Source organism: Aegilops tauschii, chromosome 4 (assembly GCF_002575655.3).
Source record: "Aegilops tauschii subsp. strangulata cultivar AL8/78 chromosome 4, Aet v6.0, whole genome shotgun sequence".
Taxonomy (NCBI): Eukaryota; Viridiplantae; Streptophyta; class Magnoliopsida; order Poales; family Poaceae; genus Aegilops; species Aegilops tauschii.
In genome coordinates this window covers 89,620,111-89,692,199 of record NC_053038.3, presented here as the reverse complement: position 1 = coordinate 89,692,199, position 72,089 = coordinate 89,620,111, and the positions used below count along the sequence as shown (strand labels likewise).

Genomic DNA, 72,089 nt, shown 5'->3' with positions numbered 1-72,089 from the left:
ACAAGACTTGATCAACCTTGTTAGTGGATTCCTTTTGATGAGCATGAGATGGATGAAGTTAGAAAGCACAACCTTCTGTACCCTCCTTTTACTTTCTGTTATTTAGAATAAACAAAGCAAAAATAGTATCTTCTGTCAGTTTTCTGACTTATCCGTGCAATAAAAAAATACCCCGGAAATAAAAGTTCTCCAAATGCCCTGCCAATTTAATATGATTTTTTTCTGGAATATTTGAGAATATCTGGCACTGAGAACACAGCAGGGGGAGCAAGCACCTGGCCACGAGGGTCCAGGGCGCCCCCCTGCCTCGTGGGCCCACGGTGGCTCCCCTCCACTTATTCCTGCACCCACACACTTCTTCCTCCCAAAAAAATCACCAACCAGCTCAAGCACGAGCGCTAGCTCATTTTGCTGCGATTTTCGATCTCCTTGCTCAAAGCACCTCTCACAAAACTGCTTTGGGGGATTGTTCCTTGGTATGTGACTCCTCCATTGGTCCAATTAGTTTTTGTTCTAGTGCCTTATTCATTGCAAATTTGTGCTGCCTAGGTGACCATGTTCTTGAGCTTGCATGTCAAATTTATATGGTTCCAAGTAGTTCTAATGTATGATATAGGCTCTAGGCACTTGTAGGAGCAGTTGCTATCAATTTTGTTGAGCTTGGTTCACTTTTATTTGAAGTTACTAAAAATTTCAGAAATTTTCAGAAACGATGAAGAGATTTTTGAGGGGCTCATCGAGCCGAAGCTCGAATGAAAAAGCAAAATGAAGAACCAGAGAGGCCCAAATATAATCTGCCTCGCACCGCGGAGGTTCGGCCGTGTGAATGGCCTTCCGATGATTTCTTGAGAGCAGCCGGGATTTATGATGATTTTTATGAATTGGCTAAGAATGCAGGCCTCACCGACTTCCTCCGCGACCAACGCGAACAGTATCTCTTACTCACCAATACTTTTGTGAAAAACTTCTACTATTATCCTAAGGAATCACCTCCTTAAGTAGAGTTTCATTTATATGATGTGGTTAAGAAGATGTCACTATATGAATTTTGCAGGGTTTGCAAAATACCTTTCGAGGGTAGCTTAGAGGAACCACATCGTAAAGATGTGGACGGGTTTATTGATACTATTACTGTAGGGGAAACTAGGAAGGTTTCCGATGCAAGAATCACTAGCATACATTTTCCTGTGTTACGCTACTTTGCAATATTTGCTAGTCGTTGCTTAATTGGTCGCGGAAACTGTGGAAACCTTAGTGTTCCTGATATTATTATTTTGTTCCATGGTTTATTCTGTGATGACTCTGTTAGTATGGGCGGTATTATTGCCAAACGGTTAAGTCTGAACCGTACAAAGGGCCCCATCTTTGGAGGTGTTTATGCTTCACGCCTTGCTGCATACTATAACATACCCATTAGGCACTATGAAAAAGAAGAAAATTTGTTGCCTACTGTTTATTTAGATTATAAGAGTATGGTAGTGCATGACTTTATTGTTAAGAATAGGGAAGGGGCGCTTAAATACAAATTGTTCTTTGATAAACATCACCCTGAGACTATTACCTTGCCTACTCCTTCCTTGTTTGATTTATCTGCAGGCCAGTTTCCCGTTCCGCTGGCGGCCATTCACGCCTACCGGAACCCTACATCAGCCACAGAGCCAGAGCCGGAACCACAATTTGATCCTCCACGACAGTCTAATTACCAGTGGGACCCGGAGGCAATTGCCAACCAGTGGCAATTCGAAGCTTCTTCTCAGTACGACCCCAACTACAACTACGGATATCCGCCAGGCCATCCCTGGTAATAGACCAACTTAGGCCAAAAGCCTAAGCTTGGGGGAGTACGTATTTCCCACCGACATTATATTCATGTTCACACACTCATTGCTAGTTGCCGGTGCTCATAATTTTTCACTGTAATATCCATGCTAGTTTATTTTCTTTTTATGCTTTCTTCTTGTGTGTTTGATAAACCTTAAGAAAAACCAAAAAAATTAGTTGTAGCTTTTAGCTAGTTTACTTTTCTTGCTGTAGTAGTAATAATTAAAAAGAAAACCCAAAAAGACTTCATGTTCTTCTTTTGCTTGTTGGGAGCTTTCCCGTGTAAATAGTTTTATTTTCTTTCTTTTCTTTGGGGGTCGATAGGAGAAGACCATGATAAAATTGTTGAAGTGGCTCTTATATGCATTATTGTTGATTTAACCAAGAGCCCATATTGCCTTGTCTTCTCATGTTTATTGAATGCTCGCAGATTCCAGCTTAGTCCAATGCACGTGCACTACTATTATTATTCACATCGTTCGGCCGTGCAAGTGAAAGGCAATTATGATGATATATGATGGATAAATTGAGATGAGAGAAGCTGGTATGAACTCACCTCTCTTGTTTTTGTAAATATGATTAGTTCATTGTTCCTGATTCAGCCTATTATGAATAAACATGTTTGCAATGACAATTAGAGATTATAGTTGCTTATGCCATGCTTAATTAACTAGGAGCTTATAATGGTTTACCTTGCGTGCCAACATGCTATTAAAATGGTTGTGATGTGGTATGATAGGGTGGTATCCTCCTTTGAATGATTTAAGTGACTTGACTTGGCACATGTTCACACATGTAGTTGAAACAAATCAACATAGCCTTCACGATATTTATGTTCATGGTGGATTATATCCTACTCATGCTTGCACTCAATGTTTATTAATTTTAATGCATGTTCATGACTGTTGGCTCTCTAGTTGGTCGCTTCTCAGTCTTTTGCTAGCCTTCACTTGTACTAAGCGGGAATACTGCTTGTGCATCCAATCCCTTAAACCCCAAAGTTATTCCATATGAGTCCACCATACCTTCCTATATGCGGTATCTACCTGCCGTTCCAAGTAAACTTGTATGTGCCAAAGTCTAAACCTTCAAATGAAATTCTGTTTTGTATGCTCGAATAGCTCATGTATCAACTAGGGTTGTCCGTATCTTCCATGTTAGGCGGGTTATTCTCAAGAGGAGTGGACTCCTTTCCTCACTCACGAGAAAATGGCTGGTCACCGGGATGCCCAGTCCCATGCTTTATGCAAATCAAATCAAAATAATTGCAAACAAAACTCCCCCGGGACTGTTGTTAGTTGGAGGCACTCGCTGTTTCGAGCAAGCCATGGATTGATGCTTGTTGGTGGAGGGGGAGTATAAATTTTACCATTATGTTTGGGAACCGCCTATAATGTGTGTAGCATGGAAGATATCGCCATCTCTCGATTGTTATGTTGACAATGAAAGTATGAAGCTCAAAATATTATTTATCTCTATTTCAAAACCGAGCTCTGGCACCTCTACAAATCCCTGCTTCCCTCTGCGAAGGGCCTATCTATTTACTTTCATGTTGAGTCATCACCCTCTTATTAACAAGCACCAGCTGGAGAGCACTGCTGTCATTTGCATTCATTATTGTTAATTTATATTGGGTATGACTATGGCTGGATCTCTTGTACCATGAATTACAATGTCTAGTCAGTACTTGATCTTTAAAGGTGCTCTGCATTTATGTTTTGCGGTCTCAGAAAGGGCTAGCGAGATACCATCTTGTTATATCATATTATGATTGTTTTGAGAAAGTGTTGTCATCCGAGATTTATTATTATTGCTCGCTAGTTGATTATGCCATTGATATGAGTAAACATGAGACCTAAGAGTTATTGTGAGTATGGTTAGTTCATAATCTTTGCTGAAAACTTGAATGGTGGCTTTACATATTTACAACAACAAGAGCAAACAGAGTTTGTAAAAGTTTTTCTTTATCACTTTCGGTTTATCAACTGAATTGCTTGAGGACAAGCAAAGGTTTAAGCTTGGGGGAGTTGATACGTCTCCATCATATCTACTTTTCCAAACACTTTTGCCCTTGTTTTGGACTCTAACTTGCATGATTTGAATGCAACTAACCCGGCTGACGCTGTTTTCAGCAGAATTGCCATGGTGTTATTTATGTGCAGAAACAAAAGTTCTTGGAATGACCTGAAATTCCACAGAGCTTATTTTTGGAAAATATTAAAAATATTGGCGAAAGAATCAAGGCCAGGGGGCCCACCACCTGTCCACGAGGGTGGGGGCGCGCCCCCTGCCTCGTGGGCCCCCTAGAGCTCCACCGACCTCAACTCCAACTCCATATATTCGTGTTCGGGGAGAAAAAAATCAGAGAGAAAGATTCATCGCGTTTTACGATACGGAGCCGCCGCCAAGCCCTAAACTCTCTCGGGAGGGCTGATCTGGAGTCCGTTCGGGGCTCCGGAGAGGGGAATCCGTCACCGTTGTCATCATCAACCATCCTCCATCACCAATTTCATGATGCTCACCGCCGTGCGTGAGTAATTCCATCGTAGGCTTGCTAGACGGTGATGGGTTGGATGAGATTTATCATGTAATCGAGTTAGTTTTGTTAGGATTTGATCCCTAGTATCCACTATGTTCTGAGATTGATGTTGCTATGACTTTGCTATGCTTAATGCTTGTCACTAGGGCCCGAGTGCCATGATTTCAGATCTGAACCTATTATGTTTTCATGAATATATGTGAGTTCTTGATCCTATCTTGCAAGTCTATAGTCACCTACTATGTGTTATGATCCGGCAACCCCGAAGTGACAATAATCGGGACCACTCACGGTGATGACCGTAGTTTGAGGAGTTCATGTATTCACTATGTGTTAATGCTTTGGTCCGTTACTCTATTAAAAGTAGGCCTTAATATCCCTTAGTTTCCACTAGGACCCCGCTGCCACGGGAGGGTAGGACAAAACATGTCATGCAAGTTCTTTTCCATAAGCACGTACGACTATATTCGGAATACATGCCTACATTACATTAATGAATTGGAGCTAGTTCTGTGTCACCCTATGTTATGACTGTTACATGATGAACCGCATCCGGCATAATTCTCCATCACCGATCCAATGCCTACGAGATTTTCACATATTGTTCTCCGCTTATTTACTTTTCCGTTGCTACTGTTACAATCACTACAAAACCCAAAAATATTACTTTTGCTACCGTTACCGTTACTTCCATATTACTTCACTACTAAACACTTTGCTGCAGATACTAAGTTAGCCAGGTGTGGTTGAATTGACAACTCAACTGCTAATACTTGAGAATATTCTTTGGCTCCCCTTGTGTTGAATCAATAAATTTGGGTTTAATACTCTACCCTCGAAAACTGTTGCGATCCCCTATACTTGTGGGTTATCACTACCCAAGTGAGGTGATCACAAGATGATCAGAGGACATGCTATAAACTTGTTGCATATATTTGATGTCCCACAGAAGTTCAAGGTCATGAGTTTGATTGTTGAGACAATCAAGAGGACTGCTGCTGACCAGAAGAGAAGCTGTGGGTATGCCCCACAAATTCAGGAGCTCATCAACTCAAAGATGGGCACAGGCACATATCTTTTGGATAAGGAGCACCTGGCCATATACCCTGAATTTGAAGACAACACAGTGGTGATGAACGAGAATGAACCATCTTCAGCTCAAGCACATGAGAAGAGAGAGAAGGCTAAAGCTGAGAAAGATGCAAAGATGCCAACTATAGAAGAGGCATCTCAGGTATTCTTGAAGAGCAAGCAAGACCAGCTTGGATATCTGATCCAGTCCACCCCGAGGATTGAGAAGGGCTTGGCCACCCTGACCAAGAACCAGGAGAGCTTGGAAAGGATTATTGAGACAAAATTCTATGACCTGGATGTCAAGGTTACAGAGATCCAAACTGCAGTTGAGCAACTTCAGGAGGAAGCAGAGGAGAAGAAGGGCAAGTCTACCACAGATGCTTTTGTGTAGAGTGCCCAGAGGATAGAGATCTGCTGCAGTGCCAATTCCTGACACAAGAGCAACAGCATCAGCACCTGCAGCTACAGCTCCAGTTCCACCTCCAGCAGCTACTCCACCAGCTCCAGCTACTTCATCTGAAGCCTTCGTCCTTGGAGTTCTCTCAACACCTCCTACCGAAGATCAAGCCTGAGAGTCGTTTTAGCACTATGCATTTTTGAACTTTTTGGTAACTTGTTGCCAAAGGGGGAGAAAAATGTATAGATCATAGGCTTCGAGAGAGGAGTGTTGCTTTTTTTATCTCCTTCCTTATTGTGTGCTTGTGTGAGATACTTTATGTCCTTGTGAGATACTTGTTTGATCATGTGTTTGATCATATGCTACCTTAATGCTTGTTGGATGATATTATCTTTCATATCCTCTTATGATAATTTACTTTGCTTGGTGATGAGTGCATGTTTTTAATTTCTATCATTTTGAGCGCTCCACCAAGATGTATGTGACATGGAAGAGTAACCCATGATCCTAATCGATTGTGCATTTGCATTCAAAAGCAAATTTTAAATAATGCACAAATTTAGGGGGAGCTCTTGCTTATCACATACTTCTCAAAGCGACGATGTTTTCCAATCTTATTTATCATTTGTCGAAGCTTTGATCTATATGTTGTCATCAATTACCAAAAAGGGGGAGATTGAAAGTGCTACTATCCCTGGGTGGTTTTGGTAATTCCTAACAACATATAGCTCATTGAGCTAATGCTATTTCAAGATAAATATTTCAGGAAAGCTCAATGATTGGCATGGCATGGATTAGAAAGTGTACCCTTCAAAATGCTAAGGACAAAAGATTGGCTCAAGCTCAAAGCACAAGACACTACATTTTCTATTTTAGTGATCCAATATCACATTGAGTCTATAGGAAAAGCCAATACTATTAAGAAGGGGTGAGGTGTTGCTTAATTAGGTTCTTGCTCAAAATGCTTAGTGATATGCTCCAAAACCCTCCACTACTTTCTCACATCCACATATGTCCCAAACCAAAAGTCCAACTCGGCCCCACCGAAATTTCATATCCGGAGCCACCGAGTTCAGTTGACATAGCCGCTGCCAGAAACCCTAGTATTTTCGGTCTCACCGATAGGGATCTCGGTCTCACCGAGATGGGATTGTAATCTCTCTGTTTCCCTTCGTAATGTTTCGGTCAAACCGAGATGAGCGATCGGTCCCACCGAGATTGCAATGCAAACACTCTGTTTCCTTTTCGTAACGTTTCGGTCCAACCGAGATGAGCGAATCGGTCCCACCGAGTTTGCCTGACCAACTCTCTGTTAGTCTATTACCAAAATCGATCTCACCGAGATTACGTTATGCCCTAAACCTAATGAAATCGGTCCCACCGAGTTGACATGTCGGTCCCACCAAAATGCCTAACGGTCACATTATGAACCAAATCATTCTGACCGAGTTCTCTGAATCGGTCCCACCGAGTTTGGTGATTTGTGTGTAACGGTTAGATTTTGTGTGGAGGCTATATATACCCCTCCACCCACTCTTCATTCGTGGAGAGAGCCATCAGAACATGCCTACACTTCCAACACATATTTTCTGAGAGAGAACCACCTACACTTGTGTTGAGGTCAAGATATCCCATTCCACCACATAAATCTTGATCTCTAGCCTTCCCCAAGTTGCTTTCCACTCAAATCTTCTTTCCACCAAATCCAAATCCTGTGAGAGAGAGTTGAGTGTTGGGGAGACTATCATTTGAAGCACAAGAGTAAGGAGTTCATCATCAACACACCATTTGTTACTTCTTGGAGAGTGGTGTCTCCTAGATTGGCTAGGTGTCACTTGGGAGCCTCCGTCAAGATTGTGGAGTTGAACCAAGGAGTTTGTAAGGGCAAGGAGATCGCCTACTTCGTGAAGATCTACCCTAGTGAGGAAAGTCCTTCGTGGGCGAAGGCCATGGTGGGATAGACAAGGTTTCTTCTTCGTGGACCCTTCGTGGGTGGAGCCCTCCGTGGACTCGCGCAACCGTTACCCTTCATGGGTTGAAGTCTCCATCAACGTGGATGTACGATAGCACCACCTATCGGAACCACGGATAAAAAATCTCCGTGTCAACATTGCGTTTGCTCCCTCAAACCCCTCCCTTTACCTTCATATGCAATTGTTTTACATTCCGCTGCTATACTCTTCGAATTGCATGTGTAGGTTGATTGCTTGACTTGAGCTAAGTTGCTAAAATCTGCCAAGAACTAAAATTGGGAAAAGGCTAGATTTTTATTTGGTCAAGTAGTCTAATCACCCCCCCCTCTAGACATACTTTCGATCCTACACATCCGCAACTACTAACGTTCATTAAGGTAAAACCCAACCATAGCATTAAGATATATTGGTCTCCCTTCAATCCCGTATGCATCAATTTCTATGCTAGGCTGAAGCTTCTATCACTCTTGCCCTCCAATACATAGTCCTATCAACATACAACTAACCCTATGGTGTGATCCACGCGTGCGCTCATATGATGGGCACCAAAGGACAACAACATAACCACAAGCAAATTAAACCAATCATAGCAATTCACCACTTACCGATAGGACAACGAAAATTTACTCAGACATCATAGGATGGCAACACATCATTGGATAATAATATGAAGCATAAAGCACCATGTTCAAGTAGAGGGTACAACAGGTTGCGGGAGAGTGGACCGCTGTAGATAGATGGGGGAAGGTGATGAAGATGTTGGCGAAGATGACGGAGGTGTTGGTGTAGATCGTGGTGATGATGATGGCCCCGGCAGCGTTCCGGCGCCACCGAAAGCGAGCGGGAGAGAGCCCCCATCCTTATTCTTATTCCTTGACCTTCTCCCTAGATGGGAGAAGGGTTTCCCCTCTGGTCCATGGTCTCCATGGCGTGGGAGGGGCGAGAGCCCCTCCGAGATTGGATCTGTCTCTCTGTCTCTCTCTGTTTCTGCGCTTTGGATTCTGCCCTTTCACCGTATGTTTTATAACCGGAGATCCGTAACTCCGATTGGGCTGAATTTTGGACACGATTTCTATCCGGAAATTAGCTTTCTTGCGGTGAAAGAAGGGCTTCAACCGCCTTACGGGGTGTCCACGAGGGTCAGGGGTGTGCCTGCCCCCCTCGGGCGCGCCCCCTGCATTGTGGCCCCCTCGGGCATCGTCTTGCGATGATTCCACTTCCCAAAATTCATAAATAATCCAAAAATAATCTCTGTCAGTTTTTATTCCGTTTGGACTCCGTTTGATATGGATTTTCTATGAAACAAAAAACATGCAACAAACAGGAACTGGCACTGGGCACTGGATCAATATGTTAGTCCCAAAAATAGTATAAAAAGTTGCCAAAAGTGTATAAAAGTCTCATAATATTGGCATGGAACAATCAAAAATTATAGATACGACGGAGACGTATCAGCAGCCGCTCGGAGCGCCATTGGAGCCGCGAAGGATACCCTCTAAGAATTTCTCATGGTGGGTGTGCTTCTTGCAATGGTGGGGCACGATCAAAAGGTTGAAGAGACACAAGGGTAGGTTAAATGACCATTGTAATAAATGGGGGCCGGCCGGCCTGTAATCGTCACGTCTTGTCACGACGTTCATAGCGGAGGATTCCAGAATCCAGTGCACACTTGACAACACCGCACCCCAGGCGTGGGCTCGAAGAGCCTGTTCCTGCGCTACCGCGCTGTTTACCGTGCAAGCTTCCCGCCCGGCTAGTTTGGCCACGCGTCGGCTAGAGGAGGGACAAATCGTGGGTGTTTATTGGCAAAAAAACTTTGTAAAAATGAAGTGTGTGGAATGAATTCGGTCATAAGTTTACCCTTGGGTGATGAGGTCAAAGTTACACAGAAGGGTGATGATGGACACTCGAGTGCGATAATTAATTCTGCGCTCTACAGTGCACACGGTGGAAGAAACCAACTGTGTGCAATATTGTCAAAGATCGCAGTCGAGTTAGCTATACAGATCGTGTGTTGTGAGATCGACAAGGTAAACTGATTCGACAATGGTTAATAAAATCTAAGACCATTGCATATTATGGTCAAAATAGTACTAGCAATATACGAGTCTCATACGATGCCATTTCAACGATTGTACCACAAAAGCTCGAAATGTTACAAGGTTCAAATTCCAGAGTTATATGGCTCAAATTCGAAGATTACAAGGTTCAAACTAATATTAGAAATGAAATTCAGTTCATCAGCTGCAAATGCTCGGACTGATGCGCTGAACAAGGATATCAGAGAGGTTCAAACTAATATCACCGCTTCTAAGTCTGGCTTCGAAACCTCACAATTTTTGCAAAGGGGTCAGCCACTGAGAAGTCATGTATGGGGTTGACCTGATGACTTCCGATTACTCTGTCATCTGAAGTTCCAAAATGAAATTCAGCATTTTTGGAGCCTACTCCATTCTGCCGCAGGCGCCGGTGCTGATCAACAGACCATTCATTTTTGCGAAATAAATGTAGGGCAAACCTCATTTCCTTCAGCACCCTTGCTCTGAGAACAAATAACCTGGCGAATATAATCTCCGGTAAGGTCCCTCGGTAGGAGTTCAAAGTAATTTCTGAGAGATGCAGATCTAGGCATTCGACGTGATTGTTATATTGTATCACATTATCCACCACTGGGCCTAATCTTATCTGCAAAAGAAGAAAGCGTGTTAGTGCCTACATGCAGTTTTGAACATTACTACAGGCCTAGCTACTTGGTTTTCAGGATTTGTAAAATGCACTAACATGCCATCTTTGATCTGACATGATTAACATGGGCATTTGATTACATTCTAGAAAAATGTAGCCTTCTTCACAAGAGGTTGGAGTGGATGAAAAGTTCCCTAAGAAAACTAGTACAGATGAATCCAAAGGAGAAATGCTTATTGAATGTAACCAGATGGATCAAGCAACCAATATGGGGGGGGGGCATGTATGTACTGAAATCCTCCAAAAGAACCTTCAGAAATCGTAGTACATTGTCATTGTAAACTTGGAAAAAGGTGTCACAAATTGAACTCCCTTATGGTTAACATTTAATAGGAAAGGAACATCACCTTGATATATAGCTTCTCCAGGCACGGAAAGCATCTTAGGAAACTGACAACTTGCTCCAGGTCGGGCCCGATAGATTCTAGTGCCAAGACCTTCACTGTGCGCAGTTTCGGGGTCAAGCTTGTCGGAATCATTTTCTGAATGACAGACGAACAAACATCTTCAAAATTAGAAATAATGTTAATTTGTAGAAGGAGAGGTAGAAGGTGGCTGTTGTACCTGAACGGGTGTGGATCCAATAACAAGTTCGGAGTATTTGTCAGACTAGTAGCCCACCACTGTCAATTTTGGCGCAGAAATGACATTGATTCTTGTTGGACCTTCTTGATCAACTAGAAGTAATCTCTCAAGTGCAGGTGTGTCCTGGATGACCATACCATGGTCCACCTTTTGTGATGTCTTCCTGCCGCACCAGGAACACACATAAATAGTCCGGAGAGTCATGGAGGTGATGTGGAAGGTACTCAACCCATTGATCGCCTGAAGACGAAGGTACTCGAGTGCAGTACAGCCACGGAGCAGGCGCTCCATGTCACCCTTTGAGAGGCAGACGGCGACGAGCTCGAGGTGCTTCAGTCGTGGTAGAATAAGAGCAGGCGCGTCATTAAGGGGCGAGAAATGGCAGTTCCTGAACTTGGCGACGTGCAGCGTGGGCGCGAGGCGGAGTGCGGACGTTGGCAGCGACCGCATATGCCCAACATCAAAAGTGAGCTCCTCGAGCTGATCTAGGGCGGGGGATCGGAACCAGTCGTCAAGCTTGGCTCGGTCCTTTCCATTGGAACGAAACTTGCCCATTCTAAGGCCTTTGGTTGGGCCAAGGTGACTGCCAAGGATCTTGGAGAACGCATCCAAGCTTTTGCGATAGCCATGGCGGAGCTCGTGGGTGTCGATGAGGTCGAGAGGGCTGGAGTTCCATAGGGGGCGCCACCGCCGGGAAAGGAGGGTTGTCCGCGCCCCATATTTGATTGGGACGAGGGAGATGATGTCTCTCAACATATCATCGGGGAGGCTGCTGACTAAGTCTAGGCCTGCTGGAGTCGCTTGCGGTTCTAGCTTGCCCCGCCTCTGCTTGTTGGCAGCCCCGTTCTCCACCTCCGGAGTCTCCTTGTTGTCAGCGGCGCTTTCTGATAGAAATGGGAGTACAGGGAATATTTAGTTAAAACAGGGCAATAGAAAAGTGTATTGGTAACTAGAAGTTATTAGGTAGGGATATAGTAAGAAAAAGGAATAACAATTGGTTGCTTAAATACTACACAATTCATTTGACATTGCTGGGTAAGTCAACATATGCAGATAGTTGAAAAGAAAACTTACTTCGAACAAAGTCTGGACGGATGATTTTGTCGGGGAAGTTAGCATATATCTCATGACCAGGCCCTTCTATGTGCAGTACAATTTTGGTGCCAGCTTTCAGTACATAAAACTTTTCAATTTCATTCCAAAAGCCGGTGCTAAAATAGGAGTCACCACGTTCATCAAGTCTTATAGTAGCAACGATTGTAAATCCATGGTTTGTGTGCAGTATGACATTCGTGGAGCCTTGATGTATGTAAAGGGAAAATTGTGCACTACATAATCTGTTGCATAGCGAGGGATGGCCTGCAGAAAATGGTAGGATTATTAAAGAAAATATGGTAACATGCAAATATGGGCCCAAATTGAAAGAACTGTATAGCAGTTGAAATCAAAGGACAAAAGTCTATAATTAAACAGATAGGGTAAACATGATGTCATGGAAATATGAGAGTAATCTAAAGAACAATACATCATTAATTTGCCTAATATAGAAAGAAGAGGGGAAAAATCCCCTTTGACGTATATGGTGCATGTGGCACCTTTTATCCAAATGTAGCAATATTTAGAATATGTTCAGGAAAATAGGCCATGCCAACCGATTTAGGGTCAGATTGAACATACCGCGCACGTCCTCAAGTTATCTGGTACGATGAGATGGAATCTCTGGCGGCGATCGCCAAGTCCTAAAGTGTCGGCGCACTGTACATTCTATGAATGAAAGAAAACCCTCAAATCAGCTCGAATAAAAAGGAATTCACGGCGATTTCCGCCGGGTGATTAAAGGAGGCAGATGAACTAGGATAAGAGATGAGATAATTTCTCGTTAAATTAGTTACCTTGTCGTCCATGAGAAAGAACCCTCAGTACAGCAGATTCCCCAACCGAGCGGAGCTGGGTCGACCGCGAGCAGCGTCGAGAAAGTCGATGGCGATAGGCGGCGGTAAGCGGAAGTGGCGAAATGCGGTGGGCTTTGCCAATAGCCTGGCGGCGGCGGAGGCGTCGAGCTAAGTGTTTACCACCGCGATAGGCGGTGCCATGGCATAGACGCGGAGGAGCTTGTGCAGGTGTGAATGGGGAACGTACCGGAGGGGCCGAGGGGGTGGCAGGCGGGGTGAGGGTTTTTGTGACGTGGAGATGGTGAGGGTTTTCTTTTTTCTTTTTTGAATTGGGTGGTGAGGGTTTTCTGTCCCACAAAGAATTTTGGGGGCGACGGTTTGCTAGAGTGAACCGTGTGCGATTGACGTAGCAGGCAAAATGAAAGTCATTGCACATGGTTCTAATTTTGGGAACCGTGTGTGATTGACGTACTATCTCCGTCCTGGTTTATTGGTCCCCCGTTATTTTTACCAAAATTTGGCGAAATATTTAACATACTCAGACATCGATAATAAGCGTACACGTACATAAGCATAGTTCAACCATAAGTACATAGTTCAACCATCATTAAGCATACTTAAGTGTACATAGTTCGATCCATCCCACATCTCATCTCACATGCGGCTGGCACGATCCTGAAGCTTCTCCAGGTACTCGGCATATGCGCCATGCGCCACCCTGCGAGAATACTTCTGCTTGAAGGAGCCAACGGCCCGTCCTCTTGCATGCGCCAGAACACTTAGATACGCGTCATGAATCTTGTGGTTGAAAAATGGGCATCCATAGTCGTCGTTCCAGGTCCTAATACGCCTGTTATGCATTCCCGCATAAAGCTCCCTCAGGATTCGCCTCTTGTACCTCCTCTGGGCATCTTCATCCTCGCTGACCACATCGTCAGACGGCACCTATACAAATAGTAAAACAAATTTGGCATCAAATCACTGATTATATGCCGTGAAGTAGGAATAGGAATTTATGGCTATTTATTTATACATATCCAGAGATTATGGTTCGATTTTTAAGCACAGTCGTCTATGTACAGACCAATCTTGAAGAAAATAACGGCACAAACATAGGTAGGTCATTCAAAATCAATTGTCAAGTCCTGGCTAGGAATTATTAGGACAAACACTAACCCTAGTCGGATTACTAGCAGAAATCATTTGCACAGATGAAACAACTAATCACTTATCACCTGTACCATTCAAATAATCAATACACTACACGGATCTAACAAAACTTACTCAGATTTCGTGGATTAGGAGAACATAACCACAGGATTTCTATTCCAAAAAGGGGGAGGCAGGAGTAACCAGAGAAACCCTATGATCTATTTGACACATAAATGGGTATAGTGACTAACCAGTTGTCCGTCGTCGTCGGAGTCGGTGTGGAACTCTGCCTCCGGCTGTGGAAGCTCGACGCCGTCGACGACGTCAGGGTGCAGCGATAACTCGTCGGCGGTGACGGCAACCTCTGTCTCCATCTCCACGCCATGCTCCGGTGCTTTAGCAGCCCCGACGTCGCCACTCCCTCCGATGGGGCGCTTCGGCGGCATCCTCATACACTAACGGCTTTGAGGACTGAGAGCGGCGTCGAGGATGCAAGCGGAGAGAGAGGATTGTGTGTGCATAGCGAGGATGGGGGTGCAGCCGCTCAGGCGCACCATTAATATGGAGTTGTGGGAGTTGTGGGAGAGAGGCGGGCGACGGTCAAACCGATGGCTCACCTGCCGGTGAGCCTGCACAGCGGACTGCTGGCATGCCTACCAAAGTTTCACACAGCTACTCGCACGCCTCACGATGACACTGCGCAGAGAGCACGCCTCCGTAAATTCACACACCTGCACGCACGCCTCCCCGTCTGCCTGCGCTGCGGACTGCTCGCATGCGTCCCATCAACTCACGCCTGCTCGCACACCACACGGGTCGCGCGGCAACACGTATATTGTTTTTCTATTTGGATGATTAATGCTGCCGCTTTATTGCTTAACCGAAGCACGGCACGTATCCATTGTTGGTCTAACACTCACGTTTCGAATAAATAATCCGTTTGGGATATTGGTTCCCAATTATTAATAATCTCCCGTCGGTAATTAGATAAAGATTACATCAAAACTGGTCTCAAATTTGACAAAAAAAGTACAATGCCACTTTGTATTGGTGTCCATATGGCAACACGATAAGTTTCATGAACTTCAAATAAGTTTTGGATGTACTAGAATTTAAAAATCAAGATTCTCAATGTTTGAAATTTGTTGCACGGGGAGTAAACATGCACCCAGTGAGACACATGTGTTTTTGCAATCCATTTAGGTGCACTGTCACGTGTGCTTGTAGCTAAAATTTTATTTTTGCACATTATACCCGTAGAAAATCAATCAATGTACTAAAACGTCTTAATGATCTCTGTGATTTTTTTGAAATTAAAACGTCCCTCCTTTGGTAACATGTATGTTCACCGCGGGATAATTAATTTAACATGCATCGTAGTTGCGGTGGATTCGCGGTGTGTGTGTGTGGGTGTGTGCGTCTGGGGGTGGCGGGTGGCTCGCAGTACACCACGAGATGTGAGCCACCGTGTGGGTTGGCCGTTTTGTTTGGCAGGCTGGTGCCACATCAGAGTCGTGAAATCGTTATTTAAAACATTACACAACCCTTTCATACATAAATATTTTGGCGACATGCAGTCGATGGTTGTCCTACACGACACTCGATACTCGCGTGTGACGGTTTCTATGGGCCCGCGAGGTCGTCGTCCATCACTTTGACGAACAGCCGGCAGTGAGGTTAATTTGACCAGCAAGGTAGAATCTTTTTTGTTTGTGTTATGGTGGTATATAGTACGCGTCGAAGAGGTGGGAGGGGACTAGCATATATACTATACGTACGCGTCCGTGAACAAGTACACCTCACTCAGTGTCGGGACTTTTTGGTTACCGAGGCACGTGCCACATTAAAATTGTGAAATTGGTTATTCAAACATCACACAACACCTTTTTGGGACACATGCATATATATCCTAGCTAGGACACTCACGTGTGACGCTTCCATCTGTGGGCCCATGAGGCCATCGTCGATGCATGCATGCATCACTTTGACCTACATCGGGAGAGGTTAATTAATTTCACCATCGATGAGGATTCTTTTGGGTTGTACATATATTACGGTAGGAGCATATTGTATGCAGTGAAGAGGGGGGAAGGGAACCATCATATGTAGTATGCTTGATATGAACCTCGCTCTGTGTGGGTGCATGGTTTACGGTTTTTGAGGCATGTGGCACATCAAAGTTGTGCATTTTGGGTATTCAACATATATATGTTTGGCCCACATGCAAAGCGGTGGTGGTTGTCCTCTCGCACTCACTTAAGCGGTTATCAGCGATATCGATGCTTTCCATCTGTGGGCCCGCTTGGTCCATCACTTCTTTTTGCCTAACAACAAGAGAGGTTAATTTGACTTAGGAGGGGATTATTATTTTTGCTCTGGGATGACATGCATGATACACTTTGAGCACACACAAACATGCATGTGTACGCATGAATCCCTCCCATTGAGTCGAAGTGGCTAGTACAACGACACCATCATGAACCGATCTCGCTCTGTGTGGGGAGCTAGTGTACGATTTTTGACACACGCGCCAGATCAATGTTGTGTATTCAAACATGCATGCACGCATCACCTCCATACATATGCATGTAGTGGTTGCCTTCGAACGATACACTCCCTCGCGTGGTTATCGGCGACAAGCCTATATATTCATGGGCCCGCGTGGACATCCATGATCACCTTGACCAACAACAAGATAGGTTACCATGGCGGATTCTTCATTTGGTTCGTGTTATCGTAGTATAGGTCATGGTGAGATTCATACCTAATTAAGTTTGAGCGCATATACTATGCACGCATGCATGCATATATGAATCCCCGTCGTTAGCTTGAAGTGTGGTGTAACATACATATGCATCGTCAACCTAACCCTCACTCAGTGTGGGGATTTCTAGTTCGAAATCACGGTGCCACATCAAAGTTGTTCCATTGTTACTCAAAAACACACCTCTCCATACATATGTTTGGGCCACAGGCATGCAGTGGTTGTCTTCGGGGACTAGCTACTTGCGTGATTATTGGCGAGCTAGCCCATCTCCTGGGTCGCATGGACGGCCATCACTTTGACCAACAACAAGAGAGAGGTTGTACGACCAAGGTGGATTATTCTTGGTCCGTTTTACGATCCATCTTGGTGAGATATATGCCTCTCTGGCCCACCGACTGAAAGTGTGTGTGGGGGGGGGGGGGGTTGCTACATCGCACTTTTCTAGGTGAACCTCGGTTGGGGGGTCATGCATTCATAGCTTAATTAGGATTCCCTTTGTGGCGACACGAGGGGGGGTGGGGGGCTGCTAGCCACTTCACACTTTGCTAGGTGAACCTCGGTTGGGGGGAGGAGGGCATGCTCATAGCTTAGGATTCCCTTCGTGCCGGCACGAGGGGGGCTGGTAGCTACTTCGCACTTTGCTAGGTGAACCTCGGTTGGGGGGGGGGGCATGTGCATTCATAGCTTAGGATTCCCTTCGTGCCGACACGAGGGAGGGGTGGCTGCTAGCTACTTCGCACTTTGCTAGGGTGAACCTCGGTTGGGGGGGAGGGCATGCATTCATAGCTTAGGATTCCCTTCGTGCCAACACGAGGGAGGGGGTCTGCTAGCTAGTTGGCACTTTGCTAGGTGAACCTCGGTTGGGGGGGCATGTGCATTCATAGCTTAGGAATCCCTTTGTGCCGACACGAGGGAGGGGTGGCTGCTAGCTACTTCGCACTTTGCTAGGGTGAACCTCGGTTGGGGGGGAGGGCATGCATTCATAGCTTAGCTAGGATTCCCTTCGTGCCGACACGAGGGAGGGGGGCTGCTAGCTACTTCGCACTTTGCTAGGTGAACCTCGGTTGGGGGGCATGCATTCATAGCTTAGGAATCCCTTCGTGCCGACACGAGGGATGGGGGCTGCTAGCTCTACTTCACACTTTGCTAGGTGAACCTCGGTTGGGGGGCATGCATTCATAGCTTAGGATTCCCTTCATGCCGACGCGAGGGAGGGGGGCTGCTAGCTACTTCGCACTTTGCTACGGTGAACATCGGTTGGGGGGCATGCATTCATAGCTTAGGATTCCCTTCATGCCGACATGAGGGAGGAGGGGGGCTGCTAGCTACTTCGCACTTTGATAGGTGAACCTCGGTTGAGGGGGAGGGGGCATGCATTCATAGCTTAGGATTCCCTTCATGCCGACACGAGCGGGGGTGGGGGCAAACAATACCGTGCACTTTGCGAGAGAGGTGCCATATCGAAGTTGCATTTGGTATTTGAAAATCAAACCACCCTTTTGATACATAAATTTGGTCCACATGCAAGTGTGTTCGTGTTCTGACCCTCTCTCGCGTCATTTTTCGCCAAATTTATGAACATTAGACAAGTCGGATGACGCAACAGACACGGTTCACTCAAACTAACCGTGTGCCACGCCAGTGCACCTGTCACGCACACATCTGCATAGTACATTGGGCTCCACGAGGCTCCCCCTCTCAAAAATATCTGCCCGCCTCGAGGGTTTTTCTATTTTATAACACACGGTTGTTATCTCCGGACCGTGTGCGATGTTTCTTGTTCCCAATCCCGCCTGCATCCCTAGAAAATATATGCCCGCCTCGAGGGTTTTTCTGTTTCATAACACACGATTGTTATTCCGGACCGTGTGCGATGCACTATCATCAAAATTTTCAATATCCCGGCATTTCACTCCCGCCTTTGACTCCCGCGTAGTAAAATTTTCAGTACCCGCGTCATTTCCTCAAACACCCCGCGCCCCTCCTCCACACACACACACACACCAAAACCTCCTCGGGCGTGCGCGCACGCACGCACACACACACACACACACACACCCTCCCTCCCTTGCTCGAAACCCTAGTAAAGTCCCCGCCGCCGCTGCCGCCGCCACCGCAAGGCCTCCATTGTCAACATCTGCCGGTTTGCCCATGCAGCTTACCCACCAGTCTCCATACCCAGGCCGCCCTGAGTTTCTTAGATGACGCCTGCCAAACGCCCCCTTTCCCACAGATCCCCATCCCCATCCCCCTCTCCAGAGCGTCGCAGCCTAAGCCCGGCTACGCTTCCCGTGGAGCTCGAGGAGCGACTGGCCCAAAAGAGGTGTATAGCCGTCTCTTCGCCCGAGGTCGTCGAGGAAGCTGACGACCATTACTGGCGGCAGGCACTCAAGCAGCGGGCTAGAGTATGCGGGCATGTCTCGTCCGCCGGCTACAACATCGAGGTCATCGACAGCGACGCCCTGAGGCGGGCTGTGTCACAGGTTAAGTGGCCCACCCCCAACCCCTCGGGTTCAACCGCCGTCGATCTCATCCATGGCCCCGCCGCTGATCTCCTCTGGCTCGCTGTCAACAATTTGCCATTCTACATCGCCATTGAGCCCCTTTTGTCATTTTTGAAGGACATGTTCTGCGACGCTGGCTTGGGATCCACAGCTTCCAAGTCAGACCTCATCAACGGTGACCATGAGGAGGGCATCCTCTCCGGCTCTTCCAAGGGGAAAGCGCCCATCTGCGACATCAGGGAGGGCACCCTACAGTCGTGCTCTTCCAAGGGGAAGGAGCCCATCTGCGACAACATGGAGCGCATCCAGGGTCCGTGCTCTTCCCACAGGAACGAGCCCATCCGTGACAAGTGAGGAAACCCATGATTTTTTTGCCGTGCCTCTTCACAGGGGAAACCCATGATTTGTTTTGTCGAGTCCCTTTTGTAGTGTAGTGAGAATATGTCCAGTTTTAATTTCTATATCTGGTTGTTTGCAGTATGCCTTGTTTATTTCAGTTGTTCACAATGTGATGCTCTATATGTGCAATTATTTACTGTGCGGTGCATTTCATCAATCAAGTTTCAAACATATAGATAGGAATACATATATTTGCTTGCTGTTAAGCCTGTTATAGCTAGCATATGCCTCTTTTAAAGCTTTTTGATTGTTCGATTGTTTGTAGTTAGCATATGTTCAGTTTCAAATGCTATCTTTGGTTGTTCGTAGTATGCCTTGTTTATTCCAGTTATTCACAACATGATGTTCTATATGTGCAAGTGAACTGTGCAGTTCAATTTCATCAGTACCAGTTTCAACAATACCACTATGAATGGGTACATTTGGTTGCTGCATCTTGTAGTTAACATGCCTTTCCATTTTTATTTAAATATAACCAGTGTACTTAGACCGGCACAATACCAGTTTGAATGACCATGTTTGCTTGTTGTTAAATGTTTGGCCTGTTGCAGTTAGCACACCTTTCCACTTGTTTTGCTTTACTAGTGTGCTTAAACCTGCACACTGAAGCTATCTTTTGGAGATTATTTTGTCTGCCATGTGTAATTTTGGTTGATGTTTAGCCTGTTGTGCTTAACATGCTTCTTGATGTACCTACACAGGACAATTTTGGGAACAACGGCTGTTTTCCATCTAGGTTAGTTTCATCCCATGGCTTATATCTGCTCACTGTTCACGATATCGGTAGCTGGTACCATATAGACCGGCGGCTGATAAGGGACTAATCGGTGAATCGGACTTTTAGCTGAATATATCTGCAACCCATTTTTCCTTAGGTTAACTAGGGCCATATGTAATATATCTGAGGCTACATAGCAACATGCACTGTACTTAATGTCTAAATATGCAATCCTAGGCTACATAGCAACAAGGAAGAGTGTTACATTAATGTTCTAATGATGTCTAGATATACGTAGAAGAGCAGCAACAACACAGCCCTGTTGTTAGAGTTAGTTTCTAGCTCATTACTAACCCTGAACTAACTCCATCCAAAGAGTTGTTTGGATGGCAGGGTTAGATTAACATTAAATGCACTAGGAGAACTAGCTCCAATTAGCACCTCTTGGGTTGGATACTAGTTTTTTTGGGTGGGTTATAGATGCAACTAGCTCAAACTAGCCCTCATGTTTAGATATACTTTAGGGCTATTTGAGCCCGAACTGCTCAAACTAACTGTAACCCGTGGATACAATAGCAGATAATTTGTAAGAATGAACTAAACTCCTTCCGGCCCATAATATAAGATGTTAATTCATCTAATATGTGAGTCTATTGGATGTTATAAGATACTCCCTCCGTTCCTAAATATTTGTCTTTTTAGAGATTTCAAATGGACTACCACATACGGATGTATATAGACATATTATAAAAGAATGTTGTACTACATCATTGTGCAATTGTTGTTTAGCTTCTAATATTAACTTGGTGCTTTTAGGTACATATGTCATTGGTAAAGATCCGCGTTTCGACCCTTTCTGCGTATGGGGCAATGAGATATCGATGAACCAGCATCAAGTGAGAAAGCTGATAAAGATTGTTAGTAAAATGGGTCCAAAGATGGCAATTAAACTATTTTTTTACACTTTATCCAAGACAAAAGCGAACTGCAGGATGGTAAGTAAGAACTCTGCAGCCTTCTTTTTACTGCCCATAATGAGTTGTGTTAGATGACAATGTCTGAATCTTTTTTCCTTTGCAGTGGTTGCCAAAGCAGTTTACTCAAGATTACCTCTCAAACTACATGATTGGTGGGCATGCAAAGGTTAAAGTATTTCTACCAGAACACGATGATTATCTAGATGTTTTCATAAAGACCGTGAAGGATGGGCGGTCGTCCATCACAAGGGGTTGGACTAGAGTCGTGCGTGCCTTCTGCATGGAGGAGGGCACAATATGGGCATTCCGCTTCACCTTGTTCAACAACCAGAATATATTTCGCCTCTTTCTTTATCATCTTTAATACTACAAGTATACAACTGTGGTTCATCATTCTTTATTTGGTTCTTATGTAATTCTTGAACATATGTACCTATGAATCGAATAATGCATTGGTTGTTTGAACCTGATGCATATGAATAAAGCTGTAGCATACATTCAAATTCAAATCCAAATCCGGTACAATTGGGTAAAGCAGCAATTAAATTACGGTGAAATTATGCTCTCCAGGTTGTTACGACACACACGGTTGGTAAAACACAAACGTTTGCGATATGCACCATAATCGGAGATGGTTCACAGAGAGGAAATGTGTGCAAGCATGCACACAGTTGCCATTTGCAAAGCGTGTGCGATGTCAGACAATATCACAAACGGTGCGGGAAAACTAAACATTTGTGTTAGTTGCCTTATCGTACATGATTCGCAACCATGAACTGTTTGTATGCATTATAAACGTTGCACCACAGAATAGCGTGTGCGATAGTTGTCGTGTACGACGATGTTACGACGGTCCGACGTTTCGTAATCCTGTCCGACACTCGTATGACAATTAGCTAATCTTCTTAACGGTGAACCATTTGTGATGGGCCACGCATCATACACATTCTATAATAGTGAACCGTTTGTGATGGGCCGCGCATCATAAACGTAGCACCACAGAATACCGACTGCGATGGCAATGCGAGCATAAATGAGTAGGAGTACTATAGGGGCCCTATCCCTGATGGTTTCTGGGTCGTGTGGGAAGGACCCCCTATCGCCCACACTCACTTGGCAACGGTTCCAAATGCCGTCGCAGAAAGGGGTTTTAAACCGTTTGTTTAGGACCGACGCGTACCAGTGTTTCTACCAGAGAAAAACATGCATCAACCCCTATGCATAGATTACCCCAATATCACCACAGGAATCCGCGAGTTGAATGCCAAGACACATATCAAGTGAACCAATATGATACCCCAATTGTCACCTCAAGTATTCATACCGCAAGATATATATCATGTGTTCTCATCTCTGAATATTCAATCCGACAAGACTAAACTTCAAAGGTTAAACATTATATTCATCATAACAATAGTATAGAGGGGAGAAACATCATATGATCCATCTATATTAACAAAGCCCATGATATAGATCACGAGAGAGAGAGAGATTAAACACATAGCTACTGGTACAAACCCTCAGCCCCGAGGGTGGACTACTCCCTCCTCATCGTGGTGGCCGCCGGGATGATGAAGATGGTCACCGGAGATGATTCCCCCCTCCGGCAAGGTGCCGGAACGGGGTCTAGATTGGTTTTCGTGGATACAGAGACCTTGCGTCGGTGGAACTTCTGATCTAGGTCAACCCCGAAGGGTTTCGGAATATTTGGGAATTTATAGTGCAAAGAGGGGGTGCGGGATGCCACCGAGGTGGGCACAACCCACCTGGGCGTGCCAGGGGCCTGGCGCGCCCTGGTGGGTTGTGCCCCCCTCGGGGCACCCCCAGGTGCAGCTCTGGCCCAATGGATGTCTTCTGGCCCATAAAAAATCCCCGTGGAGCTTCGTTGCGTTTGGACTCCGTTTGGTATTGATTTCCTGCGATGTAAAAAACAAGCAAAAAATAGCAACTGGCACTGGGCACTGGGTCAATAGGTTAGTCCCAAAAAATGATATAAAGTTGCTATAAAATGATTGTAAAACATCCAAGAATGATAAAATAACAGCATGAATACTTCATAAATTATAGATACGTTGGAGACGTATCACGTCGGTAGCGCTCTTCGGGAGATCGGCAAAGGCGTCTGGAGAACTCCATAGTCGAGTGAGCAAGGCATATTGCTGACTGCCAAATTTACTCTGCAAAAGAAAGGGCTTACCAGCCGCTATCTGTTCGACCTGCTTGATCTCGTCGCGAGCCGCCTGGGACTCGGTCCGCGCCTCTTTGGCCTACTGGAGAGCCTTGGTGAGATTGACCGCTTGGCCCTTATTCTTCTCCTCTAAGGCCTTGCACTTGCCGGTGGCGTCCTTGAGCTCTTGCTCCACTTCGGTCACCCGCTCCTCATACTGGTGGCAGGCGACCTGCTCGGCCTTCAAATCCGCAGCCGCTTTATCAGCGGCCGCTTGGGTCACCCGTGCCTGCTCCTTGGCTTGGGCGAGGGCACTCTTTAGGGTCTCGACCTCGGCCGCACTACCTGCAATAATGATCAGGGCAACGCACGAGCTTAAACTCCACATTGGCATATCACTTCAGATGTGTAAATAATTTTTCAAACATACCTTGCACCTCATCAAACCGCTTGTTAATGCGGACGATATCATCATCGGCCAGCTTCAGCTTCCGCTGAAGTTCGGACACTTCAGCGGCCTGGGCGGTCGCTGCTAACAAGGAAGCATGTTTACCAATAGACTAGTACGTCACCTCCTGCGATTATTATTTGATCCTTTGTTCTGCCATTTTTCAAAACCGAACAGAGTCTCATGGGCTACTATCTATACACAGGCATATTTTTCATATGAAAAGCGGCTAAGAATATTACATCGCATACCTCGAAGCCTGTTAACAGGCTGGTGAAGGCTTCGTTCAGCCCGCTCTTTGCGGACTGAACTTTCTCAACCACCGCACCCATCAGGGTGCAGTGCTCCTCCACGATGTAAGCACGTTGCAGTGCCTCCACCAGAGTGTTCGGTGCCTCCGGATTAGTGGAGGTCGCCGCCGGAGTTGGTGCACCCCCTCCTTCAAAGGGGGTTGCTCTCTGAATTCCAGAGCCATATGGGTCTCCGGAATAGTGTCCGCCTAGGGGCCGGACTGGTCAAAACCCACGCCGTCGGTCTCCATGGGGGTTGCGTCCCCTAGGTTCTCGGCAGCCGAGGCCTCACCCCCAGGCACCGTGTTCACAGCTTCCCTCACCTCTCCATGGCCCGGAGAGGCCCGTTGGGACAACACCTCGGTGTCATCCGCGTGGGTTGGTGGAGAAGCTTGCGGAGGCGTCTCGCTCTCCACCATCCCTGGTGCCAGAGAGTTCCCCTCGGATAGCGATGGTTGGGGGAGGTCGCGGGCCGGACTGAAAAACACAACGTAATATGTTATATTACAATCTTAAAAAACTGGTTATCTGTAAAGTATCCTTTGGCACTTACGATGTGACCAGGGGCTTGCCTCTGGGGCGCCACTCAGGGTGTGTTCGGCATCCGTATATGAACCGTCCGAGAGGGTTATCTTCTCCCTCTTGGACGCCCCCTCCTCCAAGTCCGCGAAGGCTGCCCTTTTCTTCTTTCCCCCTTGAGGGGGGAGCCACTTTCCACCTCCTCCTCCTCTTCGTCTTCATCCCCCTCGTGGGAGGAGTGGGCTTCGGTTTCTCCGGACACTGCGTCCAAAGTACCTTTACGGCGGAGACCGCCCTTGGACTCCTTCCTCTTCTTCTTGGCCTTCTTCTCTGACGCCTGATACGGCGCCGGGACCAGCATCCTCGTTAGCAGAGGAGTGGTTGGGTTTTCGGGTAGCGGCGCCGGACACCTGATCCACTCCGCCTTCACTGTCCAGCCCTGAATGAGGAAGGGAAATCTCAGTATACCCTTTGACTTATGGAACGAAATTGTGTTCGGAAGTAAAATACTTACCATCGTAGCCGGATTCGCGCTGTTGAGACCGATGTCTTCGATCTTCTCCGGCCACGTCTTCTGGGCCTTGAAGAGCAGCTTCCAGATCTCTTCGTGCGTTGTGCCGAAGAAGCGCTGTAGGGTCCGGGGACCCTCCGGATTAAACCCCCACATACGGAGAGGCCGACGTTGGCATGGAAGGGTCCGGCGGAAGAGCATCACCTGAATCACGTCAGTGAGACTGGTGTTCTTGTTTATCATATTCTTGATGCACTTTTGCAGCATCATCACTGCGTCGGTCGACCCCCAGTCCAGGCCCTTGTTGGTCCATGACGCGAGCCGCATAGGGGGGCCGGATCTGAACTCAGGAGCGGCCGCCCATTTGGTGCCGCGGGGTTCGGTGATGTAGAACCACTCCTGCTGCCACACCTTTACGGTCTCCACGAAGGCCCCTTTGGGGCAAGTGGTGTTGGGGAGCTTGCTCACCATGGCACCGCCGCAGTCCGCATGCTGCCCGTCGACCACCTTCGGCTTCACATTGAAGGCTTTTAACCAGAGGCTGAAGTGTGGGGGATGCGGAGTAGCGCCTCATATACGACGATGAACGCCGAGATGTGGAGGAATGAATTCGGGGCTAGATCGTGGAAATCTAGCCCGTAGTAGAACATCAGGCCGCGGACGAAGGGGTGGAGGAGAAACCCTAACCCGCGGAGGAAGTGAGGGATGAACACAACCCTCTCGCCGGGCTCCAGAGTGGGGACGACTTGCTTTTTGGCAGAAAGCCTGTGTGCAACTTTCGCGGTCAAGTACCTCGCCTCCCGGAGCTCCTTGACGTCCTTCTCCATGACGGAGGAGGCCAACCACTTGCCCTGAGAACCGGATTCGGACATGGCTGGAGAGGTTGGTGGTGGTGGGAAAGATCGAAGCTTGGGCGCTGGAGCTTGAGGATGGGGAAGCAGAGGAAGGAAGAAGGCGTGGGGTAAAAAGATGGATCTTTATCCACTTATATAGGCAGTGAATATCAAGCGCCCCCCCCCCCCCCACAAGCCTTAAAACTTGCCTGCTCCCAAGGGGTCATGCGAACGACACGGTTGGATTACCCAAAACCCGTATTGATGAGAATCCCGCAATAAGCGGACATGATATCTGTTTTGATAAGACGTATCAATAGAGGCCGCGCCTCGAAACGCGAAGCGGGAGGTCAAAAAAGGTTCGAAATGATAAAGAGGCCAGATGTGACGTTTTGCCGAAAGAGTTGTCAGTGGAAGATCTTATTTTGATTAAGTATTGAGCCCTTGTGGTTGAGGGTTATGACTGCTATACAGAGCCAGATACAGTTCTCTTATTCAGAAGACTACTTTGAAGTATTCGGAGGAGGAACCCGCCTTGCAATGCCGAAGACAATCTGCGTGTCGAACACATCATCATCGAAAGACTGGTTCAGGGGCTACTGATGGAGTCCTGGATTATGGGGTCCTCGGGTGTCCGGGATATATAACGTGGGCCGGACTAATGGGCCGTGAAGATACAAGATAGAAGACCTTCCCCCGTGTCCGGATGGGACTCTCCTTTGCGTGGATGCAAAGTTTGGCGTCCGGATGTACGATTTCCTTTCACTGTAAACTGACTTTGTACAACCCTAGGCCCTTCCGATGTCTATATAAACCGGAGGGTTTAGTCCGTAGAGGCTATCAGAATTTACATAGGCTAGACATCTAGGGTTTAGCCATTATGATCTCGAGGTAGATCAACTCTTGTAACTCATATACTCATCAAAGTCAACCAAGCAGGAAGTAGGGTATTACCTCCATTAAGAGGGCCTGAACCTGGATAAACATTGTGTCCCCTTTGTCTCCTGTTACCCTCGATCCTCAGACGCACAGTTCGGGACCCCCTACCCGAGATTGGCCGGTTTTGACACCGACAACGAGCAAATGGAATCGGGTAGACCCCCCCCCTGACTTTTACCTTGAAGAATGACGCGCCTGGTTGCCTTGTCCTTAACAAAAAAAGACGACGGTGAAACTCAACAAACACGTCATTATCACAGACAAGGCGATAAACAGAAAGAAGATGCTGGCTGATGTGTGGAACATGAAGGATGTTGTGCAGTTTTAGGGATGAACCGGTTAAACGCAAATGACCAATGTGCGAAGTAGACAAACCTGCACCATTAGCCACCTGAACCTGATCCTTGCCATCATAGCACTCGTGAACCTGGAGACGCTCAAGATCATTATGAAGGAAATATGCCCTAGAGGCAATAATAAAGTTATTATTTATTTCCTTATATCATGATAAATGTTTATTATTCATGCTAGAATTGTATTAACCGGAAACATAATACATGTGTGAATACATAGACAAACAGAGTGTCACTAGTATGCCTCTACTTGACTAGCTCGTTGATCAAAGATGGTTATGTTTCCTAGCCATAGACATGAGTTGTCATTTGATTAACGGGATCACATCATTAGGAGAATGATGTGATTGACTTGACCCATTCCGTTAGCTTAGCACTTGATCGTTTAGTATGTTGCTATTGCTTTCTTCATGACTTATACATGTTCCTATGACTATGAGATTATGCAACTCCCGTTTACCGGAGGAACACTTTGTGTGCTACCAAACGTCACAACGTAACTGGATGATTATAAAGGTGCTCTACAGGTGTCTCCAAAGGTACTTGTTGAGTTGGCGTATTTCGAGATTGGGATTTGTCACTCCGATTGTCTGAGAGGTATCTCTGGGCCCACTCGGTAATGCACATCACTATAAGCCTTGCAAGCATTGTAACTAATGAGTTAGTTGCGAGATGATGTATTACAGAACGAGTAAAGAGACTTGCCGGTAACGAGATTGAACTAGGTATTGAGACACCGATGATCGAATCTCGGGCAAGTAACATACCGATGACAAAGGGAACAACGTATGTTGTTATGCGGTTTGACCTTTAAAGATCTTCGTAGAATATGTAGGAGCCAATATGAGCATCCAGGTTCCGCTATTGATTATTGACCGGAAACGAGTCTTGGTCATGTCTACATAGTTCTCGAACCCGTAGAGTCCGCACGCTTAAAGTTCGGTGACGATCGGTATTATGAGTTTATGTGATTTGATGTACCGAAGGTAGTTTGGAGTCCCGGATGAGATCGAGGACATGACGAGGAGTCTCGAAATGGTCGAGACGTAAAGATCGATATATTGGACGACTATATTCGGACATCGGAAAGGTTCCGAGTGATTCGGGTATTTTTCGGGGGTACCGGGGAGTTACGGGAATACGAGGAAGAAGTAATGGGCCTCATGGGCCAAGTGGTGGAAGAGAGGAGGCAGGGCGCGCGGCCCCCCTAGCCCAAACCGAATTGGACTAGGGGGCCAGCCCCCCTTTCCTCCTTTTCCTCCCTATCCTTCCTTCTCCTTCTCCTCCTTCCTTTCCTCCTCCTAGTAGGAGTAGGAAAGGGGAGTCCTACTCCTACTAGGAGGAGGACTCCTCCTCCTGGCGCGCCCTACAGGGGCCGGCCGGCCTCCCCCTTGCTCCTTTATATACGGGGGCAGGGGGCACCTTAGAACACAACCATTGATCTCTTGATCTCTTAGCCGTGTGCGGTGCCCCCTCCACCATAATCTACCTCGACCATATCGTAGCGGTGCTTAGGCGAAGCCCTGCGTCGGTAGCAACATCATCACCATCACCACGCCGTCGTGCTGACAGAACTCTCCCTCAAAGCTCGGCTGTCGGAGTTCGAGGGACGTCATCGAGTTGAACGTGTGTAGAACTCGGAGGTGCCGTACGTTCGGTACTTGATCGGTCGGATCGTGAAGACGTACGACTACATCAACCGCGTTGTGCTAACGCTTCCGCTTTCGGTCTACGAGGGTACGTGGACACACTCTCCCCTCTCGTTGCTATGCATCACCATGATCCTGTGTGTGCGTAGGATTTTTTTTGAAATTACTACGTTCCCCAACACATTAGTCAAGTGATCTGTAGCCCCGGTATCCAGCACCCAAGGGTAGTCGACGGTGCTGGTGGAGGCCGAGTTGGCGGAGCACGTGTTGTGGTCCTGGTCATAGCGCTTGCGGCACTCATCGGCCTCATGGCCCCAGTTCTTGCAGATTTGGCACCTGGGGCGCCAACGAGTATTGCGACGGCCACCACCGTCGTTGTTGCCCGCGTTGCCCCCGCCACCTTGCCGACCATTGCAGGCGTAACCAGGGTTGCGGTCGCGGCCGCCGTTGGTGCCGTCGTTGCCACCTTCGCGGCCTTGCCCCGGCTGGCCGTTCCCATCACCCGGGCGACCCCCACCATGCGAGGGGTAGGGCTCCGAGTAGGGCGCACGTCTTCTGGTGCCGTATGAACCCGAGCGGGTCACGGTGTTGGCAGAGGGAGACCACCCCTCCGCCGCACTTTGCTGGGCCTGCAGCGCTTCGAACGACAAAACGAGCGAGTAGAAACTGGAGTAGGGCATAGGTGCATTACTCACACCCCGGGAGGCGGCGATGGAGTTGTAGGCAGAGCCAAGTCCTGTGAGGATGTGATCGATGAGCTCATCATCACGGATCGGGGAGCCGGCCGCGACCATGGTGACGGCCAAGGCCTTCATCTTGTGAATGTATTTAGCCGCGGACAGCTCCTCCTTCCTCAGCGTCTGGAGTTGACGCCGGATGTGACGGACGTTGGCGCGGCTCTGCGCGCCGAACATGCATGGCACCGATGGCCGTCCATACCGCCTGCGCCGACTCGCAGCCAATGAGCTGGCATGCAATATCCTCATCCATGGAGGTGAGGAGAAGGCCCTTGACCTTCTGATCCTGAGTCCACCAATTGTGGTATGCTGGGTTGGCGGCGGTCGTCGCGGCATCGCCAGTGCCCACAGCGATGGTTTTGTCCGGTGCCATCGTGGTGCCATCAAGATAGCAATGGAGGTTGGCACCGGCGAGAACGGTGCCGGCAATGCCCCCCCCCCCCACACACACACACACAACATGAAGTTGTTGCGGCCGAGGCGGATGGAGATCGCCGGAATGGCGAGCGCGGCGGGAACCGAGGCGGCCGCGGGCGAGGTGATGGCGCCGACGGAGTTGGAGAGCGACAAGGCAGCGGACGACATCGCGGCGGCGCGGAGGAGAGCGGCACGCAACGACGGACAGTGGTACTCGCGGCGGCGGCGCGGAAAGAGGCTGCGCGCGGCGGCAGCGGCAAAGGGATCGGGGCGGCGGCCTGGGAGGCGTCTGATACCAAGTTGAAACAGGTAGGTCTAGGTTTTTGCGTGGGGGTTGACATCCATCTCACGTCTCAATATATAGATGATCAGATTACAATTACATACGTATCCGTATACGTGTACAAGTACAATATATGAAAACTAGACCCTATTTTACAAAGGCGAGAGGCGTGGCACGACCTGACATCTATCCGATAGGCGAGAGTAATGACTTCGTAAAATCTTAAGATGCTATGTCGGCTCAGTCTTTCGGAAATGCTTATAAGGTATACGTACTTGTGTATGCCTGTGTACGTGACGGGGCTGTTCAAAAAACCCAGCAGGCGAGAGGGTTTACGGCTGAAGCTGCGGAGTGAGAGGGTGACACGCATCCGTCTAGAGGGAGGTGACAAGTCTCCTGCCGGTTCACTTCAATTTTAGTCTCATGTCCCTTCGGCTTCTTCAATACGTTCTATCTCAATCCACCTTTCACACACTCCTCCTCCCAGTCCCCGGGAAGTAGCAGAGGGTGGACGACTCTCCTTCTCCTGTACCAGTCGAGGGTGCAGGAGGCCGACGGTGTTCTGCATTGGTGGCGGAGGAGCAGGAATTCCGACATCGGTCGATCCGCGCAGCGGCCTCGGAAAGGTGAGGAGGATCGATGGCGTACGCTCATCTATCTTTTTTTCTTGATTTAATTTTACTTGGTTTCAATTATTTCTCCAGAATCTTAACTAGAGTCCCTCGTTTCTTCCATCGATCCCTCGACTTTGACCTTGCTCTCATGCGCTTCAGAGGCACCGGTCGCGGCTAACTGCATGGCGTCGTTGCTTTGGCAGTTTGGTTTCAGTTTTGTGCTTATTTTGTTTGTGAAATTGGTTCTTCTTCCCGAGTTCCCAATTAAACCACATAGTCGAGCGTTCATCTCGAGAAGGTTGCTGCCGCCGCCCAATTTTGATTCGAGATTGGCGCAACGAAAAGGGAGGGCGAAGTGAAATTAAACCTGTCCACAGTCCATTTCAAAATTCACTCTGGATTTTTTTCTGTCAGAGAAAGTTTTCTTCTTAAAAATACATAGATCTACAAACTTGGTAGGTACCTGGAACTGCATCGTCTTTTTCAGCCAGAGAACGTCGGCACTTTATTGATTCAACAACAATGTTACAAATGTGTTCCCCGAATACAGTCCGGGACACACTAAGAAACACAAAGACTACTAGAGTTCATACAAGATTTAGGTAGAACATGGACAGCTACATTTAATTGCCGACGAACATGTTTGAAGGCCACCGAGATGAAGCCGTGTGCACCGTGCTGGTTGTGAACTGTACTGTACAAATGAAAGATTGGACATGTATTTTCGCCGTACTTCTGTAAGTGCATAATTGATATACTATTAGTTTCATGTCCAAAATTTTCTTCTAGAAGCAGGAGCATATCTTCCACCAATTTTGGCAGGTGCACTTTTAATAAGAAAATTCAGATGCATAGCTTTTGAACTGTACGATTTGCATCATGCTGACATTTTCAGCTAACACAAAATGACACACATTTGGGTACATGTTCGAGAAATAAAAGTTTGAGAAAAAAGCACACAGGTGCATGATGGAGTAATACTTGCACACTGGCGAAGCTAGAGAATCAGATCATTGGGGTCAGTTTCCTTGTTTACGGTATAATCTTTCAGGAATGAGCAATAACAACGACTGGATTAATGAATAGTCTATGAATTTCATTCGGTTCATTGGCACACAACAGTTGTGTACCAGCTCTGCCCTGCTTGTGCTTGAATAAATGCTGGAATGTATGGTTTTCTTTTCATGTAAAAAAAGTTTCAGTAGCTAAAACAGCAAATATCTTTGGCACAATCTATCCTTTTTGTTTTTGCAGGTCACAACTTGGGTGCAAGTACCATTCAAGTGATCACCCACATATTTCTTTCTGAAAGTTTTAGAGTTTGTTTTGAAAGAAAATCTGTTCCGGGCTCAGTTGTGCCTGGAAGCCAAAAATCCTCAATCGTCCAAATATAGTATATCTAGTGGTTTGGTTTTGTTTCATGGATGTTAGGTAAAGGGAAATGATTTTCTCTCTTCACTAGCATTTCTTTCCAAACAAAAACCATATAAACATGATGGGCTTTATTTACCTCTGGAAATTGGCAGGTGCAAAGTTTGTATGCACATTCCAACAGGTGAGATTGGGTGTTCGGTAACCAACAAAAAGAATCAAAGCCTTTATTATTGCATCCATGAATATTGTTTTTGGTGGTAAACCTTGCTCCCTTCTTCAATGAACAAATATCTCACGCTTATACAAAAATTTAGTGTACATATGTGTATTACTTGGCTACCGTTTTAGTATTTAGTGACAACTCAGATTATTTATTTTTGTCAGGATGTCCAGCATTATTGTTCCTGTGTACATCAAGGCGCCCGAGCTATCCACAATTCTTGAGAACAATGCAGGACTTGAGTATCTTACCAAGACAAGAAAAGTTTGTGTCAGAAGGCTGCTTAGTGCTAATGCTCATGGGTACCCTATACCACCACCGGCGCTTGAATACATGAAGCAATATCACAAGGCATATTTCACAGATGAGGCACAAGAGCAGTTGAAGGTGGCTCATCCGTATGTATCAAGCAGTGCACCAGCACACGAAGACGATGATCAAAGCCATACTTCTGATGACAATGGTGCAGACAGAAAGAAACGTAAAGACTTGACAGAGAATCCTACTCACCAACATCAAGCATGTACTTCTGGTGTTTCGAGTGTACTCCAGCAAACGATTTCTAAAAGGCCCAAGTTCTGTCTGGAAGAAATTCATAGGACAGGTCACCCTGAAGTGGACGCGAAACGGAAATCCGTTTCGTCTGCTACTCATCCAGGATTTCCAACTGAAGATGAACTTATGCTGGCAGGAGTTTCAGCTACCCCTGAGGAGTACCAAGAATTTCTCAAGACAATGGAGATGATGTACAAAACATATGAGAATCCATGTTATGACGCTGAAGGCCTAGCTCTCGGTTCATTGAAGAGATCAGAGTACTTCCTCATGCCAGATACCATACAGTATGAACCATGTACAGTTGATAGCATTTGCCGAGGGCCTGCATTCTGGAAACCTGATCGGAAGCTAGTTTCTCAGGTGTACGCCCTGGCTAAAACGCAGGCGCTGCAGCTTGGCATTGCAGGGGACAGGCAAATTAAGTGGGCGGTTCTACGAGCTCAGGCATTTTCTGCTGGTTGGTATCATGGACAGAAATACTCAAGGCTTTGTTCGCCTCCAAAGAACTCAGCTGAGATTTATGCCAACGACCTGGGAGCCATTGAGAAATACCTTTCTGATGCTTGGAAGCTTGTCTGCTTCCTGCCATTTCTCCACGAGTTAGCGTTCCGAACGATTGGTAGCACATGGTCATGGAATTCTGACAATGCAGCTAAATATGATTGCAAAGCAATGAAGTTTGCTGATTCTTCATCGGTTGGTCCTGCTCTATCTTACCTGACAGGTAAAGACCTCTATGGTTCTGCTCTGCAATGGATCGGTGTCGAAATACCTATGAAGGTCCTTCAGAGAAAAGTCGGGCGTGATGCGATACCTGAAGTTTTCGCTCTCCAATGTAAAGCAGCTCCTGCTGGTAAAGCCCTGATCACTACCACTCATGCTGTTGTAAAAGAGATGAAGACTTTGGACTGCTGGAAATCCATACAGGATATGCGTAAATTCAACGATACAATAGTTAGTGCAATGGCAGGGAAGATTCAAGCAAACCCTTGGAAGTATCATGCAATGCCAAAGCCTTATAACTTGAAGCCTTTAAGTGAAGAAGAACAACTTGAGGTCACGGCTGCTATGACCTGTGCTGAAGATTTTGCACCGATAACCTTTGCGTTTACTCAGTCTGTGATGGGACATCATCAACTTCCAGGGTACATGGCACTAAAGAAGTATGCTAGTGGTGCTCTCTATGAGCGCTTCAAAAAGTTCTTTGCTTTTATGAGGAAAAAGTTAGCTAAGGATATCGGCGCAAAGATAGTTGCTGAGGCATCTGGTATTCCCCAAAGATGAACACACTGCTAGGAGGGGCCCGCTTCCTGGCACTTCGGCGTCTATTTAATTTCTGATGCTTGGGCTCTGATCTTGATAGATCTTTTGATGGATGGGAGCTCTTCCATGCCTGTCGTTAGCTTATGTTTTGTCAAACAGTTGGTGTCATTGGTTGGTTATTTTGCTGAACTATATTGCCTCCTGTGACAGGTTTTATATGTTTGCCGCCTTGTGTCGTTTAAGATATTCCGGACATGTGCTTCTTATTTGGAGTTAGCGTGGTATTATTATCATGATCATGCTGCTGTGCTGTTTACTTCAGTTATTCCTTTTTGGCACTACTTCAGTTATAAATTTGTCATATTTGTCTAATGAGGGGGGCTCATATGAAACAGAGCTAATGATGTGCCGGATGGTGAACAGTGCTGCTGCGCGACAAGTAAACTGTTGTGCTGTATTGGGATTGATTGTTTTTTCTTGAAGCGGAAAAAGACAGGAGGAAGACTTTTAGTGGGAGCACTGTCTCCGCTCCGTGCATAAGGTAATTTACATGTAGTCACGGTAATCTGACCCATGGGAAAACAATGCAGAATTTGTAATTTTTGGGAAAAGAAATAATAACACTGAAGTAAAATAAATCTTAATTACAACTACGTACTGTGAAACACGGCTGCAAATGAAGTGAAAAAAAGGTGACGCCACTACTCACATTAGTGTTTTTTTTTGTCCTCACAATATGCGTGATATTTTAAAAAATGTTCTTGGATTACCATTTGTTTAGACATTTTGTTCCGTTTGCCCCTTCCAAATTTGACTCGAATGGGACTCTTTCTAGAGCAACCAGTTTCGTAGGTGTTTATGTTGCATATGTTTTCTTGTTTTTTGTTGATATTAAGTTGGTTGTGTTAGCAGGGAGAGAGGGCTTTGGTGGAATAGTTGATTGTATTGCTTGAGCCTCGTGGGCATATATATAGGAGTACAAAGACCAACTTGGAGTACAAGACAAGGCAGGAACGAATCCTAGTCTATCTCATCTTTCCTAATAATCATTACACTCAACATCCTCCGCTGTCACAACGCTAGCGACGCAGACAGTGAGACTGGAGAAGAATCCAAAGGCAAGCCGACGGACACCCCCCCCCCCTCCCCAGTCGTAACAGTCGATGCATCGCGGAAGTCGTGGCTGGAGTGAAAACCGACGAAGTTGCTCAAGCAAGGCGGTAGCCCTTTGTGCCATTTGTCGATGTAGCCAAGAGCGTGGGTGGTGTAGCCGTGATGAGGTAGCCGTGCGAAGAACGCCGGGCGACGCAAACCGATCTTAGATCGGAAAACCGAAAAGAAAACGCCGATCAAGATGACCGGCGGGAGAGAGAAAAAACCGGAGTAAGGGCTCAGGAAAAAGACTCTAGGGAAGCCGGTCAACACGACAAGCGGACGAACCCTAGGTACAGGCGGCGCGGCCCCCGGCGACGGTCATGGAGGCCAACCGCCCCAGGGGCGGCGCGCGGGGCGGAAGTGGCGGGCGGCGGTTAGGGTTGGATCGATTAGGCTGATACCATGTTAGAAGGGAGAGAGTGGTTTGGTGGAATAGTTGATTGTATTGCTTGAGCCTCGTGGGCATATATATAGGAGTACAAAGACTAACTTGGAGTACAGGATAAGGCAGAAACAAATCCTAGTCTATCTCATCTTTCCTAATAATCATTATAATCTCGTCACTTCTTATCTTTGCGAATTAAATAATAAATATATTAACATTGTATTGCTGAATCTTTAGCCTTTTATGATGACAAGGGTTCCTCTCCTTTGGCATTTTACTTCTTAGAGATTTACTCCATCCAATCCTTCATGCAAAACTGGGCGCATTTCACTTGGGCAGCCCTTACCGAAATCATCTGTGCAGCCCTATTGGTCAAGTTTTCCTTGTTTAGTCACTCATGATAAGATCCTGATTAGGGATAGCTTCATGAAGAGTCAGTGCCTAGATTATCTTTCTTGCCTTCTCTACGCTGAAGATGCATGTGTTTTCTTATCAGACTGTGTGGCCTTGATTTGGGCTATGATTTGTCAACTTTTGTATGTTTATCTGGGAGTTCACTTTGAACCGATTGCAAGTTGGTGGATTGATAGTTTCAAAGGCATAATGAAGTACTCCTGAAGTGGTGCTACCTAGTGCGCCTTCAGTATACTCTTCTTGGCTTGAACCTGGACCCTGAAAGAGCAGATACCCCTTTAATCCTTGCCCTTGCTAAAATACTATGTATGCGCCGCATCGACCGCCTACCTGACCTTGGTGGTTCGGTACAAAGTTAAACGTGTTAACGAGTAGTTGCAATGCTTGGCGAGGCGCATTACCATAGGAATGAGTGGTTAATTATAAAATGACTCTAGCTTTCGTTGGTCTCAATCAACGGTGGGAGCAGCATTAACAGTGGATGCTTATAAAATGACGAGGGTTCTAAAATAAGTCGTTCAGGCGCATTATCGTAGGTTGTACTGAACTATTGGGATGCTTGTGCATCGTTGCAAAGTGCAAACACATGTATCAGTTTGCAAAATAAGAAAACTGCATGACTCCCATAGCTTTTGTTTCAGACTTTCAAATGGCTTCTCTTGAAAACGTTTTGCACGCAGGTTCTCGTTCCAAAACGCATGAACTAGTAGTAGTCTAGTACGCATGCCTTTGCTTCTCTTTTTTACGCCACCCACCCCAGACACAGCGCGTCGAGGTGCAAAAAAATTCACTCTCGCTTAAAGCGGTCCTGTTTTACTAGTACTAGTTTGAAAAGGTTCCCCGGACGGGCATGTTTCTCAAGCAGTTTGCCTACCAGTTGATTGATCTCCGATCAGGGAAAGCAAAATTCTTCAGCAAGGAGAAGATCAAGTAGCAGAGAACAGTATCCGGTACGTACTTCAGCACATGACAGATCAATATTTGCATCTGCTTTAACACTTCCGCTGATTTCATTCGATGCAAGTAAAGTTATTTAGCTTTACCACAATTACAAACGTGCATTCTACACAAGGGTGATCAGAACTATACATCCATCCCAGCCGCTTCATAGAACATACATCGATCTTAGCTAACATTAAGAATATATTGACCATCCAAACTTACCTTTCTTAACTTCTAACATAGTACTAGTTGCCTTCGTTCTCATCAATTTTCTCCTTCTTTTAATATGCACATAATGACGAAATCAGGCAAGGCAAGCAATGATGGTTACTGCAGTCAGCCGATTGCTGGTCATGCTGCTCACCTTTGGCTGCGCACACGTTACCACCTGCAGCTCCTTGTATGGAAGCGAGACAGACATGCTGTCACTGCTTGAGTTCAAGAACTCAATCAGTCAAGATCCACATCAAGCCTTTGCGTCGTGGAACGACAGCACCGACTTCTGTGACTGGGGAGGTGTTCGCTGCAGGATGAAGAATCCACGTCGAGTCACTTCTCTTGACCTTCCGTACAAAGGTTTGGTCGGGCAAATCTCTCCGTCGCTCGGGAACCTAACATTCCTGAAATATCTTGTCCTGTCGGACAACCGCTTCACCGCCGAGATTCCTCCTTCCCTTGGTCATCTTCGTCGCCTCCGGTATCTCTACCTTAGCCCGACCAAACCTTGATGTGTTTAAGGTGGATGTACCGAAGCAGAAGTGACCTTAGTAATAACACACTGCAAGGAGGCATACCGAGTTTTGCGAATTGTTCCAGTCTTGAGGAGATACTGCTCAACGGCAATAGTTTAGCTGGGAAGATTCCTGCGGATTGGCCTCCTAACCTTCAGTACATGAGCCTTTCGGCTAATAATCTTGCTGGAACCATCCCTGCCTCTCTTGCCAATCTCACAATGCTTAAAGATTTCAGGATCCTTTACAACAAGATCGAGGGTGACATACCGGATGAGTTTGCAAAGTTAGATGGTCTGCAGGGCTTGTTCGTCACAGCCAATCGGTTGGCAGGTCGATTTCCACAGGCCATCTTGAATCTTTCTACTCTCGTTGGTCTCAGCCTTGTTTCTAACAGTTTCAGAGGAGAACTGCCTTCCAATCTCGGTAACAGTCTACCAAATCTCCAGGAACTATATTTAGGCGGTAACCTCTTTCAAGGGAATATCCCTGTTTCATTGACAAATGCTTCCAAGCTATACCGTGTCGATATATCAGCCAATAATTTGACCGGAGTTGTGCCAGGCTCTATCGGCAAACTAACCAGACTTTCTCATTTGAATCTAGAGCTCAATAAACTCGAAGCACATGCCAATAAAGACTGGCAGTTTATGTATAGCCTAGCGAATTGCACTGAGCTACGACTTTTCTCGATGCATGGAAACCATTTAGAAAGCCATGTACCAGCTTCATTAGGCAACCTTTCTGTTCACCTCGAAACACTCTACTTGGGAGGAAATAAATTGTCAGGGAGTTTTCCCCGTGGCATAGAAAACTTTCCCAACCTGATTCGCTTGGGATTGGAAAGCAATCAATTTACTGGGGCAGTTCCGGAATGGCTCGGGAGTCTCAGGAATTTGCAGGTAATATTGTTAGATGACAACATGTTTACAGGATTTATCCCAATGTCACTGCCAAATTTGTCTCGACTAGGGGTTCTATATCTACATTCTAACAAGCTTGGTGGTCACATACCCCCAAGCTTAGGAAGCCTCCAAATGCTTCAAGCATTACGCATTGATAAAAACGGTTTTATTGGCAAAGTACCAAAGGAGATCTTCAGAATACCAACAATATTCGAAATTGACTTATCTTTCAACAACCTTGATGGAGAACTTCCTAGCAACATTGACAACGCCAAACAACTTACATATTTGCACGTTTCATCCAATAAACTATCCGGGGATATTCCGCACACACTGGGCAACTGTAGAAGTTTGGAACGAGTTGAACTGGACATGAACAGTTTTAGTGGAAACATCCCCACTTCATTCAGTGAACTGAGTGTCCTAGCAGTATTGAACTTGTCATACAATGGCTTAAGTGGATCAATACCGGCGTCTTTTGGGGATCTTCAGCTTCTTCAAGAAATCGATTTGTCATTTAACCATCTTGAGGGTGAGGCCCCAGCGAAAGGAATTTTCAATAATGCAGCTGCTGTGAGGATCCATGGAAACCAGGGGCTTTGTGGTGGGGCACCGGAGTTACACCTACATGCATGTCCTTTTGTGCCTTTGGATTCAGATAAGAAGAAGCAATCTATTGTGGTGAAGCTAGTGATTCCAGTAGCAAATCGTGTTAGTTGTTGCGGCCATTTATGCTCTATTGTTCTGTAGTGGAAGGCGGAAGAAAAAATGTATCCCTGTCCAGTTATTTGGTCCAAACTTCCCTAGAATTTCTTATAGTGATCTTCTGAAAGCAACTGAAGGGTTCTCACCATCTAATTTGATCGGTAGAGGCAGCTATAGCTCTGTGTATCAAGGAAGACTATTTCCAGATAGAAGTGTTGTTGCTGTGAAAGTCTTCAGCCTAGAGACAAGAGGAGCAGGGAAGAGCTTCATTGTTGAATGTGATGCTTTAAGGAATGTGCGACATCGCAATCTAGTCCCTATCCTAACTGCATGCTCCAGCACTGATTCTAGAGGAAATGATTTTAAAGCACTGGTGTATGAGTTCATGCCACGAGGGGACTTGCATAAATTGCTACACTCGGCTCGGGGTGATGAAGGCACTTCAGGTTTGAACTATATTTCACTGGCTCAACGGCTAAGCATTGTGGTGGATGTATCAGATGCAGTGGCGTACCTGCACCACAACCACCGAGGAAGCATTGTTCATTGTGATCTGAAACCTAGCAACATTCTTCTGGATAATGATATGGTAGCTCATGTGGGAGATTTTGGACTTGCACGGTTGCATGTCCATCCTGCATCCTCATCATTTGGTGACTCAACTTCGACTTCTTCGGTTGCGATAAAGGGAACAATAGGATATGTTGCTCCAGGTATATATTGTCCAGTTTTAGATTCTGTTTTTTTTCTTCCTTAGCCTGATTGCTTGAACATGTGAATTTGAACTAAGCTCTTGCTACATGCATGGTATATACAGAATTTGCAGGGGGTGGTCAAGTTTCAGCCACCGCCGATGTTTACAGCTTCAGGGTTGTTCTCCTTGAAATATTCACCCGAAGGAGGCCAACGGATGACATGTTCAAGGATGGATTGAGCATCATGAAGTTCGTGGAGATTAACTTACCTGACAAGATGTTGCAGATTATTGATCCAGAGCTGGTACAAGACCTGGACCTCTACCAAGAAGCTCCAATGGCCGAGGACATTGGATCACACTGTTTGATCTCAGTGCTGAATGTTGGGATGCACCAAGTCGTCTCCAAGTGAACGCATCAAAATGCAGGAGGTGTCTGCCAGGCTGCATGGAATCAGGGATGCGTACTTCAGAGTTCAGAGGCTAAGAGAAAGCTGAAGAGGCCGTTCAGTAGTTGGAGTTTGGAAGACTTAACTAAATTGCAAAATATCTACCATGCATAGCATGTACACATATTTTTCTAAGTGACTCGCCACTCCTTAAATAAGTAACCGGGTTTCCTAAAACAAAAAGGGACCATAACTAGTGTAGAACTGCAATTTACCACAATTAAATTTCCCATTCGATTGCCAACTTGATATTCATGTGACCTTGAAACATAGACACAGATGAGGAAAGGACCATGCAGTGCAACTACTGTTGATATATAAATTCATCACCATAAATCACATGAGACAGACGTTCGAAACTGAATCCACAGACTGAATCAACTGTGCGACAGAAGAGCATGTAAATTCTGTCCAAAGCTACCGTGTCGGCAATGTAAAGTTGTTGTTTAAAATTTACTGTTGGTTAGGAATGCTAGTGATTGCACACCTTAGTGTTAGTGATGATTCGGTTCCACTAACCCTGGATGGGAGACTAAATTGTACTACTGCTTATTCAAAAAGACTGAATCGTAGTACTACTTATGCTTCTGGGATGGACCAACAGTCGGAAATGCAAATCTATGGCCCCATGTTTTGTTTCTATAATGGAGCTTTGAGCAAAGACGCGTAATCAGTCAGAGTATCGACTGGATGAAGTCGGTCTGAGCAACTGTACAAGACTTGTGCTTAATCATACGGAGCCCGTTGCCCTTGCCCATATCACTGCCACTTTTTTTGCCAGACAACACTTCCAGACCAGTGAAAACAACAATGGTCTCGCCGACCGGACCGCCTTGTCCATCCGTCACAATGTTGTTCATGTCATCATAGAAGTTGGTGATGCAAAATCTACCAGAACCGAAACTGATAATGCTGCTGGAACCATAGGATGCCGGGAGCCATTGCTTCGGTAGGTGTGGATCCCCCCAGACATAGCGCCGCTTCGGCCCATGCCCTCTTGGGACAGGGGAGAGATCAGCCGCACGCGGGAGCTCGGGGTTAGCAGCAGAGAGGCCTAACCAGAGCTTGAGCTCAGGGACGTACTCGGCCTTGCCGTAGAAGGGCATCTGCCAGTCACCAGCCAGGCTCCACGTCCGGCTCACCGTGTCGAAGCAGTGGGTGCCGGAGCCATCAAGGAAGGGCGGCAGGGGGAGTGCAGCGGGAGTGCGACGTGTGCGGCTGGTGACGTGTGCTATCAAGGAAGGGCGGCAGCGGGAGTGCTGTTTCACGGTGCCATGTCTCAACGTGGCTACCGGGGTCCTTGCGGCAGATTAGGGCCTCGAACGGAGTGGCCATGCATGAATCGAGGAACGTGTCTATGATGTAGAGGCTGCTGTGGTCGCCGCCGTCCTGCTCGCCTTCAGGTCCGGGGCTGGGGACAGAGACGACGACGGGGTGGCAGTGCTTGGGCGAATGGAGGTTGGGCGCGGTTATCATGCAGCGGGCCTCGGTGTCGAAAAAGGCGGTGCGTGCCCCGCTGTCGGTGAAGAAGATCTTGCTTCCAGAGAGAGGGAAGAATTCCACCCGGGCGTGGGCGTTGCAAGCCGTCGGGCAGGGCGATGGCCGCACGGTGAAGACTGCCGGCGACAGCCTAACACTCTCCAACCGATCTGAGAGCGCCGCCTGGTTCTTCTTCCTTCTTGGGACGGTCCCTAAAGGTGAGAACGGCGGCACTTTTCTTAGCCTGGGCAGAGCTCGCGCCTTTGCTGCTGCTTCTTCTTCTGTTGGGTAGAACAAATGGTCGCGCTTGAGGAGGTGAAGCGAATAGGCGCGTTTTTTGTGGTTCTCCAACAGCAGATGCACGTGGCGGCGGAGGCTCATGATTGACAACTCGGAACTAGAGCTTCAAAATCAGGATTGATGCACGTGCCGGCCGAGGCTCATGGACTGGTTGAGTGACAACTCCCAACTAGGAGTAGCAGATATCCTGAATAGATTGAAAACAACAACAGAAAAGCAGGATTTTGGTTATTTCAGGACGACCTCGCAAACTACAAAACGAGTACAGAGTATATCGATAGAGAAAGGAACCGGCCGATCGATAGGCAGGCTCTGCTCACCGTTTCTTCGACCTTTCTTCTAAAAGATATATAACAATTGCATAAAAAGAAATAGGGGTTGCGGACTGACCTTCCTTTTGATCAAGGTAGACGAAGAGGGAGGAAGCAGATTAGAGGGAGGAGGAGGAGCCAGGGGCGGCGGGGCGGAACACAGCGGCACGACGGTGGATTAGGGGACGGCGAGATCGAAACACGGGCCGAACGATTTGTCCAGTTGCTTCATGGGCCAACAGAAATCGACTCAGGGCGCACCACGCGGGTTGATCAGAACATGTTTTTATGTCTCAAAAAATAAATCAATCAGAACATGTTTTCTCTCACAAAAATATTGAGAACATGTTTGAAAACGATTGCCATCACTTGGAGGATCATGCAAATTTTGTCCGCCGCCTTTCACGATCAACACGTGCCCTGTGGGCCCTCGCACGCATCCACTCTTGAAATAACGCACAATTGTACTCTTCTCTCTCTCCTTCTGTCTCATATCTCCTTCCCCACTATAGATCAGGGCGAGGCGCTGGAAGCCTGCCGCCGCCACCGCACACACACGACGTGCCGCTGCCGCTGCCGCCAGCGAGCAGCTGAAGGTCAGGTCGCCGTGGATCCCTCGCCGAGATCCATCCGATGTGCTACTGGTGTAGGAGGGGCCAACTTCTGCAGCCCGACCACCGCTCGCCATGGTGCTGCAAGCGTCGCTGTCATCGCCTCGCTAGAGCTGCAATTCAGCCGTTGAGCTGCAAGTTCTTCTCTCCTCATTTCCCTCTCCAACTGGTCCTCTCCCCGCCTCCCTACGACCTCTTGAAGCCATGGCCGCCACTCGAGCGGGCATGCCCGAGCTCCGCTCCGGCCTCCCTTCTCCCCTCAATCATTGTTCGGTCCGGCGCCGATGCTTTTTTATACTTTTCCACAACAAGGGCCTTGTTGCAGAAGTCCACCCGCAACATTATCTCTGTTGCGGAAATTTCTCGATTCACACCGACATCATCCTTTTTAGTGAAAAAATTCTGCAACATTATTCATATTGTGAAAGTCCTCCTGCAAGACTATGTGCAACTAGACCCAATATGCACCAAGCGTGTCGTGTGTTCTCTTCAACATAGATGGTCGTCCATCCAAGAGGCCGTTACCAAATTTGTTGGTTATTTCAAACAAGTTGTAAGCCGGAACCAAAGCGGCATTGGAGTTCTAACCCATGCAACTTTGACGACGGCTTTGTACCATCAAGTGGAGAAGAAGTCATTCATTTTTTTTCATTGTTGGATGAAATTAAATGGGGGGCCCAAGTGGCAGAACGTCCTCAAGGAAATTGAGAATGGCATGAAGAAAATGAAGAAAAACGATGGGTCGATCTCAGCTCAATCAATTGGAGTGGACGAGGAAGGGGAAGAAGAAAATGTTGCATCCGACTTACAACCAACCGTGCCAAAAAGAAACCGGTGGCGCGTGAAGATGCGGCGCGTGAAGGTGCGACAAGCAAAACATCCGCCACTTGGACGGGCATTTTTTATGCCAAGGAGGAGAGGTAGAAGATGTTCAATGATGTGCAAAGGGAGAAGATGAAATTCGACCGGGAGAGGTTGGCCTTGGAGCAGGAGAAGGTGGAATTGGAGAGGCAAGAGAAGGTTGCCAAATGGGAGCTTGAGAAAACGGTGACAAAGCATGGTCTTGAGCTCGATAAAGAGAGGTTGCGGCTTACGAGAGAGACAAAGGAGTCGAGGATCTTGATGCAGGACATCAACCTCTTGGATCTTGAAGGGAAGAAGTAGCTGCTCCGCATGAAGATGAGGATCAATGACCGTGAGGACTGAAGTCGTTGATTCATTCGTGTATGGTTTATCTATATATGAATTATTGAATTTTATTTTGGCATGTACTAAACTTATTTGGGTTACAATATTCTATAGTTGAATGTATGATGAATTTGCATTGTATGATCGTTGTATATGAATTTGCATGGATTTAAGTATCGAGATTTGCAAAGTAGAAGAGGTCCAAAAGAGAACCTGTCCAGTGTTGTACGGGGCCACGTCTCGGCATGTCTGCGGGCAGATTAAACAATTTCGGTTGTAGATGGTCATAGGTAACCTCTCTTGTAGTGGGTACTGGAGGAAGCAAATTAAAAACAAATGACTTGATAATGAAGTCTCAACTACCCCTTATACATAGCTAAAAGGATGGAGCATTGAGCAAAGACACGTATCACTTAGTCCCGGAAAAAAACATATCAGTTAGAGTACCAACATTGTCTCGATTTCGTTGGTGCTAGAAATTGTACATGATTTGTGCTTAATCATACGGATCCCGTTGCCCTTGCCGCTTCCTTTGCCGGACAACACTTCCAAACCAGTGAAAACAACAATTGTCTCGCCAACTGGACCTGTTTGTCTATCCATCATAGAGTTGTTCATGTCTTCAAAGTAGTTGGTGATGCAAAACCTACCGGAACCCAAGTGGACAATGCTGGTGGGACCATCGAACGACGACAGCCATTCCTTCGGCAGGTGTGGATCCCCCCAAACATAGCGCCGCTTCGGCTCATGCCCTCTGAGGACAGATGAGAGATCAGCCGCGCACGGGCGCTGGGGATATTCAGTAGAGAGGCCAAACCAGAGCTTGAGCTCAGGGACGTACTCAGCCTTGCCGCAGAAGGGCATCTGCCAGTCACCAGCCCGGCTCCACGCCCGGCTCGCCGTGTCGAAGCAGTAGGTGCCCAAGCCATCTGCGGAGACGCAGATGACGTCCCCCACCACGGAATAGGATGATATCGAGATACAGTGGCGATGTGGCCAGTCATTAAGGAATGGAGGCAGCGGGAGCGTGTCACGGTGCCATGTCTTCGTGACATCATCGTGGCTATCTGGGTGCTTGCGGTAGATTAGGGCCTCGAACGGAGAGGGCTTGTATGGATCGAGCTGGGTGTCCATGATGTAGAGGCTGTGGTCGCCGCCGTCCTGCTCGCCTCCAGGCCCAGGGCTTGGGACAGAGAGCGCCATGGGGTGGCACTTGGGCGAATGGAGGTTGGGCGCGGTTACCATGCAGCGGGCCTCGGTGTCGAAAAAGGCGGTGCGTGCCCCGCTGTCGGTGAAGAAGACCATGCTTCCAGAGAGAGGGAAGCACTGCACCCGGGCTTCGCCGTTGCAAGCCGTCGGGCATGGCGATGGCTGCACGCTGAAGACCGGCGGCGGCAGCTTAACACTCCGCAGCTGGTCTGAGGGAGCCGCCTGCTTCTTCTTCCTTTTTGGGATGGTCCCGAAAGGCGAGTCTGGCGGCACTTTTCTTAGGCTGGGCAGAGCTCGCGTCTTTGCTGCTGCTTCTTCTGTTGGGTAGAACAAATGGTCGCGCTTGAGGAGCCGAAGCTGGTGCGCGCATCTTATTTGGTTTACTAACAGCAGATGCACGTGCCGCCGGAGGCTCATGGTTGAGTGACAACTCCCAGCTAGCAGATACCCTGAATAAGTAGATTCAACACAACAAACGCTCATACAAACGCCAGCAAGGAAGATTATATCGAGAGAGGAAGGAACCGAGCGATCGACGCACAGGCTCTGCTCCCCGTTTCTTCGATCTTTCTTCTAAAAGATACAATTGCATACAGAAAAGAAATAGGGTTTGCGGACTGACCTTCCTATCGATCAAGGTAGACGAAGAGGGAGGAAGCAGATCAGTGGAGGAGGAGGAGCACAGCGGCACGACGGCGGCGGATTAGGGGAACAGGGCAGCGAGAACGATATGTCGTCCAGTTGCTTCACGGGCCTAGCAAACAGAATTCGCCCCAGGGCAGGGCTAATATGCAACCTGAGCGAGCGCGAGACTCGCCTGCCCAGCGCGAGGGAGGCCACATCCTGTTTTTTTATGTTCTTTTTAATGTAGTTTTTGCTTTCTGATTTATTATTTTACTTTTTTATACTTCCAAATATTGTAAATATATATATTACGAAAACAAATTACATAAAACATTTTAAAAATATTAATCAAGAATTTAAAAATGTCAAATGTCTATGTAAAATATGTCCTTCATGTAATAAAATATATACAATGTGTATGGAAAAAATGATCATGTATTTCAAAAATATTAATCAAGTATTTAATTTTTTCAATAAAGAATTTGAAAAATGTTTGATCTATATATAAAACATGTATTCCAAGAGAAGCAAATATGTGCTTCTTGTGTAAGCAAATATTTTTTTTCCCGAGAAGCACAATTGTGTTTCTCGCTGAAACAAATATATACTTCTCATAGAAGCACATTTTTTTTCTCTTTTCAGGAAGCACAATAGCGTTTCATGAAAAAAAACTCCAAAACTTACTAAAAATCGGGCGAACACTGAAACACCGAAAAAAAAGAAAAAACTCCGAAAACATGTAAAGAAACTACGAGCGCTCAGCATGCCACATATGGCGGCGGCTGTACTAACCATTAGGGAGCTCCTAGGCACAAAACATGACTTTCATGGGAGCCCCCAAGTGGTAACCGTTGGCTAGCTGGTCTCCTATATGCCGCTTATTGCGGCAAATTGTCCGTGTTTCACACAGCGGGAGTCAATCGCCTGACGCATAGGCTGAACCACAAAGTAGCACCCACCCACGGAGCGGTGGAAAATCCTAAAAAAGAGGTGTGTTGCGCAGGAATTGAACTCGCAACCACCCGCTCACGGAGGTGTGTAGCTAGTTACAGGAGCTTCTGAGTGTTTGGGAATAACACACAAAGCGAAAGTTTAAGAATGAACAACAACAACAACAACAACAACAACAACAACAGATAAAAATATTATCTAAAAAAACTTGAAACATTTCTTGCAGATGCCAAATAAATCATTTTAATTCCGAACAATTTTTCAGGAATGCAACTACTTTTTATGAAAAATATGAACAATGTTTGAATTTTTGAATAAATTTTAGAAATGGAAAACATTTTTTGAATTTCTGGATTTTTTTTAAAACCTTGGAAACGTGAACAGCTTATGAAATTGTGGAAAAAATTTCAAAGTGAGAGCATTTTTTTAAATTCTGAACAATTAAAAAAACTTAATATTTTTTGAAATTCCCAAAAAAATGAATTTATGAATAAAAATTTGAAAATGTCAGCATTTCTCGAAAATCATCATTTTTCAGAAATCACGAGCTTCTCAGAAAATTCAAAATAATTCTTGAAAATACGAACAATTTTTGAAAATTCAAGCAAAACTTGAAATTTATAACATTTTTCAAAAACAAAAACGTTTCAGATTTATGAACAAATTTTGGAAACAAGAACTTTTTGTGAAATTTATGGGCATTTTCTGGGAATACAATAAAATAAAAATAAAAAGAAAAGGGAACAGGAAGATTTCCAAACTATAATGTCAAAAGACCAACAAAAACCGGTTCAGGTACCTTTAGAAGATTTCCAAACCAGATTGCTGCTGTACGTTTACTTACCTACAAAATGGGCCCTCCTGTTTTAGATCCCTCGCTGTGCTGTGCGTTAGACGTAGAGAGCTTCATATAGGAAATTCCATGCTAGAGAGCTGCGTACTGAATGAAAATTTTGTTGTTTTGTTCAAAACTTATAGGTCTGTTCGTGCATTTTCTCATTATGTTTAGAAATTTCAAAAAAAAATCACGAAATTAAATATCTTCACTAAATTTAGAAAAATTTAAGGAAAAAATAAAATGGCACTAAATTTTAGAAAATAATATATTTTTAAGTTATTTTTATGATTTTTTTTCAATACTTATAAGGTGTGTTCGTGCATTTTCTCAATACGTTTAGATGTTTTTTAAATGTTTTTGTGAACTTAAAAATCTTCACAAAAGATTGAAAAAAAACCAGAAAAATATAGAATGTTCATTAAATTTTAGAAAATATTCTCATTTCTTGAGAAACAAAATCTGCTTTTTTGTTCGATACTATGAGGTGTGTTCGTGCATTTTCCCAATATATTTAGATATTTCAACAATAATTATTTGTGAGATTGAAAAAATTCACAAAAGTTTAAATTCTTTATAAATATAAAATTCAAGAAATATTCACATTTTAAAAAGCACTTTTCAAAATCTCCCTGATTTTAAAAGATGTTCTCAATTTTTTTAAAGATCTTCATTGAAAAAACAATCTTATTTTTACTTCTATTCTCATATGTAAAAAATATCCATGTATTTAATAAATATTCTTGGATTTTAAAAAAATTATGAATATTAAAAACTGATCATAGATTTTTGAAAAGGAAAATGACAAAAACAAATAAAAAGAAAAGGAAGAAAACACAAAGAAAACCGGAAGAGGCTGGGAGGAAAAAGAAGAAGGAGAAAAAACAAGAGGAAAAAAGGAAACCAAAAGAAAAGAAAACCAAAAACTGAACAAAACCAACGGAAACGGTCAAGGGAATGAAACATAGAAGGATCGCTTGGAATGAAAATCGTCGACTGCTAGTCTTGCTAGTATGCTACTTCGGCGGGGCCCATATGTCGCTGTCTTGTACGACAACCCGATTTTATTCTATTTTTCCGGAGAAATCTTCATGGCTAGCTTTATTTTAAAAAAATCACACTTGCATCGTTTGTTAAGAACTTAATAATATACTCCGGAGGCAAATCAAACCATACCGAGGGTGCTATGTTACAATAAATAGCGAGAAAATAGCCCTTCGTTACGATGGAACGAAACAATTATGTTGGATGTAAAATTTTGTTTTGTCAAACCCTACAGAGTTCCATCCGTGAGTCGTCTATAAATACTGCTGGCATATGTTCAAAATTCAAAATCGCTCCCTGAAAGTGCATCTCTTATGTACCCCTAAAGTATTTTGGTGATTTATGACAAACAAATTGGGTGGACTAAAATTTCTACAAAGCTCATTTCAGGTTTAGTTTCTATCGCTTTGAGTGAAACATCAATGATGACCCCTACCTACAAATAATTTTCAAGTTCTTGCCCACCTGATTCTTAGGGCATCTCAAGGCGAAGTCCTAATTTTTAGAGGAGCAAGAGGCTGAGTATATGTTAGGGGAGAAATTTTACTCTAAGTTTGGTTGTTTCTAGCCGATCCCTTAAATTTAGAAGAGTAAATAAGTTTTGGTGCAAATTCCATGCAAATTAAACGACATTCGGTGCAAATACTAGTACGTAAATGACATTCCATGTAGATTCTTAATATTTTACATAGAACTTAAAAAAGATTCAACATATTAGGTACAAATTAAACCTAATCCAATTCTAAACGGATTCTTCCTCGAGTTCCTTCCACTCCCTTCTAGTCATATAGCCGATCATTGGGTCCGTCGCCATGGCCGTTGCCATCGTCATCACCGTCTTCATCGCTGCATAGACCTTGGTCCTCCCCGCTGTGAACTCCGCATACATCCATTGTTCGGTCTCGACGCGCTCCGGGAAGCGCCGGCGGAGCTCGGACATGTAAGCCTCGCCAGCAGCCTCCACTCGGGAGGGGAAGTTTTTTACTCTGAGGCCGAGGGGTCGAATATTTTACTCCTTGGCAGCCGCTCAGAGTAAACGTTATACTCCTCTATTGGTTTAAGGCGATCATTTAGGTCTGGTCTAGAGGAGTAAACCGAGATATTTTACTTCTCTGGTCGGGTTTAGGGGGTTGGCTAGAGATGCCCCTAGAATGCAATTTCTTTGTTTTTGGTAAATCAAAGATTCAAGAGCATTCCCCGTAGAAGTATTCCGGAAATCTGGGCCTGGCGCTCTTCCATTTTTTTATAGGAATCCTCTATTTTAGTTCTCACTCGCTTAATTCGGAAGAGGAAAACGACAGCAGCCCCGAACTCCATATGGGGAAGGAACGTTGTTGTTTTCAAGGTCCCGTCCACCTACAACTAATAAAGCTCCGCCTTTGGTTGAGTGTAGGACATTCGTACTGTCATGAGGGGGATAGATAAAGGTACCTTTGTTTGAAAGCCCATAAAATAACCTAAACTAAAGTTCCTAAACAATCCACTCAAGCGACTCAGTACTACCAGGAAATTGGTTTTACCTATTCTCGCGGAAAAGAGCTACATTATGTTGTTCAGAACCATTACTCTCTTTTATCCTGGTACTTCCAAGTACTGTGTTTTTTGTCTGGGTCTGAACATGCTTTGGTCGTTGAATATTTGAATGTGTTCGGAAGTTCTGAAGATTCTTCTTCTAGTACTTCGGGCAAGTTATATTTTGAAGATAACAATAAGATTTCAGACTTTGTGTGTATATACTCGACAATACTCCTTTGTTGTGGCAACCACCTTGCACTTGGCAGAGTATTGTCGCATGTATTCAGACTTTTAAGCAGGGTTGCATTTGGCATGTTGGAAGTGGAGCTCAAATTGATATCTGGCATGATCCATGGATTCCATCAAGTGTCACAAGGAAAGTAATCACGAATAGGGGTGCAACAATGCTTTCAAAAGTTGATGAGTTAATAAACCCGTACACAGGCTAGTGGGATGAGGATCTAATTCGTGATGTTTTCTCTCCTGTCGATGTTCATAGGATATTACAAATCCCCTTGAATTATCACTTGACGGAAGACTTTGTGGCTTGGAACTATACATGGTCAGGCACGTTTTCCGTGCGATCGGCTTATCATAAGGAGTTCGAACATCAACATGGGGCACAGTGGGTGCGAGCTGATGGGCAAGGTACAGAAAATATAAACTCAGTTTGGAAGGATATGTGGAAGCTGAAAATACCAGGGAAGATAAAGCATTTTGCATGGAAAGTTTTGCATGGCGCCCTCCCATGCTTTGGTGTATTAGCAAACCGACACATCCCATGCTAAGCTCAATGTCCAATTTGTTTAGTTGGAGCAGAAGACATTCAACACTGCTTATTTAAGTGCCGACGAGCGACGGATGTTTGGGAGCGCCTGGGCTTGCTACAAGTCATATGGGAAGCTGTCGCCGAGGACAGATCAGGATCTATTACGATTGAAATTTTATCAAAGCTTCAGGGCAATGATGTGGAGGTACCAACAGCGGAGCTTGCAGTTGTAGCAGCATGGTATATATGGTGGCCGCGCCGACAGATAGTGGGAGTAAAATTCCAAACGCCGGAAAAAACTGCACTAGCCATCAAGGTTTGGCGACAAATTACCTCAGGTCAACTATACCCAAAGGACCAATAAGGAAGAATGACCACATGTGGAGGAAACCAGGACATGGGATCGTGAAGATAAATGTTGATGCTTCCTTTCAGTATGAAACACTTTCAGGTGCTTGTGGTGCTGTGGCTCGGGACGACCGGGGTGATTTTATTGCTGCAGCAAGTTGGTTTGTTCCAAACATCAGTGGAGTTGACTCAGCTGAGCTAACTGCCATCAGAAACGGGATGTACTTGGCAACTCACACTGGATGCAACAACATAGAAATTGAATCAGATTGTTCCTTCGCGATGGACTCGGTGAACCAAGTTGATGATTATCTAGGCCCGGAGGTAGCTATCATCACAGAGTGTAAATATGTCTATTATTTGAGAAATAAAGTCTATTTGCGGTAAAAAAAACACCTTGCTTAAAATAGGTTGCCACAACTCACAATGGGGAGGAAGAAAGGATGATACAATGCTACCAGAAGTGGTAAAAGGGATTCATGCATGCGTACCAGAAGAAAAACACTAACCATCGAGACAGGGCACACTAGTGCAAGTAGTAAGATAATACATGGACGGTCGCTCAGGGGGAGGGGGGAGGGAGTTCGGCAGTTACACCCGCACACGTGGAGGTGGGTACTGGCATATGTTATTCTGATTTCAAAAATGCTCCTTGAAAGTGCATCTCTTATATACCTCTATTGTATTTTGGTGATTTATGACAAACAAATTGGGAAGACTAACATTTCTTCAGTTTATTTCAGGTTTTAGTCCTATCCCTTTGAGTGAAACATCAATGGTGACCCCTACCTACAAATAATTTTGACGTTGTTGTCCACCTCATTCTTAGAATGCAGTTTCTAGATTTTTGGTAAATCAAAGATTCATGTTGAGTGTGGGACATTCGTACTGTCACGAGGAGGATAATTGAAGGTACTTTTATCTGAATCCAAGAAAAGAACCTAAACCGAAGTTCTCAAACAATCCACTCAAGCAACTCGATACCTTAGTTTTTTTTCTTTCTGTACTACCAAGTCCTTCAAGAAATGAACAACCCTAGAGAACAACCCTGCTTTCCACAACGTCGGAAGTATGAGACCTTTTTGTTTTGGTATACCAAGCCAAGTTTCTTTGAAACCATCTCTGTTAGCTCCAACACCTCCAAGCAAAAAAAAATTACCCAGCACTTATGATCCTCTCAGTTTGCTTCTCTATGTGTTCACAACAATAGCGGAGCCAGGGGACCAGGAGAGGCCACGGCTCCCCCCAACATCCAGAATCTTTTTGAAGACCCCAGCTTAGAGCAACTCTAGCAGACCCTGCATTCTCCCGACCCGCAAAACGTGTTTACAGTTCGCGCAAAATGCCTTTGCGGGCCGGCGCAGACGGCCACAGTTGCAGACCCCGCATAATGGACCCGTAAAAAAGGATATTCCTGGAATATCCTTTTTTACGGGTCGGCTTTGCGGTGTCTGATCTGGCGCAGCTCCTCCCAACCCGCAAAACTTAGATTTGCAACTTAAATTGATCTAGCATAATGCATTTCTTTGCTTTTTCAACAACATTAGATACAAAATACATCACCAAATCTTTGCTAGAATAGCAAAAGCAAAGAAAACAAGAACCACAAGTATGCATTTCAGAAGATTTCCAACTTCCATAACTGCTCCCACAAGTTGGACTAATATCTTCTCCATGCATTCATTGTTGATCTGCGGATTCTTGATTTTGCATTCTTCTTTCTTCATCTTTGGTTCGAAAGAAGTAGACGTTGCTTCCCCTCTAGTTGCACGTGCAGCCGCATCATTGCCTTCGATTGTACTAAGGAGTGCACTAACATCTATTAAGTTTCTTTCTATCAACAAATCAATGTATTGGCCTTCCCAAAACCAAAATGAGCATCCATCGTCCTACACAAAAGAATGAGCAAGCTCGAAGTGAGCTACCGCAATTGAACTAAAGAATGAGCTATGAAATGAGCTACCACAAGTGCACATACCCCGTCGTTTTCGCATTTGAAGAACACCCATCCAGGGTGCTTCGGCGTGCCCGAAGTGAGCCGCAGCACTTTCCGCGTGCAGTCATCGCACTCTATGAGCGGCATCGGCAAGCCACACAGACGTTGTGCAAGCGCCGAGCCCGATGGCCGGCCGGACGAATCCATGCCCGCAAACCTTCGGCCGCGGTGGGCGGACGAACCCGTACCTGCATGCGGCGATGCGCCCTTGCCTGGGCTGCAGGAGAGGCTTCCCGACCACTCCATCGCTTGGGGCAGCAACCGGCGGCCGGAAAAAGCCAAATCCGGCGGCCCGCGATGAAGTGTCGCAGATCTGCAAATCCGGCGGCCCGCCGACGCAGGGGGGAAGGGAGGGGAGGTCTCGTGCGCGTGGCGGCCTTCCGGCGTGTTCCTGTCGGTTGCTTTCGCCGGAATCTTGGGCGGGGGCCGGCGGCGGCGCGAGGGGGGAGAGGAGAGGTAGTTGGTGGGGGAAAGCGCGGGATGAAATGTCCCCCCACCAACCGCTTCCGCTTATATGCAGGGCATCGCAGCCGCGAGCGGGAAACCCACGTTTTCCCGGGTTGGGGTCGGGATTTTGCCGCGCCCTCTAAAAGTTTTTGCGGGCCGGGGCGGGATGCGGGGTCTGATCGGGCTGGTTTTTCCGCCCCGACCCGCATTTTGACGGTTATTTTACCGGTCGGGGCGGGATGCGGGGTCTGCTAGAGTTGCTCTTAGTTATGTATAGAACTATGTGGCCTCTCTTGAATTTTCGCCCCCCCCCCTATGTACAATGTGTATGCGTGGAATTTTCTTTTGATTTTTTTGACATTTTGAAACGTGTTTAGAATGCATTTTTCAAAAAGTGGGTGGACATGTCCATGTGTTCAGGACGTGCCTACTCGACTAGAGAGGCAAATTATAGGAGGACAAGGCAAAATTGGATGTTGAAATTTATAAATACGTCCTGATTACTTTGTTTCAAAATAAATAAATAAATTTAGACTGACACGTTATGAACGTAGAACCTTAAAATATCAATCGGTGGATTAAAAACAATTAAACGTCTATGCAGTCTGATAATTGTTCGTTCATCAATCATCACCATTCAATTGTACATATGTCTCTGTTATCAACACTTAGTAATAATGCTACATATTTTAGTATACCCACGGTCGTTCCTATATATTTTTCAGGAAAAAATCAAACATATTCTGTATACCATGTTGCATTTTAAAAGAGTTTAGCTCAATGTTCAGAGAACAGGGTGGAGCGAGCTAGCCCACCTAGGCTCGAGTCGATTTGAGTTTTTTATATGAAAATATGTCTTAAAGAGCTAGTCATGGATGTTCTCATTTTTTAGTTCAATGCCCCCCCCCCCCCCCCCCCCCCAATGTATAATTCCCGGCTCCGCCGTTGGCTCACAGTATATGTCGACTACTTTCGCCGAATCTTTGCTCGGTGCCTCTGAGCTATGACTTTGTCTTTTTTTCACATTTCTTGTTTAAGAGTTATGTCTATACTATCGACCAACTCAATTCTCGTGGAAAGCGCCACCATTTGCTGTTCGGAACCACCACTTTCTTTTTATCCCAATACTTTTGAGTACTGTGTTTTTTGTGTCTGGTTTCTGAACATGCATTGATCGTTGAAATATTTATTTAAACGTGTTTGAAAGTTCTGAAGATTCCACTTCCAATACTTCGGGCATGTTATGTTTTTCAGAGGAAAACCCACCGATGCGGAAGAATTTGGGCCGGACTGACGTAATCCTTCTGAGGGTACAGCCCAAGCCCACCTGGCCATATGGCCCATTGCAGAGCAGACGAAGAAGAGTCCAGAACCGGTAGGGAGTGTGGAAAGACCACAATACCCCCGCAACGCACGCCCCACGAAACCCCCATGTCCCAGGCCTCCTCCCTATATAGACGCCCCCTTGCTTCCGCCGCGCTGCCTCAAGACGTCCTCTTTCCTCCTCCTCCTCCTCCTCTCGCCACCCGCACCCCACCCCACCCCCCGCCGCAGATCCACCGAGTCTAGGGCTAGGGCCTCCCGCGCGCGGCCAGCGATGGCGATCAAGAAGCCGTCCAAGACCGACAAGAAGCACGCGTACGACCAGAAGCTGTGCCAGCTCCTCGACGAGTACTCGAGGGTGCTCGTCGCGTCGGCGGACAACGTCGGCTCCAGCCAGCTCGCGGAGATCCGCAGGGGCATCCGCGGCGAGTCGGTCATGCTCATGGGGAAGAACACCCTCATCCGCCGCTGCATCGCGGCGCACGCCGAGAGGTCGGGCAACGCTGACGTCAAGGCCCTCATACCCCTCCTCCAAGTAAGCCCCTCCCCCTCCCCCCTGCCGGATCTTCTACTCCGCGTCTGGTTTTGTCATCGAGGATTCGTTTTCTCAAGCGCGCGTGCGCCTGTCCTTTTGGTGCTGCTTGTTGCAGGGGAACGTCGGTCTCATCTTCACCAAGGGTGACCTCAAGGAGGTGCGCGAGGAGGTCGCCAAGTACAAGGTAAGAACTATTGTGTTGCGCCACTGCATGCCCTTGTTCTGTGAGCGAGTTTGTGTTGATTGCTGCCGACTTTGCCTGCTTGAAGTGTGCTAATTGTGTGGTTGCTAGTTATGGAAAGGATTAATTATTGGGTTGCATGGATGTAATAATTATGTGTCTGCCGAAATTGCAGAAGCATGCTACTACTACTTCATCTTGCTGTAATTATTTGGAAGTAGTTCCAGATCTAGATCATTTATGGCAGGAAATTTTGTTTCTAGTATGAATCTGTTGTATACTTGTGTCCTTATTATGGAAGGGGTCTGAGATCAGGTGGTTATTGTGCTGCAATGCTGCAGGCATAATTCTGCTTCTCAGTTTTTCTAGTTTGTATGGAAGGCGTTAGAGATCTCAAGTGGTTATTGTGTTGCAATGCTGCAGGCATAATTCTTCTGTTTACGGTTTGGCATCTTGCTTAAATGCCTCCATGAATTTGAAGATGGTTCAGTAGTAAAACGGATTGTTGGATACAACTTGTGTCGTTGTTAACACAAAGTAGCACAGGCCATCAATTGTCGTATATATGGTTTGGTAACAATGTGAATAGGGTGGTTGGTGCGTATTTGTCTGAAATTTTACTAATATGCACATGCAGTAGTATTTCGTGTTGCATGTTGTCATGTACCATATGGGTGAGTGCCCAACATTTTGATAGTCCGATATAATGATAGTGGAGAACATATAAGATTTTATAGGTGTGGGTGCAAAGTGTTTGAAGCAATTTTTGTTGTGCATCTCACACATAGATTGTCCTTTGAATTTGTATTGCGAATGCTGCTGCATTGATACATCATGCAATAAAGTTATTGTTGGTTTTGCAGTGTGCTAATTGTGTAAAATGCTAGTTATGGAAAGGATTATTTGGTTGCATGCATGGATTTAATAAATATGTGTCTGCCAAAATTGCACAAGAATGGCACTAATTCCATCTTGCTGTAATTATTTGGGAAGCGGTTCCAGATCTTCATTTATGGGAGAGAAGTTAGTTCAGACAAAGCTTCTCAGTTTACTAGTGTGGTTATTCTGGATGGGGTTAGAGATCTCGTGTGTTGCAATTCTGCATGCATAATTCTGCTTCTGAGCTGTACTAGTGTGGTTATTTTGACAAGGGTTCAGAGATCTCAAGTTGTTTATTGTGTTGCACTGTGGCAGGCATTATTCTTCTGTTTGAGATAACATGTGCGAATTAACTAATTTGGCATCTTGCTTCAATTATGGGAGTGCCACTTGGGTGCATGAATTTGATGATGCTTCAGTAGTAAAACGGATTGTTTGTTGGGATAACCCGTGTCTTCGATGATTCATTCAAGTAGCACAAGCGTTAAACACAGTTTGGTTTGGTAACAATATGAACAGGGTAGTTGGTGTTCATTTGTCTGAAAGTATTTGTATGCAGTAGTTTCTTGTGTTACATGTCGTCGTGGAGCATAGATTTATCCTTTCATTGATATATTTAAACCTTGTGAAGTAGATATAAATACATGGTGCAGTAGAGTCGGGAGATAATAATTTGAAAATAGTGAATTGTGCCTACTTTTTTTTAGGAATGTGTCTACTCTAATTTGGGGGAATGATATTGAAGTTACAGTCTATGCATGATGTTGTACCGTACATTTCTTTTCTTTTTCCCAAGTAACCCTCCAGCATGGTTTTGTGTGAACTACTGGGAATATTTCCATTGATCATCTAATGTTTAAACACTTCTTGTTTAGCCATCTTATTATCCTTGTGATCTTGTTTTTGTTATACAATAGGTTGGGGCCCCTGCTCGTGTTGGCCTGATTGCTCCTATTGATGTGGTGGTTCCCCCTGGAAACACTGGTCTGGATCCCTCCCAAACTTCTTTCTTCCAGGTAAAAACTCTTGTCTGATAACACGCACGTTGTGTTCTCCTGATGGTTAAGCAAGCACAAGTTCTCACCCCGATCTGATGTCCTTTTTGCATTCATTCAGGTGCTTAACATCCCCACCAAGATTAACAAGGGCAGTGTCGAGATCGTCGCCCATGTGGACCTCATCAAGAAGGGTGACAAGGTGGGCTCATCCGAGGCTACCCTGCTTGCCAAGCTCGGCATCCGCCCATTCTCCTATGGTCTTGTGATCACCAATGTCTACGGCGATGGGTCGGTGTTCAGCCCCGAGGTTCTTGACCTCACCGAGGAAGACCTCATGGAGAAGTTTGCGTGTGGTGTCTCCATGGTTGCCTCGCTGTCCCTGGCAGTCTCGTACCCAACTTTGGCTGCTGCACCGCACATGTTCCTCAATGGGTACAAGAACGTGCTTGCTCTCGCCGTGGAGACAGATTACTCGTTCCCCCATGCTGATCAGATCAAGGAGTACCTCAAGGTATATAAACCTCCTATTTTTGGTTACTACTGTTTTCCTGTTTGAAATCTTCGCTCAAATGCCAATGTTCTGTATGCCTGCCATCTGCTTCATGATTGTTGTTATATCTGTTCCTATTTCGAAGTTACATATGTGGTTTGAATGTGTGAACATCTTGCTCTATTTCATACGTACTGAATGGTGTAATTTTGTGTTTGTGTTGGATTGCAGGACCCTAGCAAGTTTGCTGTTGCTGCCGTGCCGTCTGGTGGTGGTGCTGCTGCGGCTGGAGCTGCTACTGCGGAGGAGAAGAAAGAAGAGGAATCCGATAGTGGATCTGATGCTGAGGAGGGATTCATGAACCTGTTCGACGACTGATAAGCTGCACCTCTCGTCAAGTTGCCACTTGTGTCGTAGCGTAGATAGATGAGTGAGCTCTTTTATCTTAGTACTAGTTGGCATCTCAAGCTCGGACTGTTGTGTGTATTCGCCAATGCTATCGTACTGCTACTTGGTTGGTAATATTGCCCTGATTTCTCGTGTGTGAGATGCTCATGACCTGCTTTCCTTTTAACTGGAACGGCAACTCACCTCCAGTCTGATGTGCCCCGAACCGGAGGGCCAAACACACCTAAAGCACACAAAAAAGGTAGCCATATGTCAGTGGTTTCACCATATGCTTAGACGCGATCTTCACTTAAAATAGGATGACCAAATAGATGTATGAATATGACCCCCGGATCTGGGTGAGGTGATGGCGGGGAACTCCAGAATAGGTAAAATAATGACTTCCAAGGATTGCCTAGATTGCCAGACTGGATCAGCAACTCCTTCATGGGAGTTTGAGGTTGTGAGACGCGGGGTTTTGTTGTCCTCCGGCGGCATCGCTGACCGAGAGTTAGATTATAGTTGTTCGCCCGATGTGGTGTTTTTGTCGGAGACCCACTTGGACAGTTATCCCGCGGAATGTTTGAGAAAAAGGATGAAGATGGACCAGTGATGGGAGAAAAGGTGGCTTGTTACTGCTATGGAAGCATGAAATTAGAATCCAAAGATTAGATCTGGATCGTATGTATATTGTGGATGATGGTAACAATAACTTGTGGAGGTTGATTGGAATATATGATGAATTTCAGTGGGAGAATAAATATAAAACATGGGATCATATGTGTCAACTCCATCATAATCATACTCTTCCATGGTTGTTGATTGGGGATCTCAATGAGATACAATTTCTGTATGAAAAGGAGGGAGGAAACCCCAGACCCTAACAGGCCATTGATGACTGAGCTCAGAGACTTGGGATACAGAGGTGATCGCTTCACTTGGCAGAGAGGAAGAATTCGCGAGAGGCTTGACAGAGGCCTCTTAACGAAACCTGGGCAGCAATGCATCCTCATGCGTCGTTGGAGAACTTGGGGTATAACCACTCCGACCACAGGCCGTTATTGGTTGATACACAAATTTTTATGTACGTGAACCGAGCGGTGGGTTCACGTTAAAAGATTCGAAGCTCGTTGGTTACGAGAAAAGGCTTTTAATGATAAAGTTCAAGAAGCTTGGAATGAGGCCGGAAGCGATCCCACAGCAAATAATATACATGAGAAGCTCGACCGCATGCATAGAGCGTTCCATGCTTGGGATCAAAGAGTGCTGAAGAAGCCAAAAAACAGATTGAGAAAAGCACAGAAGGAACTGGCTGCTCCTATCTCTGATGATAGTGAAGAGAAGAGGAAAGAACTATCCGAACTTGTTGAATACTACTGGAACTAGAAGAGATTCATTATATGCCGAGATCCAGGGTGAATTTGTTAAAATCCGGTGACCGAAACACGGTTTTTTTAGGCTTTTGCATCGACCAGAAGAAAAAAAGAACTATATCCGAAAACTCCATGATCAGAATGGTAATGCGGTAGAAGGTATGGCAGCACTGGGTTCTAATATTCAGAATTATTTTAGCAACCTTTTTACTTCAAAGGTGCAGCATGTTGATCCTTATATTCTTGAGAGGGTTCAAACAAAGTTTACTGATCATATGAATAACATGTTAATGGCTCCCTATACGCATGATGATGTTCATAAGGCTGTTTTTAGTATTGGTGATCTCAAAGCTCCGGGCCCAGATGGGCTTCATGCAATCCTTTTTAAAAAGTTTTGGCATATCCTAGGTGATGAGATTACACATGAAGTTGTCTTTGCTATTAATTCTCGTCAGATCCCGGCTGAATGGAATGATACATTTATTGTTCTCATACCCAAGACAAATTCACCTGACCTAGTAACTCAATATAGACCTATTAGTCTATGCAATGTTTTATATAAGATCATCTCCAAGATGTTAGCTTCAAGGTTGAAATGTATCCTGCCTGAAATAATATCTCCTACTTGGAGTGCTTTTATACCAGGAAGGCTGATCACGGATAATGTACTCATTGCTTATGAATGTGTGCACAAAATAAAAAATAAAAAATAGGACAAGAAAGTTTATTTGCTGTGAAGTTGGATATGCACAAGGCGTATGACAAGGTGGAGTGGACATTCCTCAAAGCTATGATGCAAAAACTTGGGTTTCATGAACAGTGGATCGAAATGATAATGGCATGTGTAAGCTTAGTAAGGTATAAGGTGAGATTCAATTCTCAAGAAACATATATATGTGCTTACTCCTTCAAGAGGTATTAGGCAGGGAGATCCCCTCTCCCCCTATCTTTTCTTACTTTGTGCAGAAGGGTTATCTAGTATGTTGCAGTATGAAGAAGAAGTTGGTGGCATGGATGGGGTTAGAGTGTGTAGAAATGCACCGTCGGTACCACATCTCCTTTTTGCTGACGATTCTCTAATTCTCACGAGAGCAGATGTTCTAAATGCAACTTCCTTACAACATGTTCTGGATACCTATTGTCAGAGTTCTGGGCAGATGGTGAATCTAGCAAAATCAAGAATTTTCTTTAGTCCTAATACTAGTGTGGTCTCGATAGCAGAGATATGTGAAATCCTACATATAGACACTAGGCCTTATCAAATAAATATCTTTGGTTTGCCAGCAATAGTAGGTGCAGATATAAGCGACTATTTCAGGCATTTCTGTGAGAGAATCAGAACACGGCTCATTGATTGGATGGAGAAGCAACTCTAAACTGGAGGTATAGAAATCTTATTAAAAGCGGTAGCCTAGGCAATACTAGTTTTTGCTATGTCTGTGTTCAGTTTACCTAAGGGTATATGCAAGGAAATAACAGATATTATTGCATAATTCTGGTGCGGTTATGATGAAGAAACCAAAAGAATGCATTGGATGGCGTGGTGGAAGCTTTGCATTCCTAAATGTGAAGGAGGCATGGGCTTTTAGGGAATTATATTCTTTCAACTTGGCAATGCTCGCAAAACAGTGTTGGAGGTTGATTACTGATCCAATGTCATTATGTGCAAGGGTATTAAAGACGAAGTATTACCCCAACGGGAGCTTGCTTGATGCCACCCTGAAGAGCGGGGCGTCCTTTACATGGCAAAGTATACTGAAAGGATTCGAAACTTTCAAAAAATGCTATATTTGGAGGGTCGGAATGGGTGAAGATATGAACATATGGAGTGACCCTTGGGTCCCTTCGAGCGCTGACAGGAAGATAGTCATCCCTAGAGGACATACGATTTTGACTAAAGTATGTGAGTTGATTAATTCGGTGCAAGGAACGTGGGATGAGAACTTGATCCAGACTATTTTCAATCCTATTGATGTCAGAAGGATCATGCAGATACCTCTAAACCATAACGCTTTTGAGGACTTTATTCCATGGAAAAGGAATAGATATGGAATCTTCTTAGTTCGCACCACGTACCATTTATAATGGGTACATACTTACAGGGCACATGCAAACATGATAGATCATCCGGTTGGATCCACACCTCTGGCCATATGGAGTATTCTTTGGAAACTGAAAGTTCCACGTAAGGTTCAGATTTTTGGTTGGCGCGTGCTACGAGGAATCATTCCACTAAAGGCTATCCTCACAAACAGACATATCGGGTAAAATGGTGCGTGTCCTGTTTGCCACCAAGGTGCCGAAGATGTTAGGCATCTCTTATTCCCGTGCGTCCATGCTAAGGAGTTATGGAGAAGATCGGGGATCATGGACAAGATCGACTTGGCCATTCCAGATGATAGGTCGGGGTCTGTAATCCTGGAACACCTACTCTCTTTGCCGGACGAACAACTAGCACTGCATCCTTTGGTGACGATGAAAGAAGTGCTAATTATTGGGGGGGCTGGTTCCTGTGGTGGATCAGACGGTAGTTAACACACAATGAATATGTTCCACCTAGATGGAGATAGCCTATTTCGGCGCTGGCTATCACATGTAATTTTCAGAATAACATCGCTAAGAGCATCCCAACTACAGAGAGGAGATGGACTAAGCCTGAAGCAAGGTTTGTTAAATTAAATGTGGATGCAGCCTTCTTCTTGGACGATGTAATGGGTGCTACTGGAGCTATACTTCGAGATGAAAAGGTACTTTTATTGCTACCCACTGCAAATTTATACAAAATGTTGTTGATGTGATCACAACTGAAGCAATGACAATGAGAGATGGATTAGAGGTTGCAAACTCCCTTGGATTTAATCGTGTTGAAGCAAAATCATATTCTTCACAAGTAATTGAGTTTTGTTCCGGGCAAACTCAATGGTGGGATGAAGCATCAACAATTTTTGCGGAGTGTGTAGACACATCGTCGATGATCAGGAAGGTCATGTTTAGGCATTGTTTTCGTTATGCAAATCAAGCGGCTCATATGCTAGCGAAATATAGTTTTTGTAATAAGACCTCTTTTGTTTGGTTAGACGAACCACCTAACTCTATTGTCAGTGCACTCGTGAATGATGTAACCCTATTCGAGTTTTAATAAAGCTAGCCGATGGCCTTCCCTCAAAAAAAATAATGACTCCCAGGAAAGGGTGAAGGAAACACAACTTGGTTGTCGAGGTCCCTCATCCACCAAGGTGAAACACCTGGGTACCAAGAGTGAGAAACATGAAGCTAACGAAGCATGGGAGGAGATCGTGCCATCTCCGCTACGGGATGTCCGAAACAAGTCATGTTGACTATGATCTCCGCCACACATGACGAACCACTACCCTCTCGCCCTAGCTCAAAAGGCGCCCCCGCAACCACACCAACTCAAGTTCCATAAATACAAGGACCATGTGTGGAGCACACATCAACTTAGATATCACATGCTTTAATTTTTAGGAACTCTTCCAAAAATTTTCTGAGAATGGGATGCAACCTAACTTGGATGTATTTGTTTTATTAAGGAATGAATGACCTAGTACGGACAAACAGAACATGCATCAGAGTATGATCAAGCATGGATGAAGATGGCAGCACGCATACAATGAGCGAAAACAAAGTTGCAAGTGGAGATTTCTGAATTTTGAAGCCACCGTGATGCCAAGTAAAGATACAGATGAAATATACAAGATGACACCAAAACAATTGAACACAGTACAGACGCGCACGCTCATACATAAGCATATATACTCATCCCTATGAACGAACACACGCACACCCTACCCATATGAGTACCTCCAAGAGACCGAGTCAGCACATCATCTTGAGATTGACGAAGTCGCCACAGACGCCTTCGTAGTCGACGGAACGTCTCCTTTCACTAAATGCACATCGCCGAAAGGCCTGGAATAAATCCAGAAAAATACGATTACCGGGATGACACCAAATTTTTGACCAACCATCTATAGGTGTTGCGCCACCTCATATTTGGGTCAGGCCCATATATTTTTGGAGTAAAAGATTACGTGCAGTTTTTAGAGTCTCTGTTTAGAGAGTAGACCAACTTAAGGTTGGATTCAATCCCCCTCCTTGGATTGTTTGATCCCCCTTTGTGCATCCCTAAATACCCTTCTTGGGGCGTTGAATTAGGTTTGGGGTTTTGTTTAATAGAGTTTACTGTTTGCTATTCGTTGCCATAGGCGTGAGAATCGACCAGACCTCATGTACCATGACTCATCGGGATCCCACTTTGTTAATCAAGTTCGTCATTTTATACCCGCAATTCATATTGCACATCTTAAATTCTTACGTGTTCTTTGTAGTCAAGTACCTCACCCTTAAATTCATATTGATCTTTGTAATCACATTGATTGTATTCCCAACACCGCCAATAACCATACCAAAGTTGATTTAACGATCTAAGGCATACAATTGATTGTATGGTGTAGTCGGGTCGTCAAAGTCTCCTCCAACAAAATCGATACTATCTCATTGAAAGCTCGGGACACTATTGTACCTATCAGAGCAGAAGCATACCACATTTCACCATGGAGCATATTCTAAGCATGACCACCCAACCATGCCAATCTCACCACAAGATCAACAATGTTACTGGCCACGAGAAACCACCTGGGTGAATGTAAGTGACTAGAGTGCGCAACAGAAGGAGCGATAACCGAGGAGGGATGCCACCAAAGAAAATTCCCAAGCTATTGTCTTCTACCTGCTGTCGGAGCTAAATCTGGCAGATCCCTCGGGAGGGCTTCCTAGCTAGGCGACTTGACACAATGGTAACAGGGCAAAGTTTTACCCAGTTTGGGCTCTCACGGCGGATATAATACCCTACTCTTGCTTCCGTATATTATGTTGGGGTGTGTACAAAGTATAGTTAAAGTACCAAGGGGTTGTAAGTTGATTTAAGACGAGCCTGGCCCTGGCTTATATAACATAACGGGGGTCCTAGACTTACCGAACTAGGTCGGCTACGTTAGTGGAGGTAGTGTCCTCCACGACTCCGGTATCTTCGGATTGTATTCCAAGTCTTCTAGAATCTTCATGTTCAACCGCCATGGGCTGCCCAATGTGGTCTTGGATGGAACCGACAAAGGGGTCCTCGGTCTGGCCCACCAAGCCGGGAACTGACGTGGTGAGAGCCTCCTTAGCAAGGACACCGTCAGTAGCCCCTCCAGTCTTCAAGCTTAGTTGCACTTCGGTCACTTCAAGATGCACATTGTCTTCGGTCGTTGGGCTTGAAATGGGTTCAACGAAGCACCCCCCGAACAATGTCTTCACACAACCGGTCTCCAGTTGTCGGGCTGCCTCTAAGATGACAAAAAGCAACTCGGTATTGGAAATGTTGAAGGATACGACCAGCCTGCGCACAAGAAAGATATCTCGCGCAGCCAGCTGCTCCGCGGGACAAGTTCCTGCACTGTGTCTCAAAAGCCACCCTATCCATCTATGCCAAACCAGATCGGTCGCATCCATGGGCCCACCCGGGCACGTGTTTACCTTGACCTGATGGTTAATGTGGCATGCGGGAGTGGGTCAGGAGTCCACTAAGGCCACGTCCAATCAATGGTGAACGTGTATCTCGATTCTCGTACGGGTGGTAACGAAACCCCTTGATCCCTTATGTAATTAACGCCGTCATGGAGGATACGAAGAGATTCAGTGCCACACGACATGATTAACATGCCTCCGTTTCACTTTTGCCACATCCTATTTAAGGGTGAAGGCGGAGTGGGGGAGAGCCTTACACTCCATTCTTCCAGCCCTCCTTCTTCTTCCTCGCACTCAAGCTAGCATTCTAGTGCCCAAGCGCTCCTTCGCCGCACACAACAGAGTTCTGCCACAACAAGATCCATGGCTGGAGAACGCCGCTTGAGGAAGGTCGGCCAAGCAGTGAACACCGACAAGGGACTCCTGTGGAGATAAAGAAGCTGAAGGTCCCCACTAAATTATTTATCTCAACAAGCAAGCATGCCACATCACCATACAATTATGGATGGGATAAGACCCACCTCAACATGCAACCATGCATGAAAAAAGACTCAACACCACATGCAACCATGCATGGAAAAATACATTCTATTATTCTACTTATATTCAATAAATATTTTATAACTATACATAATACATGTTATTAATCCAAATATTTGTATTCACACAATCAAATCTCATTGAAATATATTGCAATCGATTCCCGTTGCAATGTGCGGGGTATCATCTAGTTTATAAAAAAACTCATACATATAGTTCAAATACATCAAGTTGTCGTACTTATCGTCTATGTGCAATAGTTGATTTGTACATAGACAAATTTGAAAAATAGCCTACAAATGTTGTTCAAACCGTTTACATATGTTAGTAGGCATTAAATCAGAATGCTTACACCTTGAAATATATTTTCTCTTGAAAGAAAAGACAAATCTTAAAATTGGTTGGCTGTTATCACAGACTGGTCATGCATAATATCGAGGATGTCTAGCCAATTGGGTGCAATCAAGATCGATGATACCACAGGCACAAGATCAGGAGTGGTTAATGGACCAAGACTCAAACATTATATTGCCTCTAATCCTCTCGAGATAGAGAATGACATTATATAGATAATTACCCCTGAACAATTTGTCAAAAATCAATTTTGGAAGCCTCCAGGACTAGAAAATGGATAGGTAAGTAAAGAGGTACGGAAACCATCTCGAATTGGCAAAAAGATTTGGTAGTTTTCACAAATTTGGGAAATAACTAGCTAAAAACAGAATGGAGGAGAGCCGTGTGGGGCCCGCGCGACCTAACCTAGGCCGCGAGCCAGGGGAGCATGGAGCCTGTGGACTCCAGCTCCATGTTGTTTTTCGCCGGATGTCTCCTTCGACAAGAAAACTACCAAATCACCATATATATTGAAATTTTCCAATTCGCCGATCGCACCTTTTCTGCCTCTATTTCGTTTCGAGCGGTTTCTGCTAGATTTTCGAGAAGGCCAAATCATCATGTCATCCTCCGGAGCAAGCATGGAGGGAGGTGATGACCGCAAGGAGGATAAAGAGACGTGGAAGATGGAGGTTAAGGCATGAAAGGTACTCCGGAGAGCCTGGTGACCCCCGATGAATAATCAAAAGACCCAACACCTAAGCCTTTGAGAAGTTGACAACATCTTCCCCGCCCCATCATCCCCGACGCCATAAAAGGGACAACAAGCACAAAGGCACATATTGCTTCCTAAGTTCTCGACCAGGTTATACGAAAACTCCTTTCACATTTCGATTCATAACTATGGGATAAAGAACACTTCTTGTGTGGACATGTCGTTAACTTGGGTTAAATCATGAAAGGCGCCATACGTAACGCTATGGTCCTGCAACTACTCCTTAACAATGATCAACTACTCCTTAAGCGTATCTGCACGCATATTGTGAACCCGCGGGGGGGGGGGGGGGGGAGGTGGGGGTGGTGGTGGTGGGGGGGGGGGGGTTCTCAACAATGAATCACCATCTCCATCAAAGGACCAAGCATGAGCACATGGGTAGAAGGCACCCTCTTAAACTTGTTCCGAGCTTGGGAGGCGCCATGGTACTTTACATCATCCTTATTTTCATATTTAGGTTTATCCTTGAAGATATTAGATGCAAAAAATGTGCTATTTGCTCATTCAAAGCAATATATGCTACCTCCTTCTGCTTTTTGTTAATATATATTCTAACACTACAATTCAATCTTATAGAATTATCTTGTGAGAGGTCATGAATTTACATGTGGGGGTGTTAACAAGTAAAATATAATGAAATTTACCCAAAAAAAGGCTTTCACCCCGCTTTATAAATAAAGCAGCCGCCACAAGCATACAAGGTTTAGAGGTAGCAAACAAACAGACATATAGTCAAACACAAAAAAGAAGGTTATGTTGAGGGCACAACTCAACAAGCCCAAATAAAAGAAAAAAAGGCCAACAGGCCATGTAATGGGAACCACAATTCTAGTCCAGCTCCGACGGTGGCGGGGGTAGGGGTGGCCCCATGCGAAGGGCAGAAGTCCCGAAGCCGGTAGTAAGATCATCAATGGTGCCATGATCTTGGCTGCCGTTAACCGGCTTCCATAGCTGCAAGAATAGCATCAGCAGGACGTCGCAGCGGAGATCGCTCGATAACTAGCTTGTTACGGATCGTCCAAAGCATCCACATAAGAACTCCAATGGCCAGCCACCTAATGTGGCGAGATCCCGCCGCGCAAGCTTGCAATTCCCCAAAGAGGTCAGGGAAGTTCGCGTGGCACCACCCACCTCTAACCAATTTTATAGAAGCAACTCCAAAGGAATCGAGTTGTTCCACACTAGAAGAAAATGTAGTTGGAGTCCTCAACCACATCACAAAGTGGGCAGATGCCATCCCAGGTCCATGGCGTTTGAGTACCTCCACCTCTTAGGGTACCCTAGCTCGAATCCAGAGCCATAAGAAGATCCTAATTTTTAGGGGAAGCCTAATCGGGCAAACAGAGTGAGGGGAGCCGGCCCTAGTGAGGGAGTTATAGCCTGGTAGAGCGACTAGAGGAGAAGCGCTTGTTTTTCTCAAGGTGCCATGACACCCAGTCTGGCTCCAGGCTAGGGTTGTGGAACGCCACACATTGTAGAAGCTCATCCGAGGCGGCTTGCTCAAGGGGGCCGAAAAAGCCCGATGGAAGGCGAGACTCCCAAGATCAAAAGGGCAGCCTCAACCGAAATAAGTGGCACACCGCTAATGGAGAATAGCTCCGGAAAGCGAACAACGAAGGGAGGTTACCCGCCAGCGGTCAAGCCAAAATAGGGTTGCAGATCCCGACCTCACCGAGACCGAGGAACCAATCCGAAGGACGGTGAGAAGTTGGATTATGGAGTGCCAGAATTGGGAGCCTCCCGAGCGTTGGCAAAACGCAAGGGGTTGGCTCCTAAGATATTTCGCCCAGACAATATCCAACCATAATCCACCTTTGTTATTTGCAATGCGCCACAACCATTTTGTAAGAGAGCGATGCTCATGCATTTGGATGACATGATCCCAAGACCGCCCGAGTCCCTAGGCTTGCAAATATCGGTCCAACATACCATGTGGTGTTTACGCTTATCCCCTCATTGGCCAGAAGAATTTGGATTGAAACTTTGCAATCATGTGAAGGGTTTCGTGGAGGCTATACAGCTCATGATAAACATGCGGATGCTAGAAAAGGAGGATTTAAATATATTGAAATTTAAAACAAGCATTGTTCATTTATTAAATTCATGAAAACTTAGTACAAAGGACGAGAAACAATCACATGTAAGCTTGACCTAAAAGCACATCGGTTATTTCCGAACGGAGGTAATACTGTTTTGGGCATATTTTATGTTTGTAAACTCTCATTGCATATTGAGAACTTGAACACATTGCTATGGCTAAACTCCTTTTTAATTTATTTATTATTTTTTTGAGGGGAACTAGGGAATTTATTCAAAGTTCAGAGTATCAGGAATACATGCAATCTCTGGTAAAACCCCTAGCCACACATGGTGACCCACCGCCAGAGACGCAACTCTTTTTGCTAGTGAGTGGGCCTCGAAATTATTCCCCCTACGTTCGAAACGAAAATCAACAGAAGAAAAGCTATTTATACTAGTTTGAATCTCCCTTAGGATAGACGCATAAGCTGGCGACCCTTCATTTTTTATGTTTGAGATAACTTCTAAGCAATTTGAAGCAATCACTAGGTCCTGCAAAAGTAAATCTCGCGCAAGGGCTAGAGCCTCGCTGCAAGCTTGCGCCTCCAGGCTTGCTGGGTCAGTCGGGCCATCGAAAACCACTGCCAACGCACCCAAAAAAATTCCAGATTTATTTCTGCATATTGCTCCCACTGCTCCCCTTTCTCCCAGTGTAGACAAACCACCGTCACAGTTTATCTTTGCAGCATCGCTCGTGGGTGGCAGCCACGTATTAGCCCATGGTCTCACAGTTCGTCCGAACTGAACTTGAGGTGTTCGAACTGCAGCAATTTCCAACTCTTCCAAGAACCTTCGAATAAAGCACATAGTCGACAGCGGGCTCTGAAATTCGTTCTCGTGAATTGCCTTTCGTCGAGCCCACCATATTGCCCACATGGTCACCAAAACTCGAGCGAGGTCTTGTTGGTTTGCTGATTCAAAAAGCCAAAACAACCATAACCTTGCATCTTCGCTTTGATTTGATATTACATGCTCAAGTAGCTCCTCATCTCCTAAGGCCCAAACACACCTGGCCATTCGGCAGCTAAGGAGAGAGTGACGCCACGTATCCTCATCTGCACCACATATAGAGCAAGCTGGAGTACCTGCCATGTTCCTCTCATGGTGAACACATCCTGTTGGGATCGATGTGTGTGCAAGCCTCCAAACAAAAACACGGATTTTAGATGGGACCTTTACCTTCCACGGTTGTGACCATGATCTCTTATCCGCTGCTATATTGGAGTGACCCGCCCTGTGCTCTAGCCAATTTTCCTTCTGGGTCTTGATAGAAGAGAGCATTTTGTAGGCCGATCGAACGGAGAAAAGACCTCGTTTATCATAGTGCCAGGCCCAGAAGTCTTCATGTACCCTAGTGCTAAGGGGTATGTTAAGTATCACTTCCACATCAGGGGCAATAAAATGTTTAGTGAGAGCTTGCTTATTCCATGACCGAGTGACTGGGTTTATGAGGTCCGAGACCAACGTGGGCGGGGTTGCCGATCGTGCACATATCGGTCGTAGCTTGTAATCCCTCGGCAGCCAGTTGTCATTCCAAGTCTGAGTATCCGAACCTGAACCTATTCTCTTGATAAGACCCAATGACAAAGTATCCCGGCCTTCCAAGATAGAGCGCCAAACTTGAGATGAAGCTGAGCCCAAAGTGGCTTCCAACAGACTCGAGTTTGGATAGTAACCAGCTTCAAGTACTGGCTCCTGAAATAACCTCCATGCTTGGCGGGCTAATAGAGCCAAATTGAACAACTCCACATCACGGAAGCCTAAACCCCATGAACTTCGGTTTGCACATTGTATTCCACGACATCATGCTGTCTTCCTCTGGCCATTCTTAGAACCCCACCAAATTTCCGAATTATACTGTTTAATTAATTTATTATTATGGATCCTGCAGCAAACATGATTTATTTTTGTCCTTTATTATTTTCAGCCTTTGCCAAACGAC

At 45.6% G+C, this 72,089-nt stretch overlaps 3 protein-coding genes and 1 pseudogene across 3 annotated transcripts; 3 read left to right on the top strand and 1 right to left on the bottom strand.

Moving 5' to 3' along the window:
* Window positions 1-31,169: 31,169 nt before the first annotated feature.
* LOC120962414 (uncharacterized) lies at window positions 31,170-35,462 on the top strand. Its single transcript, XM_040386190.2, has 2 exons — window positions 31,170-31,315; window positions 33,062-35,462. Exon 2 carries the CDS (start codon window positions 33,063-33,065, stop codon window positions 34,737-34,739), a length of 1,677 nt encoding a protein of 558 aa, XP_040242124.1. The 5' UTR covers window positions 31,170-31,315; window position 33,062; the 3' UTR covers window positions 34,740-35,462.
* A 2,472-nt stretch (window positions 35,463-37,934) lies between these two features.
* LOC109745640 (uncharacterized) lies at window positions 37,935-41,147 on the top strand (annotated as a pseudogene).
* A 4,278-nt stretch (window positions 41,148-45,425) lies between these two features.
* On the bottom strand, window positions 45,426-46,613 carry LOC141021680 (uncharacterized). The gene has a single exon (XM_073497532.1). The coding sequence runs from the start codon at window positions 46,611-46,613 to the stop codon at window positions 45,426-45,428; it is 1,188 nt and encodes a 395-aa protein (XP_073353633.1).
* Window positions 46,614-56,322: 9,709 nt separating this feature from the next.
* LOC109745645 (large ribosomal subunit protein uL10-like) lies at window positions 56,323-59,509 on the top strand. Its single transcript, XM_020304757.1, has 5 exons — window positions 56,323-56,583; window positions 56,699-56,767; window positions 58,561-58,659; window positions 58,760-59,152; window positions 59,363-59,509. Exons 1-5 carry the CDS (start codon window positions 56,323-56,325, stop codon window positions 59,507-59,509), a joined length of 969 nt encoding a protein of 322 aa, XP_020160346.1.
* Window positions 59,510-72,089: the final 12,580 nt, after the last annotated feature.

What these genes read in the sequence shown, in the direction of transcription:
- LOC120962414 (XM_040386190.2), top strand. Translation starts at nt 33,063, where the DNA reads ATGTCCAGCATTATTGTTCCTGTGTACATCAAGGCGCCCGAGCTATCC.
- LOC141021680 (XM_073497532.1), bottom strand. Translation starts at nt 46,613, where the DNA reads ATGAGCCTCCGGCGGCACGTGCATCTGCTGTTAGTAAACCAAATAAGA.
- LOC109745645 (XM_020304757.1), top strand. Translation starts at nt 56,323, where the DNA reads ATGGCGATCAAGAAGCCGTCCAAGACCGACAAGAAGCACGCGTACGAC. An exon ending in CCCTCATACCCCTCCTCCAA is followed by an intron (nt 56,584 to 56,698) that starts GTAAGCCCCTCC and finishes TGCTTGTTGCAG; the next exon opens with GGGAACGTCGGTCTCATCTT. An exon ending in AGGAGGTCGCCAAGTACAAG is followed by an intron (nt 56,768 to 58,560) that starts GTAAGAACTATT and finishes GTTATACAATAG; the next exon opens with GTTGGGGCCCCTGCTCGTGT.